The sequence below is a fragment of the Coenobita brevimanus genome, chromosome 11 (assembly GCF_032717465.1).
Source record: "Coenobita brevimanus isolate Jiangsu-jjx chromosome 11, ASM3271746v2, whole genome shotgun sequence".
Lineage (NCBI taxonomy): Eukaryota > Metazoa > Arthropoda > Malacostraca > Decapoda > Coenobitidae > Coenobita > Coenobita brevimanus.
The window spans coordinates 11,771,161-11,843,249 of record NC_136964.1 but is presented as its reverse complement, the minus strand read 5'-3'; the positions used below and the strand labels follow the sequence as shown (position 1 = coordinate 11,843,249).

The window sequence follows — 72,089 nt, the reverse complement described above, 5'->3', positions numbered from 1 at the left end:
TCCTGCGTTCCTCCATCCCCTGTTCATTTTCCCTCCTTCTTTCTCATCCCTTTCTTCTTCCCTCTATCTCTCCTTGATCCTTCCATCCCCCCTTCCACCTGGAGAGAGAGAGAGAGAGAGAGAGAGGATGGGTGATGCAGTATAGCCTCAAGGTATAGAGTTGGTCGCAGTGTAATTGTTCTTGGCCCTGCCCCAACCACCACTACTACCACAACTACTGCTATAACAACTACTGCTATAACTATCATACCTACAACTACTGCTACTACCACTGCTGCTGCTATTACAAGTACTGTTCCTACCATATTATTATTATTATTATTATTATTATTATTATTATTATGTGGTGATAGTAGTAGTGGGACTCTAGTTTTAGTCATGCTTGTAGTAGTAGTAGTAGTAGTAGTTTTGGTAGTAGTAATAAGAGTAAATGATGATGATGATGATGATGATAATGATGATGATTTTTAGCAGCAAATTGTGGTAGTTAAGATAGTATTGGTAGAAGGCAGTGGTAGTGAGTGATGATGGACTGGTTGTGGTAATGGTGGTAGTTGTGGTAGACCAGGAAGGAGGGTAGAAAGCTATTGGTAGGAAATCTGAGTAGGTGGTGGTTGTGGTGGTTCGTGGAGAGGCCTATTGTGGTAGTGGTGGTAGTTGTGGTGGTGGTGGTGGTAGCTGTAGGGGTGGTAATGTTCTTGCTGGTGGTGATTTTAGTGATGGTGGTTGTGGTGGTAGGTACTGATTCTGGTAGTTGTGGTAGGAATGGTGGTTATTGATGGTGGTAGTTGTGGTTAATGGTGGTTATTGATGGTGGTAGTTGTGGTTAATGGTGGTTATTGATGGTGGTAGTTGTGGTTAATGGTGGTTATTGATGGTGGTAGTTGTGGTAGGAATGGTGGTTATTGATGGTGGTAGTTGTGGTAGGTGGATTGTTTTTGTGGTGGGTGGTGAAGCCTGGAGGAAAATGATTGCGGTGAGAGAGAGAGAGAGAGAGAGAGAGAGAGAGAGAGAGAGAAGGGAGGGTATATATGGCGGGAGGGAGGGAGAAAAGGTTGAGGAGAGAAGGAAGGGAGAGAGACGGGGAGAGGAAAGGAGAGAAATTTAAGAAGGTAGAGAAGGAGAGAGAAGTGGACTTGGAGGGAAGGAGGAAAGGGAGGAGAGATTGAGAGAGAGGAAAGAGCAGAGGAAGGGAGAGAAAAAAGGGAGGTGCAGGAGGGAGAAGGAGAGAGGGAGGGAGAGAGGCGTGATAATATGTGAGTAAAAAACGAATAATTGGAGAGAGAGAGAGAGAGAGAGAGAGAGAGAGAGAGAGAGAGAGACTGGGGGAAGGAAACAAATGAAGGTCGTGGGAGAGAAGAGATGGAGAGGGATGGAAGGAAGAAATGAAGGAAGGAGGGAGGAAGGAAAGAAAGAGTGAGAGAGGGAAAGTAAGGAGAGAGAGAGAGAGAGAGAGATGAAGGGTATTTATGGTTGTGGGAGCCGGAGGGAAGGAAAAAGGGAAGGTCGAGAGAGAGAGAGAGAGAGAGAGAGAGAGAAGGTCATGGGAAAGACAGCCGGATGTAAATGGATGGAAATGGTTGAGTTTTAGGCAAAATATGAAAAAAGAAAATGAATAATGTGTTAGGAAGGAGAGGGAGACCGAGAAACAGGTGGAGAGAGAGAGAGAGAGAGAGAGAGTTATAGAGTAGGTGAGTAAAGTACCACAAACATCTTCCACCACCACCACCACCACCACAAACATCTCCCTCCACCACCATCACAAACATCTTCCACCACCACCACCACCACAAACATCTTCCACCACCACCACCACCATCACAAACACTTCCTCCACCAGCACCACAAACAACTCCTCCCTCCACCACAAACATTTCCTTCCACCACAAACACTTCCTCCCTCCACCACAAACACTTCCTCCCTCCACCACAAACACTTCCTACCTCCACCACAAACACTTCCTCCCTCCACCACAAACATCATCTCCACTTTCCACCACTTCTTCCACCTTCACGAAGATTACTGTGGAATGCCAAGGGAAACCTCTTGAAATGTGTTGCTTCTTTCTTGCTATTTTTCTCTCCTCCCTCCCTCCCTACCTACCCACCCTCCCACCCTCCTTCCTACCTACCTACCTACCTCCTTCCTTCCTTCTTGCATACCTACTTACATGCCTTCCTTCCTCCTTTCCTACCTACCTTCCTTCCAATCAACCTACCTACCATACTGCTCACTTAACCAGTCTTCCTTCTTTCCAACCTACCTGCCTACCAACCCACCCACCTTCCTTCCTTCCACCCTCCCTCCCTCCCATGCTTCCCTGCTTCCCTCCATTCCACCTTTTCTTCCACATTCACGGTCATCGCTGTGGAATGCCAAGGGAACCACCTCAAACATACATATATATATTTTCTTCTTTTCGACTTTCTGTTTAGGTCGTCGTGTTTCTCCTTTCCTTTCGCACCTTTTTCTATGCCAAGGTAACAACAGTCCTTCCCTCTTGCATATCTACCAACCTACTTGTCTACTTACCTCCCTACTTACCTACCCACCTACCCAATTTCCTGCCTACCCATCTAATCATCCACCTACTTACCCACCTTCCTACTTATCTACCTACCAACCCTTCCTTCTGCCTACCTACCTAAATACCTTCTAACGTGCATAACCATCGCTTTACCTATCTACCTACTTGCCTTCCCACCTACTTACCCACCCACATACCAACCTATCCACCTACCTACCTATCTATCTACCTGTCTCCTTCCATGTGTCCCCCGCTGGTGTGTGTGTGTGTGTGTGTGTGTGTGTGTGTGTGTGTGTGTGTGTGTGTGTGTGTGTGTGACCTGCTTGTGTATTTACATAGTCACAGGTATCCTTCTACCTTTCACTTTTTCATTTACTTCCTGCATTCCTTCCTCCGGTCCTTCCTTCCTTTCTGTCGTACTGTAGTCAGCCTGTTTCCTGATGTCCAGCAGTAGAGTGTCCAGGCATCTGTAAATGAACGAATCATTTTATTTTTAAATTCGTTTTGCACATAGGCCTTTGTTTTTTTTCTTTCCTGCGTTATAAAAATCTATGCTCAACAGATGGTGTGATTGTGGAAGGGTGCAGCAAGGGAGAGAAGGCTAGGGAAAGGGTAGGGGCGAGATGGGAAAGGGTAGGGACGAGATGGGAAAGGGTAGGGACGAGATGGGAAAGGGTAGGGACGAGATGGGAAAGGGTAGGGACGAGATGGGAAAGGTAGGGAAGAGATGGTAAAGGGTAGGGAGGGGAAGAGGGGTATGTGGAAGAGTACTTATGGGAGTAGGAAGAAGAGGAAGGAATGAAGGAAATACGAAGCGGGGATAGGAAGGAAAGGGGAGAGGAGAAGAAATGGAATAGGAAGGGAAGAAGGTATGTGACGTGATAGAGGTAAGTGAGGGAAGAGAAGGAGTGGAAGGAGGTAGAGAGGGGAGAGGAGAGAATGGAAAGAAGAGGAAGGAACAGAAGGAAATATGAGATGGGGAAGGGAAAGGGGAGCGAAGAAGAAATGGAGGGAACTGGAAGATGGGAGAGAAGGTAGGTGAAGTGGAAGAGGTAAGGGAGGGAGGAGAAGTGAAAGGAAGAAGTAGGGAAGAGAGAGAAGTGGAGGAGAGAGAGCAGTAGGGTCCACACCAGCTCAAGGTCAAGGGAAACTTATAAAGAGTATATATTTAGTGCTTCCAGGTTGCTTGGTCACCAGGGAAGTGGCCATGATGACACAGAGAGAGAGACCCGTACCCTTCAGACTCGGGATAACTCTTGCCCCAGCTAATGGCAGGCGATTAATTAATTTATCTGTTATTATTATTATTATTATTTTTTTAGCTGAGGGTGAGTCCTGTGAGCATGAATATCAATTGAAGCATCTGATTTTTTTTTTTTCTCGAAAGAGCGAGAACATTTCCGGCAATTCTTTCTGGGGTGCGGTAAGGAGTGGAGGACATTTCTTCAGTTTTCTTCTTTTAATTATTAGCCTCTTCCTCCTCCTCCTCCTCCTCCTCCTCGTTTTTTTCTTCCTACCCTCTCCAGTTTTTCCATATTCCTTCCACCTCTCCCTCTGTCTGTCCTTCCCTCCTCCACTCCCCCTTCCTCTGTCACTCTGTCTCACCCTGTCTCTCCCTCTACCCCCGTCCTGTCTCACCCTTCCTTCATCTTCCATCAGTGGCGGCGGCTGGATTGGCATATTCTTCCCTTAGACTGTGGTGGGCGCTGGCAAGGGCGTGGAGGCTGGGATATCCGTCCTTGTAACGGTCGTGTAACCGCCCTAACCTACCACACACACACACACACACACACACACACACACACACACACACACACACACACACACACACACACACACACACACACACACACACACACACACACACACACACACACACACACACACACACACACACACACACACACAACTTCTGATCTTGTTTCTACCGACAGTGTACGCACTTGATTAGATAGGAACAAAATGGTTTAATTAGATTGTATATAATTATATATAATTAGGGAGGTCATTTTCGGCTTGTGTTTTCTCTGTTGCCCATCGTTGCCGTGTGTGTGTGTGTGTGTGTGTGTGTGTGTGTGTGTGTGTGTGTGTGTGTGTGTGTGTGTGTGTGTGTGTGTGTGTCTGTGTGTGTGACTGTGTGTGTGGACTGCAAATAGGTCATGTGTGCCTGTATATGGCTTTTGTGTGTGTCTGTGTCTGTGTGTGTGTGTAGTGAGGTCAGCAGGTGTGGTATGTGGGGTCCGTTGAGGGTGGGTCTGCTCACAGGACAAGAAGCCTGTTCACAAGACGCACATAGCATCTTAATGCCGTACACGTCATACTTATCAGCCAAGTTCTGTGCGTTGGGGGTCGGAATGATGATGATGATGATGGACAGTAGTAGTAGTAGTAGTGGCAGTAGTAGTAATAGTAGTAGTATGGAGCACTTGAGTTATCCTTCCTTCCTATATTCTCTTGTTCTTTTGTTTACGTGACTTAAATGGACTTAATCCACTGGCGTAAAGATATTTTCTGGGCCTGTCTTCAAGGTTAGGATTGTTTTAAATGTTTGCTCTTGGTCAGTGTTGAGTTTGTGGCTTTCGTGAGGTGTGTGTGTGTGTGTGTGTGTGTGTGTGTGTGTGTGTGTGTGTGTGTGTGTGTGTGTGAGAGAGAGAGAGAGAGAGAGGGGGGGAGGGGGCACAGATTGGCACAGTCATGGAGAAGGATGGTGATGATGGTGATAAGGAGGAGGAGGAGGAAAGGAATATGATATGGAAATGTGTGTGTGTGTGTGTGTGTGTGTGTGTGTGTGTGTGTGTGTGTGTGTGTGGTGAGGGAGGTGTGTGTTCATTGGTGTTCAGCATCATCACCTAATCACGCACCGCCACCCCAGTCCCCCGGTGTAGTGTTAGCACAGTAAACATCATCACCACACTCTGTGAAGGTGAAGGTTGTAACTGCACTCCACATCACCATTACACCACACAACACCTCACCACACCACATCTCAACACACCACATCACATCACACCACACTACACCACATCACACCACACCATACCTCACCACACCACACCACACCACATCACACCACACCACACCATACCTCATCTCACCACACCACACTACACTACACCTCACACCACACCACACCACACCACATACCACACCAGAGAGAGAGAGAGAGAGAGTACCGGGAATGCTATTGTATATGCGTATTATTTAACCCTAATACAGTGTACTATTTAAGGGTTGTGTTGGGAGGGGAAAGTTGGGTATTGTATGGTAATGAGAGAGAGAGAGAGAGAGAGAGAGAGAGAGAGGGTGGAAATTACAGGTAAGTGGTTGTTCAGAGCAGGTAGAAATAAATTGATTGTGTGTGTGTGTGTGTGTGTGTGTGTGTGTGTGTGTGTGTGTGTGTGTTTTGGGTGGAGCCTTGAACGGGTCATGAAGTACCATTCCACACACACACACACACACACACACACACACACACACACACACACACACACACACACGTGGGATGGACAAAAGTGAGAGAGAGAGAGAGAGAATGTGAGGCAGCTTTAAGTGTCAGTCACCGCCAGGAGCCGTGGCCGAAGCCTACTCCTCTTCCTTACCTGTAATTCCTTTTAGTCATTTGTATTGTTTATCTTCTGTCTGTTCCTCTTCCTTCCTCCTCTTTTCTTCCTCCCTTCCTCCTTCCTCTGTTTTTCTCTCCCTCCCTTTTTTTTTTCTTCTTCCCTCCTTCCTTCCTTCCTTCCTTCTTTCCATCCATCCATCCTTCCTTCCTTCCATCCTTCCTTCCTTCCTTCCATCCTTCCTCGTATTTCTTGGTCTCTCTCACACACACACACACACACACACACACACACACACACACACACACACACACACATCCTTGACCCAGTGTGTATGTATGAATTTAGCACCAACATGAAAAATAAACACCCACACTTTATTGTTTGTTTGTTTGTTTGTTTGCTTTCCTCTTTCATCATCATCATCATCACCACCACCACCATCATCATCATCATCATCATCATCATCATCATCACTCGGTTATATATTATTAGTTATGCTATTATTGACATTAGTATTATTATTATTACACGGTACACCTACTACTACTACTACTACTACTACTACTATTATTATTATTATTATTATTATTATTATTATTATTATTATTATTTTTACTCGTAGTGCCATCCTAATTTTCTCTTTGAGTTATTATTATCGCCATTGTTATTGCTGTAGCTATAATTACCTCCATTGTTACTCCGGAATTAAGCTACCGGAACTACTGGAAAAGGAAGGTGAGAGAGGAGGGTAGGGGGAGGGTAGATTGGAGGAGGGGGAGGTAGATGGGGGGGTAGAAGAGGGAAAGGGTGAGGGGGAGGCTAGGAAAGGAAGAGGGGAGGAGGTATGGCGATGGGAGAGGAGGGGGTGTAGGGAGGGGAGTAGACGAAAGGGGGAAGGACAGTGTGTAAGGGAGGTAAAAGGGAGGGGGAGGGGAGAGAGGAAGGGATGGACAGGGGGAGAAAGGAGAGGGAGGGAGGGATGGGGGTATTGTAGTGTGAGGGAGAAGTACAGGATATATATGAGTACAAAGGATGCAGAACAGGAACACATCTGTTAGTCCTTGAGAGAGAGAGAGAGAGAGAGAGAGAGAGAGAGAGAGAGAGAGAGAGGACAGTGAAGGTAAGAGTATGATAATCTTACTATAGGATGACTCATCAGAATATAATTGCTGTCTCACGCCTTTATACAAACAAATTAATCCAGGATGTGTGTGTGTATGAGAGAGAGAGAGAGAGAGAGAGAGAGAGAGAGAGAGAATGGTTTATAAGTAAAATATGACAGAGAAAGCACATAGATTAGTGTATAATGAAGGTGGAAGGAGAGCAGTATACCACGGTGCCCATACACGAGTATACTCAAGCATACGTGGGCTAGGCAGAGGGTTGGTGGTATAAGGCAGAGGTATATAGCACAGGGTAAGGAGTAAGGTATAAGGCCGGTGAGGAGAGTTACATAGAGGGGTACGTCGAAAGGCCCACTGATTTCCTTATACTGCTTTGGTGATAGGGTTGGGTATGAGGCAGAGGGGTATGTCACAGGCTCAGGGGTAAGGTATAAGGTAGGGAAGGAGGGCTAGGTAGAGGGTTGGTGGTATAGTGGATGGTAAGGGCGGCGCCAGGGAGTCGGGTGGACCGGTTGAGTGTTGCCGTCTTGGGGGGTGACTATAGACAGGGACTTTACCCTTGTGCTTTCCTGAACACTGTATGCTTATGGCCCTACCTGGGATGTGGGTGTGGGTGTAGTGGGTGTGGGCGGGAGGAAGAGTTGGGAAAGTTGATATGGACTAAGGGTGTGGGTGTGACTATAGAGAGGGACTTTGCCTTTATGCCTTCATGAACAGTTCGGCCCTGCCTGGGATGTGGGTGTACAGTAGGTGTGGGTGTGGGTGTGGGTGGGATAGAACTACAGATGTGGGTGAGAATGCGGGCGTGTGTATGGGTATGGGTGTGGGCGGGTGGAAGGGGTTGAGAGGGTAGATGTGGGTGGGCTAGAGCTAGAGATGTGAGTGAGGGTGTGAGTGTGGGTGTGGGAGGGAGGAAGGGTTGAGAGAGATGACTATGGACTACAGATGTGGGTGTGACTATAGAGAGGCAGGTGTGTGGATGTAAGTGTGGGTGTAGGTGTGGATTAAGATGTGGATGTGGGTATATAGAGAAGGGCTATCCATGAGTCTCGCTTCCTCTCTGCTAGGATCCATCCCTACCTCAGATGACATTGTGGATGGTATGAGAGAATTTAGTGCTTTATTACCAGAGGATAGCATTGTGTGTGTGTGTGTGTGTGTGTGTGTGTGTGTGTGTGTGTGTGTGTGTGTGTGTGTGTGTGTGTGTGGAGGGGGTAGGAGGGGGTAAGGGGTAAGAGATTAGATGTGGATGAGGTAGCACTTATAAATAGTTGTGGGTGTGGGTGGGGTAGGACTGTAAATGTGGGTGTGGGTGTTTATGAAGGCAAAAGGTTTATATGCGTAGGCGGGGGTGTGGGCGGGGAGGACTCAGGGATGAGGCGTGGGTGTGGGTTGAAGGTCTGAGAGAGAGAAAGAGAGAGAATGATGGTACTATAACCAAGACTAATTTTTTCTCTGTGATGGTGGTGGTAGTTGTGGTAGTGCTGGTGGTAGTATTGGTATGGTAGTGGTGGTAGGGCTTCTGACCAACCAACCATGACCAATACCTACCACGGTCAAGGCCATTGCTACCTGCCTTCCCTGCCTCTCCCTGCCTCACCCCCACTTCATACTCTTTATTCCTGCCTCTCCCTCATCATCCCTCCCCTTCCTTACTCTGTCTCACCCTGCCTCATCTTACCCCTCCCTTCTCACCCTCTCTCACTCCCTGTCCTACCCAATGCACCCTTCACCCTTATTCAGTATTCACTTCCGTCCCTTACCTTTTGCCTGCCCCATCCTAATTTACCAACTTTCATCCCCCTCACCCTGCCTGGCCTTTACATCCCTGGCTCACCCTTCACCTTCACTCACCATTCACCCTATCTCACCCTTGCCTCACCCCACCGCACTTACACCTCCCCTCCTCACACTACCTCACCCCTTCCTTACCCTCCACATTCACGGTTCACCCTACCTCACCCTCACCTCCTTCCCTCACCCTATCTTACTCCTCATATTCCTCCCCTCCTCACACCACCTCACCTTTGCACCCCACTTACACCTCACGTCTTTTCCTTCACAAATATCACCCTGTCTCACTCCTCACCCTTCCTCAAACTTGCTTACTACTATTCATCACCCTCCCTCATCACTCACATCCTTTCCTCACCCTTCCTCACCCCGCCTGATTCATACATTTCTCCCCCTTAGCACATATCTCCTTTCCTCACCCTGCTTCACCTTTCTCTCATTCACCCTTGCCTCACCAAACCTCACCCTCTGTTTTTCACCCTTTCCTGACCCTCTGTTATTCACCCTTTCCCTACTCTTCCTCACTAGTCATCACGCTACTTCATCACGCTTCCTTTCCTCACCCTACCTCACCTCCCTTTTCACCTTGAGGCATATCTGACCACACCTCACACCAGCATCCTTCCCTGACACACACACACACACACACACACACACACACACACACACACACACACACACACACACACACTACCATAACATCCATACGATTATAATTAACCGTAGGGACATCTATTGAAGGCATTACATGTACTCTCAACCCTCCACTGAAAAACCTCCCCTCAGAGCTATCTATCTATCTGCCTATCTACCTGTCTATCTATCTACAGCCAGGAAGAGAGGAGGGCAGACACAGAAAAAGAGTGGTAAAGGCTAAGGAAGAAGTAGGCAGCACAACATCAAGTGAGTGGATGGTGGGAGAAATTGGAACAGAGGAGGGTAGACAGAGAATGATAAAGGTGAAGGGAATCCAGAAAGCATATAATAAAATCGAATATTGGGTACTCGGGCTGAAGTGGCTAAAACAGAGATGAAAAGTCCAGTGGAGGAAGTATATGGAGGAGAGGAGGGAAGGAGGGAGGGAGGGAGGAAGGAAGGAGTGAGGGGATAGGAGTGGAGGGAAGGAAGAGAAGGACGGGGGTAGGGGAAGGAAGAGGGAGGAAGTAGGGAAGTAGGGAGGGGTAAGGGAAGAAGAGGGAGGGGGAGGAGGAGAGGTGACCAAAGGAAATACCAACCCCCCCCTTCTCTCTCTCTCTCTCTCATTACCGTCATTCTGAGAGAGAGAGAGAGAGAGAGAAAGAGAGAGAGAGAGAGAGAGGGTCGTTAAGAAGAGAAAGCGAGGGAGGCAGAAAGAGAATTTGGAACTAGGAAAGATACTTGCTGGAAATTCTAGATCTGTTTCTGTTACCTCACCCAGAAGATTGAAGTTATATGGATGAGAATGGTGAGTTGGATGGGCATTGAGAGACTGACTAGGAGTGTTTGAGGGAGGTGGAGGGGGGTAGGGGAAGGGGGAGTCGGGGGGAGCAAATGTGAGGTTGAGGGATGGGGTGAAGTTATGTGAATGAGGGTGCTGTGTGTTGGAGGAAGGACAGGGTGATATGGAGATGATTTATTTGTGGTCACCCCCACCGAGATGAAGGCGTCTGGATAGATAGATAGATAGACAGGGAAATAGATGGATGGTTGGAGGGATAGATAGATAGATAGATGGAGAAATAGATAATTACATGGAAATCGGAGTTGTGTGGGAGACGAGAGGAGACATTTCCGGTCTAAAAGATGTTGCCAGACAGAGAGTTTGTATTTTAACTCCAAACTTAGCATTGTCGTGTTTAATGCTCGTATTTTCGTCGGGTAAGAAGGCAGGAAAGCTGGTCTGTTCATGTATGGTTAATTCCTGGATTTTTCTTGGAGGGAACATATTGCGAGCATCTGGCCTTTGGTTCCTTCTTCCTTGCACACACACACACAAAAAAAAAATCAGATCTAAGATGATGATAGGAGGAGCGTTGTGCCAAATGGAAAGTTTGTGTTTACTGAATATTTGTCCAGATCTGAATAGTGGTTGTATGAGTTCCCTTTGTATGCAAGGAAGAAGGAACCAAAGGCCACGAGCAGGCAAGATTGCTCCCCCCAAGATAGAATATGAACGAAATAACTGAGCCAAATTTAAGATCCGTTCATTTCGAGATGCCTGGACACACGTCATAGTAAAGACTGGAAATCATAGGCACTCGATTGGTTTATAGGTAGACGCCTTGGTAATTATAATAGTAATAATGATAATAATAATAATAATAGTAGTAGTAGTAGTAGTAGTAATAATAATAATAATAAAAGTAATAGTAATAATAATAATAATAATAATAATAATAGTAATAACACTCGCAGAAGGAGGAGTCAAACAGATCATCTCCATGTCACCCTGTCGTCCACGATTAGGCTGCCCTCTCTCCCTCATATATATTTCTCTGCCCCAGCCTTCCATCTCATTCTCGGCCTTCCCCTCCACCTCACTCACACTGGTAGTCAGTCTCTCATTCCATCTTCACATAACCAAACCTTCTGATGTTTTGTAGAGCATCCACATCAACCCCACAACACTCCTCTTCCTCATTAAATCTCTCTCTCCATATGATTGTAAATGGAAATGTATATATATTTTTTCGGATGGATGGTTGGTGGAAGAAAGGATGGGCAGACAGGCAGATAGATAGGTAAATAGACAGGTAGATAGACATTTTCATTCCAATTAATGAGAAAAAGTTAGTCAGTGGCAGAAGTGAGTGATATGACGAGAAATGAAAGAGTACAAGCCAAACAGAGAGAGAGCGGTCCCTTTCTCCTCTTGTTCGCCATTATGATGCTCGGGGAGGCTCGCTGGCTAGCTGGGTAGGTCTCTCTCTCTCTCTCTCTCTCTCTCTCCGGATCACTGTGAAAGGGCAGTATAAGATCTATGTAAATATTCTGTAAGTCACTCATACTAACAATACTTTTATTTTTTCAGACCCTTAATGGACACTACTTCTAGCGATCTCAGGCCAAGGTAGGATTATTATTATTATTATTATTATTATTATTATTATTGTATTGTAGTTATTATTACTGCTGGTATTTTTGAACCACTTATATTTGCACTAAGACTAATCTTTCTGAAGGACTTAGATACAGCCGTCTGATATTTGAATTTCCTGTTATGTAGAGGTTGTTGTCGTAGTTGTGGTAATTGTGGTTGTTGGTTCTTATCCCCGGTGTTCTGGGCCAGCATACCCATCGACCACATGCAAGCAGCTACTTCTTTAGGTCCGTTCTACAGATACAGAACATTTCCTTGAACCAAACGGATATTTGATTTCAATGGTTTTCAGGTTAGTGTTGAAGGACTACTGCTACCTCTCTCTCTCTCTCTCTTGGAGGTAGCAAATATAAACCAATAAGTCATCATAGTGAAGAGGTAAAGAGGGATTAGGCTTGCGTGTGTGTGTGTGTGTGTGTGTGTGTGTGTGTGTGTGTGTGTGTGTGTGTGTATGCTCGTGTACGTATGTGTAAACGCGTTCGAACACACACTTTCTCCTTATCCCTACCTCCACCCTTCCACCTCCTCCCTTTTTCTCTCCCTCCATCTTCTCCTTTCTTCCCTCTTCCACCTTTTCCTTCCATCCCTCCCTCTCCCTCCACTCCATCACCTTTTCCTCCAACCCTTCCTTTCCCCCCCTTATCCCTTCCATCCCCGTTCTCTCTTCCTTCTTCCCTTCACCATATCCCTCCTCTCCCTTCCTTCCCTACCCTCATCCTCTCCCTCCATCCCTCTGTCTCCTCCCCTCTTGTACCTTCTTACCTCTCTCTCTCTCTCTCTCTTCCTCCATCCCAATCCGACTAACGATGGCGAAGTTTGGGTTAGAGAGGAGATTGGGATGAAGTGGGCGGGACTTGAGCATGAGAGAGAGAGAGAGAGAGAGAGAGAGAGAGAGAGAGAGAGAGGCAGACAGACAGAAATGAACAAGAAGAGAGTGGAGAGTAAAGGAGAAAGCAAAGGAAAGGAATGAGAGAGAGATGTTTAACTTGATTTTTTCCTTCTGTGCAATTTATATCCCGTAGCACAATACATTTAAACATCTCTACATCGTTCCCATTGCACTTCTTCGTGATTAGCACCATAGTCAGGGCAAATGAAAGTTAGCAGAGTATAGTTTTGTTATTGTAACGTCTTTCTTATTTACCTATCGCCTTCTTCCTATCCTCCTCTTCCTCCTCCTCTTCCTCCTCCTTCTCCTCCTCCTCCTCCACTCTTAACAAAAACCCAAACGTTAAAATGCCTCATAAATTGATAAATAATTTGAACGCAAAGCTGTAACGAAATCACCTCCAAAATGCTGTGCTAGTCACGAAGAAGTGCCATGAAAACGCATTAAAGTAGTATTGTCATTCTGCCATTGAGCTGCGTGAAATAAGCTGCAATAGGACGAAAATCTGGGCCAAGTTAAGGTGGAAAGAGTACAGGTATAGCTAGAATAGGGTACTAGTCACGAAGAAGTGCTATGAAAGGATGTAGAGATGTAGTATTATCATTGCCACAGGGCTGTAACACGATGCTAGTCATGAAGAAGTGCTGCGGGAAAGCTAGTGACCCATATCGTCTAATTCTCCCCTTGAACTACGTGAAGTAAGCTGCAAAAGGACGAAGATAGGGATAACAGCACTAGAATATCGTACTAGTCACGAAGAAGTGCTGTGGAAAGGATGTAGAGGCGTAGTATTATCTTTGCTACAACTAGATAACCGTCCTAGTAACGAAGAAGTGCAGTGGAATCTATAAGACCAAGTAAAAGTGAACAGACTATCTTATTACTCTTCTGTGCTCTCTCTCTCTCTCTCTCTCTCTCTCTCTCTCTCTCTCTCTCCGCGGCGTTGACCTGTAAAACCTGTTCATGTGTGTGTGTGTGTGTGTGTGTGTGTGTGTGTGTGTGTGAGTGAGTTTGTTCGTTTATTTGTTTTTGCGTTTAACATGAGAGAGAGAGAGAGAGAGAGAGAGAGAGAGAGAGAGGGGAAGACAAAATGATATGTACAGGAAGAGAATGGAGAAAGTAAAAGAAAGGAATGAGAGAGAGAGACAGAAATGAACAAGAAGAGATTGGAGAGTAAAGGAGAAAGCAAAGAAAGGGAATATGTGTGTGTGTGAGAGAGAGAGAGAGAGAGAGAGTTCAGGTGGAGTGTAACCAGTGGAATAAGTCGTGATTCTTTTTACCACGCCCTATTCTTTGCAAGGTTAGGTGGGGTGAAGTGTCGTGTGAGAGAGAGAGGGAGGGGAGGGAGGTAGAGAAAAACAAAGGAAGTAGAGGGAGGGAGTTGGAGAGAGAGTGGAAGGAGGGAGGCATGTAAAGAGAGAGAAAGGGGGTGGTAGAGAAAAACAGGAAGTAGAGGGAGGGAAGTGGAGAGAGAGTGGAAGGAGGGAGGCATGTAAAGAGAGAGAGAGAGAGAGAGAGAGAGAGAGAGAGAGAGCAATCGAAAGCTCTCTATAACACTTTCCTTTGGCCACGTGGCTGCCCCGGATTTTCTCCTCTGATGGTATTCCCCGCAGTTGGGAAATAGGAAATAACCTTTTGTATACCAGGTAATAATGAGTCTCCTTGGTTACTAGTCGGAATTCTCGGCAATTCTCACATCATATACTAAGTTGTTGTTGCTTTTGAATTTCATTCAGGATTGAGTCTCCTTGGTTACTAGTCAGAATTCTCTGCCATTCTCTCATATACTAAGTCGTGGTTGCCTGGTCTTTGATATAGGAATGAGTCTCCTTGGTAACTAGTCTTAGCTATGAGGTAGAATGAGTCTTACTGTACACCCTTTACCTTAGCCTGGCCCAGATTTTCGTTAATTTGTAGCTTAGGAAGAAGACAGCACTACGTCCCTACATCCTTTCCATAACACTTCTTCGTGACCAGCATCATAATCTAGTGATAATCTCATGCTACTTTTCAGCACTGGAGAGAGAGAGAGAGAGAGAGAGAGAGAGAGAGTAAAAGTAATATATTCAAAAGTTTCAGCCATTCTCACAACTCATATGCAAAGTCATGTTAGGATGGAATTTGCTGTAGGAATGAGTGTCCTTGGTGTCTGTCCAGCACGTATATATATTGTGTGGTTGTATAGTAGCTGCTTTGTTACTAGTCATATTTGCCCTCCATGCAGCCTGCCTCGACTACCTGTGCTTGTGAGGGTATAGATGGGCATGGTTGGATTTGGGAGGGTGTGGGTGGATTTGAGAGGGTGTGAGTGGGTATGAATGGGTGTAGATGGGTGTGAGAGGGTGTGGGTGGATGTGAATGGGTGTGGGTAGCTGTGAGTTCATTTTGGAGGGCAAAGAAGTATGTGGTAGGGTAAGGGTGGGTGTGGATGGGTCTGAGTGGGTGTGGGAGGGAACGGGGGTTGAGGAAGAGTATAGGTGTATAGTTGGACAGACAGAAAATTAAAGAAATGCTCTTGTCACGCATTATGGGCCTGTCACACGTACTGCACATGACAAACGCCACGACTGGCCACGATCTTGTATTCGTAGCGCCCTATTGGTAAAACGTTGTGATGTTCATGATGAGTTGTAGCGCATTCTTGAGTTGTAGTGGCTTGTCATGAGCCTGGCTGGAAGTTTTGGACATGTGCAATTTTTCACCACAACAAAAAATCCTCGTAGTGCCCTAGTGGGCCGTCGTAGCTTGTCTGTAGCTCCCTATTGCCTCCTATGAAAAAAATAGTAGAGGTTCGTGGCGCCCTAGTCGCCTGTCGTGAGGTTTGTAGGGCTCCATGACCGCCACAAGGGTGCTATGACTGGCAGTAAGGACCTACCGGTACGACCTCGCAACGGTATTGCCAAGAATATGCCAATAACGAGCTACAATCTCCACGAACGAATCAATAAGGCGCAATGAGAGAGCATCGACAACACTACTTGGATGCTACGTTCGTCACGAAGGCGACACATCATCTTACTAGGGAGCTACGCTCCGCCCACGATAGCGCTTATAAGCCGGGGGTGAGCACTGCAGCAACAATAGGCCCCTTTGTGTGGTGTCTAAAATATGGTCCATCGCTGTGGTGTCCTCCTGGCACATACACTGACCTCGGAATGACGGGATAGATGCGGCATCCCAATATATATATGCCACTGGCATACTTCGTGGTACCTGCGTGGCGCATATTTGGCCATTAGTAGAGCGTCGTAGGCCTTCATGGCATATGCATGGTACTGTATTGGTATTCTTGATCGCGGTTTTGCACTCATCGTGATTGTTTGTGATGCTGTTGTAGCGCCCAAGGAGCGCTTCGTACCTTATGCGTAGCAATTACTAGCACTGTAGTGAGGGCCCAAAAATTGTGACAAAAATCGTGGTGAAAGCCACGATTTTCAGTTCGTGACCAGTCGTGGCATTTGTTGTGTAGGTGTGACGGGGCCCTTAGGGAAGTTTGGGGAGATGTCAATGAGTTTAGGGAATGATCTGAAATTTGCATGACTATTACTGACACAAAAGGCTTTGTAGCACTTCTTCCCAAGCGACTGATTATGTACAATTGATCTCTGCATTCGTTTGTATCTTGTTCATAGTGATTTAATAGAGACATAGCTAAATTAGTGACATACAGGAGGACATTGAGATGCCTTTGGTATCAGTGGCGTAGTCAGCTATTCATAAATAGGGAGGGGGAAGGGGAAGGGGAAGGGCCATTTGTAGGATAAATTTTGATTAGTAACCAAGGAGATTCATTCCTACCTGATAGCTTAAAGGTCATCAAATTTCCCATCACCATGACAGTATTTTGGTAGTGAGTTGGCCAGCTCTGTCAGATAAAAATCCAGCATTTATATTCAGTAAAGAATTGTGTCTAAGTGAAGGGATGAATCAGGTAATGACAGGTATCTGCTTGTTAATTCTGCTCCAGGCCGCTCCTCTCTGTCTCAGTCACTTCCTGCCTCATGGTTCCTGCCCCCTGTGTCTCCCTCTATTCCTCCTGCCCTGTGTTCCTCCTTCCCTGTGTTCCTCCTACTCTGTGTTCCTCCTACTCTGTGTTCCTCCTACTCTGTGTTCCTCCCAGTCTGTGTTCCTCGTACCCTGTGTTCTGTTCTCTCTCTGCAAACAATTTTATTCAGTAAGAAATTCATGTAGGAAATATGGCAAATTTGATACAAAATAGTTGCAACAGTAGTCTGTCAGTTTTCATCTGACAGAACTGAGCCACTCCTGTGACTAAATAGGAAGTTATGGTTGCATGAAATTTGATGAGGCTTAGTAATGGCACAGGTGTGAGTCTCCTTGGTTACTAGTCAAGTCAACCCTTCAGTCTGACTACACCTGATGGTCAGCTGAGCTGAAATGGTGAGTGATTTTTGTCAAATTAAAACAAACTGACTGCCCTGTAACACATGTAATTATACTACCTTCATACAGTACATGAAGCACTGTGGCAGTGTCTATAGGTCTGTGTCGTTCCATTTCAGATGACAATGACAGGTGAGGAACCTGAGCAGGAGCGGCACCAGACTGTTGCCGTGGCAACCATGGCAGCGACATTGGCAGCGGCGGCGGTTGTCACCGGCAGAGATGCCGACACTGACACCGAGACACTGGTGGCGGAAATGGACAGGCTGGATGACGATGAGCAGATGACACAACCTCAGCCTCAGGCGACACAAGAACGTACCCAGTCAGCGTATCAGCAGAGTCAGCGCGTGTTGGTGGATCAGCTCACATACTCCAAGATGGCTCATTTATTGGCTGTCTATCAGAATAAGGTAAAGGCATTACCTTTAAACCCAAAGTTAAATCATTATGATATACTGTACACACTCTGGCCTGGGTTTTTCCATTTCCTTTAACCCCTGTTTATGATATTTCTTCTGTCCTTCCCCTCAACACTGTCTGGGTCTGGGATATCTTCTGGTCACCAAAGTTGCTTTTTATTGTTGTCAAAGGCTGGAAGTTAATACAGTACTGTACAATTTGTCGCCACAGCAAGCTGATGAAAACTACAGAGGTGTTTTTTGTGTTTATTTGCAGATGAAACAAAATTGTGTTTCATTTTGTTTTTATTTTTTTACAGTTCCTCTTCTGTTATGAAAACAAAACAAAGTAAAGTTGAGCAAAAATTTCTTTCCTGCTGTGTAAGTTAACATGGTAATCAAATTTTTCTCTTTAAAGTTTTGTTTTATTTTCCATTGAATTAAATCTGCATGCATTCATCCTTATGTGGGGAAAAGAGATTTGGATGATCTAAACTGTCTCCTTTATTATTGCAGGTTCAAGAGAGCAGCAGAGTGATATCAAAACTGAAGAGACAGAAGGACTCCCAACTCCAGGCAGTAATCAGCCAACTACTGCTGTTGGAAGCACAGTTACGGAGAGAACAGAAGGGCATCGTGGGCCAGCTAGCTCAGCGGGATCATGTCATAGCAGCGCAGAGGCAAGAGATCGACCGTTTGCGCCGGGACAACCGTCGGCTGATCAACAAGCTTAAGAAATTCAGTGAGATGTGTTTTGAGGCAGGGGACGTGGAGAATCGAGAACCCAGACTCAAGATCAGCCGGGTCGAGTCCACGGAAGAAGGAGTTGAAAAAATGTGCAGTCAGTCCCCCCCAGGTTCAAAGAATTCACAGTCCACACGGAAATCAGCATCTAGAGTCATCCGTGTGGGTACCAGCGTCTCGGAACTGATCAACTGCAGTGGTGACGCAAATTTCGTGAAGCCGCAACAGACACATTTCCACACCAGCCAAAGCACCGGCAGCCTACCTCCCCCGGGATCTGTCAACCCTAATGTTGCATACATCCGTGCAACAACAGATCGTGTCCTGCACAAGCCCCCCATCGCTGAGAAGCCACGGGTTGCCAACCGGATGGGCAGAGGTCAGCAGCTGAGTCAGAAAGGTCAGCAGTTGATTCGCACCTACGGTGGGAAACAGTGCTCGATAGTCTCAACCATCAGCAGGCTTTTAGAAGAAGAATCTGATGCCACAACAACTGGGGGTTCAGGAAGCAGCGAACCCTCATCCCCTGAAGCAACACTAAAGCCGGCTACGCCACGTGTCATCCGGCTAGCGCGGCAATTTGAGGAAGGATTCAGCTCACAGAACCTGGCAAACCACAACAGCCAGACGTCAAGTGATTCGTGCTCGGACTCGACAAGGCACGATGACAACTCCACCAAATCTTACATTATGGATGAATATGAGGTGAGACAGAGATAAACAGGCAGCCGTCTGTGTATGTAGGGTCATATTACAGACAACTCAGCTTAATGTAATCTGTAAAAGTTCATTGTAAAAATAATTTCTTGTTTCTCTGTAGCCAGAATTCTTGGGGCTTGAATGAAGAGTGAATAAGTGTGTGGTCCATTTCATCGGGCATTTTGATTAATTCTTCCATTATCACCCCCCCCCCTCCTTCCTTGCTTCCTGGAACTTACCTCTCCCCACCTCTACCACATTTGGGTGGGAAAAAGAGCTTGGATGATGATTATGTTTCTCTGGATTTGTTTGTTTCCCTGACTGCCTTTATCCAGGAATATCCTAGTTTATGTATTCCAGGTTTAAACATACAAGAGCAGGAGGTATGTTGATGTATATCTAGGTGTACTGTATTAGCATCATGTTTTGTGGGTTCTGCTTTTTGTGTAATTTTATATAAAATCAGTATAACATAAGGTGTTAACAAAGCTAGCACATACTTAACTAGGATATTGTCCTGTACTGTAATTGTGTCAAATTAATATGGCATAGATTTCCTTACTCCTTTAGTTTATTTCACATAGCTTAGTGGCAGAATAAGACAGTGCTGTGATTATATCTTTTTTCCATAGCACTTCTATGTGACTAGCATTATATTCTAGTGTAACTGTGTTGTAACAGCTCAGCTTTTCAAGGTATAGTGACAGCAGATTTTGATCAAGGTAGAATAGAAAAAGTTGGTATTGTTGTTGGGTTATGCATTGTGTCACTGAGGCAGAACACCCGCGGAGCGGGGGAAACTGATTGCCCACACCGGATCACCAGTGAGGAGATCAGCACCCTGACTGCTGCACTTCTGGTGAGTGAGGTGTCCTGTGACAGCAGCAGTGCCAGGACACCACATTCCACCCAGATGGGATAGTTGGGACTGTTTTGGTTCCCAGGAGATCCCCTGGGAGTTGGTGCCACCATAAAGAGGTATCCCGTTGACTCCAGAAGGAAGAGTAGAGTCAGACACAGGAGTCCATTTGTCTCCCATGCCTCTCACTCATCTTTAGGTCCATAAATGCTTAAATGTGTCGTTGTGGGCCGAGGTGCAAATTCTTATTCATCTGTGGGTGATAATATGCACCAATAGTCAATTGCAGTGCATCTCACTTATGCATCTGTGGCTCCAGCGATGAGAGAGGCAGGAGAAACAGACTTTTGTATTTGACTGTACAGGCAGAGAAACAGCTATCCTACCAGCTCCATCTGAAGAAAGTTTACAGCTGGCAAAATGCAGTGAAAACCCTGCCTTTATTAGGGCAAGTTTCAGATGGTTTGATTTTTTCACTATGTATTTATCAGACTTTGGGAAGATATGTGGGGTGGGAGAGAGACATAGGGTAGAGCTTGAATTCTTTGTTTTCTCAAATGTTTCTGGCTACCAGGAACCCATCTTAAGAGAGTCTGTGTTCTCTGTAGCCCAAAGCATTAGAGAAAATAGAGAATTCAAGCTCTAACCTGTGTCTCGCTCCCACTCAGCATTCCCACTTGTCATAATGGACCATCTACACTTGGGAAAATATTTGTGTCTCTGTCTGTACATTTAATTTTCATCCCCAGGTAACGAGTGGGTACAACAGTGATGCCATCAGTGACCACGAGTATGAGAATGTGCAGGTTGTGACTCAGGGAGGCTATGGTGGCTCACCCAAATACCGACACAGCAGTGGCAAGGATGATGACGAGGAGGAGGATAATTATGTCATACTCAGAGCCGTCAAGGAAACATCTGATTGTAATAACTGGGTGGGTATTGTATGGATTGTTTGGTTTAGCTGTACATCCATTGAGAATACTTCTATGAGTCAATATTTAGATCATCAGAATTCATGTATACATTTTGTCTGGCTTCAATGTGTCTCCCATCCTTAACTGTTCTCGATTACAACACTTGAAGGCTCCTGAAGGATGAAAGTGGGATTGCCAGTTACTATAACTTCTTAAATTTGCTACCACATTATGAACTTTCAAAGATATGAAGAAGAGAGTGGAACAGTACATTGAAGAAAGAATGGGACGAAGAAGTGGAGTGTATGAGAGAATGAGGAAGGTGTGTGAGTTTGAGAAACTTTAAGTGCAGCCTTTTTAAGAGTAATCATCATAAAATGCTGTATACAGTCCTGTACATCCAGTATTACTGTATTTTATCTCCCCCTACAAAGCCTTTTTTAACTCAGATAGCAGTACTGTTTGGTGGAGCTCTTTTGATACATATTACCACTGTGCTGGAACAACTTATAAAGCATAAGGTTACAATATTTGGCTTTGGGTTCTACTGAATTTTGACTGACAGTAAGCAAGTTTGATCATTGCCTTGTTTCGTGGCCTCAGGTGGATATCCCAGATGACCAGCACATCTACTCCAATGTTGAGTTCTCGTCTGGTTTGCTGGTTAAGGAGATGGAGGAGGAAGAGGAGGGGGAGAAGGAGATGGAGAGGGAAGAGAAGAAGGAGGAGGAAAAGGAGTACCCGGACTCTGACAAAAGCCACAGTAGTTGCCGGTCCTCTCCAAACACCAGTGCAGAGGGAAAGCTTCTGGAAACCAACCTGGATTCACCGAACACCAGTGGTTCTGAGAATGACTTGGTGAGTAGTGGAAGGAACATGATGGGGTAGAGTAGAGTCCTTACTTAACCCATGGATTGCCATGATCAGCCTTGGTTCTTGGTTGACAGTACACGTTGCTCCTTGTGTGCATGTGTGTAATTCCAGTTTTGTGATGTCTCTCTTATCTAATGTTGAATTTTACTCAGTCTGCAGCAAGCATACCATCTCTATTAAATTTGTATCCCATGTAGTGTATGTGTGAATATAATAAAATAAACAGTTCTGGTGTCTAGTTATCTCAGTCTTCACCTTAACCCTTTGTTGTCATGTATGTGGTTCTGTGGAAATTAAATGTCAGGATGATGATGATGATGATGATGATGATATATATTTATTTTGTCTCATTCCACAGCTGTCTGAGAGTATGCGAGCAGTCATGAATGTACCTCGGTCTCGCCACAACATCAACCTCATCATGGAATCCGATGGTGACCACATGACACAGAATTTTGAGGAGTTTACTCTGGACTCCCTCGAACTGGAGGAGGAGGAGCGGGAGGGAGAGGGGGACGTGGAGAGAGGTAGAGGAAAGGAGAATCTGCCCTTGTCTGAGCAAAGGAGGTGTGGAGATGGAGCGGAGACTAAGGTGAGAGAGAGTGGAGGGAGGGAGAGTGTTAACAGACTAATCAAGCCCCCAAAACCCATCCATCTTCTAGCCATTATAGTTATTATAGGCAAGATTAGATTAAGTTAGGTTATTTTAGGTTGAGTTTAGTTACATAATTATGCTAAGTTAAATTAGGTCATGTTACTTGTGATGAAATGACAAGGAATGAATTGACTTAGGAGCCAAATTGACCTGAAAAGAGGAGTGAGAGGAGAGAGAGATATATATTTTGTATATAATAGTAAACTGAGTGGAAACAATCAGTATGATGAAAATAATAATGATGGTGGAGTTAGTGACAGTGGTAGTGATAATGATGATGATGATGGTATACTAATGTTGGTGATGATAGTGGTAGTGATGATGATGATGATGATGCACCAATCCTAATCTCTCTTACAGCTGGACAATAAACACAGTGAAAACAGTCAATATGAAGTTACTGCAAACACGGGCACATCCACACCGTCGGCCAATGGACAGTATGAGAAATTTTTAGAGGCCACAGGGTTAAGTCAGAAGTCCATCCTCACCCCCACACGCATGTTCTCAAACCATCGGTAAGGCTGAGTTTTTGTTGCTGTTGTTGTTGTCCAGGGTTTGTCTTTATTTGAACGTGGTGGACTATAGGCTGTTGGTCACAGACTTGAGTGGCATTGGAAATAACGTAATACTTCTTCACTTTTGTGTGTGTGTTTGTGTAAATGGAGGACACCTGCAGCCTGGTGCATTGATTTTCTGTCTATCTATCTATCTATCTATAGCCAGATGCCATAATCCCATAAGGGGTGGCCATTTGACTTTTGAATTAGTTGTTCTGTGGAGAGGGGCATTAACCCTCTGCCAACTCACTTGTTTATTACTAGTGTATACTGTATTTCATTTGTTTTTCCCTCCTCTGTTCATCTGGGGGGGAGGAGGAGAAGTAGTATGTTTTTGTATCTTATACATGGAAACTACTGTATATCAATATTAAAAGGATATAAATATTTACATGAGCAGGTTAATGTATAATATGCCATGGGATTTCACAGCACCTCTGCCTCAGCAATAATCGTAAAATAATTTGTTGTACTGTATATCCTAAAAAATTAAAGGTAATGCATGAATGGGCTAAAATGAGACTTAGGAATTTTTAGTTAGTGTAGCTTATTGTATATTATTTTTACACAGACACTATTTTTATTTGAATGACTACGTGAATCGCCGGTACATTGTTTATTGATAATTAACCAAGTGGACGTGTTAGTCTCCTCAGTGTGATGGGAGTGTGCACATACAACACTTCTAAATACATGTAAGGTAGAGTCAAAGGCTTTTTATCTCATCAGCTGCTCCCTTCTCACTGAATGTAGTTTTTTTATTATTAGTGTCTTCAGTGAATACAGTATATAACTTACTTTCTCTTTACAGGTATTTTTTTTTTATACTACTCTAGACTCTGCTTTGTTATTATTATCATTATTATTATTGTCCTGCCAGTATTTCTACCAAGTAAAAGTAGGCACATAACACCTGTCTTTCCATAAAGTACATTTATCCTTTTTCTGCTCTGCTCTGGAAGTCTTTCTCAATTTGTAACCACCTCTCATCTGTGAAGTTTCTTGAGTAGGACATGTGTTGCAGGTTTTAAGTCTGTAGTCCTTTCTGTGTGAACTGAAAAAATATTTATGTTTTTGTGACAGGTCTCTTGGAGTCTTGTGATGTGTGTAAGCCTTTAGTCCTTTTTCTGTGAACTGAAAAAAAATATATCTATATATAAACATATTTATGCGACAGGTCTGTGGTGAAGCCTCGTGATGTGAAGCACCGCAACAAGCTTCGTGCGGCATTCACCACATTGTCCACACTGGAGGAGAGTCCCGGTGCTGGGGGCTGCCGCTACTGGACCGAACCCTACGTCTGACACCACAGCACAATAGTCACACTTAACAGTCAGTTGTCTGGCAGTCAGATGCTGTGACAGTCAGATATCTGACACCATTACACTACAGTCAGTCCTCACTTAACCCATTCACACCGATGATGTATTATTTGTTTTATTCTTGCATACTCCTTATGGTTTGATTCAGACCCTGATAATGAAGGGGTCATTGAGGGCTGTATGTAACCCTCCAGTTCGGAAGTCTCCTGAACTGAGTAAAAGCATCTTTTGGTATCAAGAATAAAATGAAAATTATATCATCAGGTTGAAGGCTATTAAGTAACCTAATATGGAACCAGCCTAGATTTTTAGCTCTTACCAGACCACACGGATATCTCTGAGATACAGATTAAATGATCCATTGGGTTAAACACATTTTTTTAATGACTTCATTGGATAGTCGGATGAGATATGGTGTTCATACTCTCCCTTTCATCATATGTCTTTGTTCATCACTGTAATGGAGAGTTAACCTAATCCAGTTCCTTCTATACAGAGTGTTAGAAAAGTCTATGTGCAGTAGAAGTGATATGTGTGTGCGCACAAGCATATGCAAGCATGCATATAAATGTGTCTGCCTCATTGCATGCGTGAATGAGGGAGAGAACATATTCAGTTGCATTATGGCTTTACAAACGCTCTGTATGCATAAAGTTACAATGCATTTGTCTAAGATAATAGTGGATATTCTCAGATGTGACAATTTTGAATATTTCCATGATTTAAAATATGCATTCCATTTGGGTAACATTAAGTATTATTGGATGTGGAGTAATATAATTATTAAAACAGATAATGCATTCTGTGCTGGGTGTTCCTTGAGATTTTTAGAAAGAAATTTCAGGTGGTTATTGTAGGGCTAATTTTGAGTTAAAAAATATTTAGAAACTTATTACAGTTACTGATGACCTTATGGGCAAAGATGATCACCATAAGGGCGTCAGTAATTGTATATCTGAGAAGGTTAAGAGTCAGGCTCATGTTAATATCTTTTAAAACTCAAAATTAGTGACGATCGCTTCCAGAATTATTCCAGAGTCTCGTGGTACACCCTATACTGTATACAGGAAGTGTAGTCAGAGAGTTTAATCCCTCTATATTAGTTCTTGCTTCCTGTGTGTCCTCATTTGCAGATAATTTAGTACAGTAGTGATGATTGTAAGTGTCATAATTTATAACACATATCATAATTACTAGTTGGGCAAGACCTTGGTGGTGTAGTGGTTAGGGCAGCCCAATCGGAGGGATGGCTGTGGGTAAGCTAGAGCCCCGCCAGGTGGCTGGAGGAGTTCCAGTAACGTAATGCCACCAAGGGAAGTGGCCTGGTCATCTAACCTTATGCATACTGGTCATCTACCCTTATGCATACTGGTCATCTAACCTTATGCATACTGGTCATCTACCCTTATGCATACTGGTCATCTACCCTTATGCATACTGGTCATCTACCCTTATGCATACTGGTCATCTAACCTTATGCATACTGGTAATGTAACCTTATGCATACTGGTCATCTACCCTTATGCATACTGGTCATCTACCCTTATGCATACTCGAGCCATTACATCCTAAACTGGATGAAATGAGGTCGGGGATTACCATTTATTCCCCTGTTACCCCCTTTGAGGTGTAGGGTCCTGAGGTTGGGATAAAATAGTTCAGTAGATGACCAGCGTATTCCCTTCTATCTGTCTATCCACCTATCTGTCTATATCGATCTATCTATACCCAGATGTCTTAATCCTGTCAGGGGTGGCCACCAACAAATTGCCTCCATGTTGCCTTATCCACTGCCATTTTGCTGCCCACCCCTCAACTTATACTCACCTCTCTCATATACCTCTCTACGCCATCCCTCTGTGTCATTCCCTTGATGGCATTGTGTTACTGGCACTCCTCCAGTCACCTTATAGGGATTGGACCCACGCATGGCCATCACTCCCACTGGGTCACCCTAACCACCATACCAATTAGGTTACTCTTTTAATGAACTAGAGATAGTATACAGTAGTAGTAAGTCTTTATTTTCCTGCTTAGCTTAATTCACTTTTACATTTTAAGAAGGTTTTGTTGCCAAAGATGAGCTGGAATAGGATGATCATATTCCTGACTGATTTGATTAACACTCCAGTCCCATCCTTCCTCTCAACTCTTCCATCATAAACCTAGCCCCCCCCAGGCCTCACATTCAAGGACACGCTACACATTGATGTCTAAAAGTCTTGCATCACTACTGTACTGATATATCTTTGCTGAGGAGGAGTCACAAGTAGGCAGTTTTTACTTTATATGCAACACAGAATTATATGATTTTTAAATTTGGTTCCAGATTTTTAGGTGTAGTGGTTAGGATGCCCCAGATGGAGTTAGTACATCTTGAAGGAAGTAGTACATCTTGAAGGAAGTAGTACATCTTGAAGGAGGTAGCACATCTTGAAGGAGGTAGTGTAGGATTTGTGATACCATTATATGTTCAGAATTGTAACTGTGCATCTGGTTGTACTAGTGGCTTTGAAAAATGTGTAGTGTCTTTTTATGAGTGATTTATTTTTCACATTACACCTCAGTATACATGTTATTGATGGAGCTGTATTGATATTAAAGTGATATGAATGTCTAAGCATAATAATTTGATGATGATGGTGATAATGATTGATGGTGATGATATCCTTTGAAGAGGTGTTTTTTATCACGGTGTTTTGAATGTTTCATACTGACAAGTGGATTTATATTGGGTGGTTAGAGAGACCTGTGAGAGAAGCCCCTATTAGTGAATCAGAGCATTCCCTAAAGAGAGTCAGTTATCATTCCCAGAAGAGAGTCAAAGATCATTCCCTAAAGAGAGCCAGAGAGTCAAAGATCATTCCCTAAAGAGAGTTAGAGAGCATCAAAGACCATTCCCTAAAAAGAGTTAAAGAGGATCAAAGATCATTAAGAGAGTCAAAGAGCATTTCCTAAACACAAAGATCATTCCCTAAAGTCAAAGATCATTCCTTAATGAGAGACCATTCCCTAAAGACATCAGAGAATGAACCCCAAGTCTCCTGTGTTGTTCAGATCACCCAGTATAATCCTTATCAGACAGAGAGCATAGTATTACGCTATTGTTTAATCCCCCTTTTATACATTTCACATTACAGGTGTACATCTTGTCAGCCTTTTAATCTGTAAGTAGGTTGCCATTATGTCAGAGAATTGAATTTTGGTCAGGCTAGAGTGGCATGGAGTTGACAAATACTGTATTGATAATTGAATTGTGCTTTTAGTCAAGGAAGAGTGATAGGTAGTGCATTGAAATTTATCAGCTGTTCCTACTTCTTTTTATCTTTTTAAAAGTTACCACCTCACCCCATCCTTAAGTGGGAAAAGAGGTCTGGATGGTGATGATAAAAGTTTGTGTACTGGCAGATTAGCCCAGCCCCAAGCCCATACACTCCAGACAGAGCAATAAGGGATTGGATGAATGGATGGATGGATAGAATGACAAAATATGTCTACATAGTGTTTGGTTGAAGTGAGATATTTTGATGGGTCAGCGTTTCTTGCCAATGGTGTGTGAGAGAATATCTTTCTCGTTATCAGAGAAGAATATCCACAGTTATTATCATGTTTTTTTGCCTCTTTTTCATTCCAGATTGTTGATTTCTTTTGAATCTACTTCTACTGCTACATCACCTGCTCTAGGGAGAGGGAGGGGGAGGGGGGAGACAGAGGATGAGATGGAGGGATGGGATGGACAGGTATTTGATTAGGAGTAATGTGAGTTGGAGAGAGGGAAGCCTGATGACAAGACAGGGTGACATGGAGGTGATTCATTTGTGGCCATCACTTCCAGGATTAAGGCATCTGACTATGGATAGGTAGGTAGGTAGATAGATAGATAGATAGATAACATTTGTTTTAGTTGGTCTGTGGGAGATTATCTTCCACATTTTTTGAGAAAAATACCTACACTGATTATGATATTACTGTGATTGTCTTTCCTTCCAAATTATTGATTTCATCAGAAATTAGTTCTTCCATTTCATCAAATACATTTTTAATGCAGTTTTGGAAACACACTGCTTACATCTGTTTGTTTTCTCCCCATCAGGTCTGTAATTTAGTAAACTGCCACCCAATTCACAGACAATTATCTCTTCTTCTTTTCTTAATGATTTCTTTGGGATGCCATGCACAGTGGCACCAATATAACCAGCCAGCTCCACTGCCAGGTTATACAAACATCTCTTAGCCCTCTCCTTGTCCCTTGAGAAGGTGATGGGCTGCAGGAGAAGGGCAGCTTCAGTCAGCAGTCCACCAGGCTCGTGTTCATATGAGCCTGGGGCCACAACAACATCATGCAGCTTGTCATAGGGAAGTGACTGCTCTTTTTGCTTTACCTATATGGACTTAGTAGCATTTCTCATGACACTTACACTAATGGAGCAGGAATGAATTGACGATAGCTGGACAACCTAAACTTCTGTTACATACTCAGGTGCCACGTACATACACATACCACAATCACTTCATTTAAACACGTATAATAGCACATGCAATACTGATATTACTATGTCCTTCTTCCTCCTCCCAGTCTAATTCTGGAAGTTATTTGTGGAATGTTGGGCTGGTAATGATGAGAAAATGTCTTTGTAGTGTATGTTCAAACTAAGAACATATCACTAGCACAGACTATGTTCACTACACATATACTCTATTTGTACATCCTCGGAGATATACAGTACACTCTACACACGTACATGCACCATATAGCCTACTGGTGCAATCTTGGAATACAATTTTTATTACACTATATACACATACATTCATATGTATAGCCTACAGGTACATCTGGGAACACAGTTGTCCACCCATGTAACAATTCTACTTGCATGTCTCAGTACTACAGCAGAAACAGTCCTTCAACTTAACCTCAAATGAATAAATTAATAAAATCTCAGGGAGTTTCCAGCTAAAGTGGTCAGTTTCCTGCAGTTCAGTGGGTTCACATTGAGATGAGCCTGGCATTGAAAGAATAGTAAGACCAGCATTTCATTCAGTTGTTCTCACACATTTGTTCCATATTTTCAGACTTTTGCCTTCGTACCACTAGAAATATATGTAGTTTAATAGTGTAGGTTAGCGGTGTGTCTAGGTAGTGCAGTATGGTTGAAATTTATGAAACAATACCTAGTTCTGTACTGAGACTTTCTTTAGGTGTCAGTGAGGTTGCTTGTGACAGGAAGTTTTGGTTTTGGATAGTTGAGTGATTTCGATTTTCACTGAATATGATTAATACTGAATAAACTTAGTCCTCTTTCCATTTGATAGATATGATTTTGAAAGTTATTCTATCTATATGTCTGTCTATTTATAACTCTTTATTTATAGCCTATCTGTTTACAGTATATATCTTTATCAATAGCTTATCTATATATATATTTATTTATAGCAAATGCCTTAATACCAGAGGGGGTGGCTATGAACAGATCTCCCTCTCATTGCCTTGTCCCCCACCACTAGGCTATCCTCCCTCCATATCGTGCCATCTTCATATATACCTCTCCAACCCTTCCCTTCCCCCACATCCTCAGCCTCTCCCTCCTCCACTCTCCCACCAACTCATCCTTCGTCTTCCTTATTCCATTTCCCCCTCCTCCCCTCATTCTCAGCCTCTCTCTGCACTGCTCTCCCTCCAACTCATCCTTGGCCTTCCTCTTTCCATTTTCCTCCCCCCCTCCCCTCTCATCCTCAACTTCTCTCTCCCCCTCTCTTCCTCCAACTCATCCTTGGTCCTCATCTTCCCATTTCCCCTCCACCTTATTCACACACATCAATAAAGCCTCTTTGTGGGAAATGGCTTGAGAAGAAAGTAGTGAATTATGTAAAACTGTATTATAATTGTGGATATATATTTTAATTACTAAGAGATAGGGTAGCTTTGGGAAATACCACAGATATGATTTAAGTGTTTCATCTTCATCATCATTATATCATCATTATCATTATTGTCATCACCTTCATGATTATCCTTGCCTGCACCACCGCCAGTATTATCATTCATTTATCATCATCACCATAATTATCCTTGCCTTCACCACCACCAGTATCATCATCATCATCATCATCATCATCATGATTATCCTTGCCTGCACCGCCACCAGTATTATCATTCATTTATCATCATCACCATAATTATCCTTGCCTTCGCCTCCACCAGTATCATCATCATCATCATCATCATCATCAATCATCATCATCATCATCATTGTATTCCAGCTGCCCACTTTTTCCAGATGGCAGGTAGACTCCAGAAACAAGAAAAGGAGAATACAAAATAACCATATTCATAGTCTGTGGCCAAATTTTAGCTGAAGTGAACCGGTTTGAATTATTAGTCATGTTTTAATTAAGTGCTCATGCTTTTTTTTTTTTTTTTACCCCAGTATAATACATATAATTATTTTTTCCTTCCCAAATATGAGTATTCCCTCACTTCTCTAACATCAGGTAAGGGTAGAATTCATGGATGATTGTGTGTTGATAGATTGGGAAATTAGTAACCATATCAGTCCTATAGTTTCCTTGTATGAAAAATATTACAGCAGGTTGATTTTAAGGTTGCATTATTAGGTTGATTTGACTAAGATATTAGGTGCCTGGTGGTCTAGTGGTACAAGTGCACATGTTGTGGTGATGGCCTTGGGTAGGTTTGAGTCCGGATTTGAGTGGATTGCTCCTTTAATGCCATCAGGGGAAGTAGTCAGTCATCTACCCCTAAATGTACTGGACTGTAGTAGTGTACCTTTGGCCCTGACATCTCAAGGGGGGTAATTTTTCCCATAAGGAATAACTAAAAAGAATCATACAGCACTGACACACAGAGAGCAAGTGTACGCGTACCATGAACTGCATAGAAGATTAATGGAGTGGTAAATAAGGTAAGGTAGCCCAGGTCCTGTACATCTGATGAGGGATAATAGAGAAGTACAATATATGGACTGAATGGAAGAGTAGTGAGTGAAAATGTACTTTGATTTTATGGATAATTAGAAAGATATTACACACACACACACACACACACACACACACACACATGCATATATACACACAGACTTGTTTGCATTCCTTTTTCCTATCTAATTTTATCCCTGCTCATCTTTGGTTCTATACCTCTTATATTTATAATAATAAATATTTATTTTTAAAGTTATTATTGGCAGACATTGGTAAACACAAATCCAATCCTATAGCTTATTACTTTATTTTATTCTTGCTGTTCCCAAATGATTTATTTTTTTGTGTTTTTTTTTTTCAATTTAGGGACCCCGTCTTAGTTTGAAGGGTTTTATGAAGTCTATATCGTGCTTCCCCAGTGGTGGTGTGAGTTCATCGAGGCCCTATGCATCCCCGAGGGTGCCACAGGAAATGATTGATTGATTGAATACAACTGAATTTGAAATCTCATTTAAGCTGAATAAGTTGTGATTATAAGTCTCAGAGCCGATGAAAATCATAACTTGAGGTCGCTAAGCTGTAGTAACTTCATAATGTGAGGTATCAAGCTGAATAAACTCACAATCAAGTCTTTCTAAATTGTAGATAAACATGGTAAACATATTCTTTTGAGCTGAAGATAATCATAATTTGAAAAAAAAAATGAGCTGTGTAAAATTGTACTTTAGTCTCTTTTGAGCTGAATAAAATAATAATTCAGCCTCTGAGCTAAGAAAATCATAATTCAGAAATTCTTTTAGCTGAATAAAAATGAATTTGAAAAGAGTCTTGTAAACAGAAGGCAAACAAAACAAGATCATTTAGAGACAACAGGAATAAAATACATAATAATTAGATAGGATGGATTAACATATTCTAATCCAGTGTTTTGCCTGTAACATATTTCCTATTTCCCCCCTAACAAAGTGTATAGTATATGATTTATGACTAATTATATGATGTATATATAGATTTATTAGCTAGATATTTGTATAAGTGAGTTTGCATAGTGTGGAGTATTGTACTTAATTATTGTATGTGTATTATTAATAAATCTGTATTGAATTTTTGTCTATGTGATATGTTTACCTCACCCCATGCACAGGTGGGAGAAAAGGTCAGGATGACGATGATCGTATCACTTATCGTATTGTATCATTTATAAAGGCTCCAACGTACTTGCATACATCAGCCTTGGTCAACTAATGGCAGCTCTCCACGCTGCTCAATCTCTGGCAGCCTCCCTATTCCTTCCCTTATCCCTGAGGTCACACTCTATGACCTCATCCCGGGTCTTTTTCAGTCAGCCTCTCGCAACTCGGTCTCCGATGTTCACACTTCTCATTGATGATGATGATGATCTATGAATGGCGCAGGTAGACAGAGGCCATAAGGGTTTGCCTTGGAGGGGTGGTTGGGCATTATTGCTGATGTGTTGTTATTCAGAATACAACTTCAGTGATGCTCTAGTGACTTTGTAGAATGAAATTGTCTGGCATCAGGTGAAGAAAATACCTTTACCAGAGTTGTCCCATCCATGAGAAAGTTAATAGTGACAGTTTTAACACCAGCTCGTATGACTCAGCTTAGTAAAATTCAAATATTAACTGGAATAGAACACGATTTGTCCCATTCAGATGAGTTAATGGTGCAATGATGTAGTTTTTTTTTTTTTTTTACCCTCGACAGCCCATCTTTTCATCCCTTAATAGCTCCGTTCCATATAGGTCATTGGAGGAAAAGACATACTGTGCCTCTACTGTACATGCTTAACATGGCACTTCTTTGTGACTGCCATCATATTCTAGTGTTAATCATTTGCTATAACTCAGCATTAAAGATGGAGAGATGACAATTTTAGTCCAAGTTAGAGTAAAAATAACATAACACTCAGATTCTTAAGCTTATTTTTAATTGAATAAAATCATGTAGCATTAGTGGAAATAAAAAACAGAGTTATTGACCATGAGAAGGTTCCTGTGTGGTAGGTGGGGGCACTCACCATCCACTCACTTGATGTAGTGCTGCTTTAGGTGTCTGCCCTTTCCTCTCTTCCATCATTCCTCTTCTATCATTCTTTCCTTCACTCTTTTGTCTTTCTTCTGCCTATGGGTGGCTTTACACTCCCTCTTCTGTCTTTCTTTCCTTCATTCTTTCCCTTCCTCCTGCCTATGGGTAACTCTACACTGAGTGACAAGCCAAATGGTTTCCTGTACAACAGGAAACCATTTACTACGCTGGGTGGTAACCATATAACCGGATTATGGCGCCCGGTGGTTTAGTCGGTAATTAAAGTGCTCCAATCAGATTGAGCCTGTGTAGGCTTATATCCAAGGGATGGTTGGGGTTTATTGCTCACATAATGCCGCTGAGAGATGAGTGAAGCTGGCCACTCTCATCTTAAATGTCAGGACCAACTTGCCTATCCCCGATTCCCTACGCTTTTCATGGGGCGACATAGGATTGGATGATGGATGGATGGAGAAGGTTCCTATGTTATTTTCAGCTAAATTAAGTTGTATGAAGTTAGATAAAATACAATCCCAGACTTATCCCAATCATTAGAGGGTTAATTCAAAAATTAGTCATTGTTTAGGTAAGCTGTGTAAGTTTTTCAAGCTGACTCCCATCTCCCTCTCCCTGACAGTGGCAATTAGCCAAGTGAAAATTGTAGTAATAGTAGCAGTAGTAGTAGCAGCAGTACTAATGGTAGTGTTTGTAATAGTAGTAGTAATAGCAGTAATAGTGGTAGTACTGAATAGTAGTGGCAGGAGTTGTAAGTAGCAATAGTAGTAATGGTAGTAGTAGTAGCTGTAGTAATACTGAATAGTAGTAAGTAGTAGTAGTAACAGTAGTAGTAGTTACGGCCCCAGGTTCATCAAGATGTAAACCTGATGGACTGCAGGCTGAAGTTGTCTGTTTACTGCAGTCCACCATCTTTTTTGTTGTGGGAGGGGGGGAGAGACAGGGAGGTGAGGGATATTTGTACTTAGTGGATTAAAGTTTTGCAAATCTTCAAGGGAAATTTGTGTTTTGGTAGCTGAGATATGTTTGATTGTGAAGAGAATGGAGAATGAGAGACTGGCTAGGAAAGTATGTGAATAAGGTGAAGGGGGAGGGAAAGACTGAGGATGAGACAGAGGGAGAGACAAGATGAGGGGGAGGGAGAAAGAAATGAGATGGAGGGAGGAGTTATGTGTGTTTGTGACCTGGAGAAGAGGCAGGCTGATGGCAGAAGGCTGGGTGACATGAAAGCGGTTCTCTTGTGGCCACCTCTGTGCCCTGAGGGAATATGGAGGGGTAGGATAAGAACGGAAAGGAGAAAGATAGGACAAAAAAAGAAATAAGAGCGAGAATCAGAAGGGAAAAAGATCAGATGAGATAGACAGAGGAAACAAGAAAATAAAAGACAGAAGGATAAAAAAGGGAAAATAAGAGCGCGAGAATAAGAAAGGAAAGAAAGAGAGAGTAAGATAAGATAGATCATGGTACAGTATATGACAGCGAGAGATATTCAAATTTAGCGCCATGTCTCTGATTGGTGGTCGGTGCCTGGGAAAAGTTGTTTTGATGTACAATGGCGGACGTGGGTCGCTTGTGGCATCGATCCTCTGCTTGAAAACCTGATTTATTTCACCCTTCCCTTCATTTAGGTGAGTTTTCAGTGCACAAGCCTTGCATTTCATTTATTTGGGAATATTTTGGTGTGCATAGGAGGGTATTTGAGGGGATATTAGTAGAGATATGAGGGAAAATTAGAGGGGAACTTGGAGCTCGGGACTGGGGAGATGTTTGGGGAGCTGCTCGGTGCTTACAGGAGGCGACTGGATTTTCATTAATTTAGATCTGTCCTGCGTCCATATATACTAATTCCGATAGCTTGTACAACAGGATAGTTGTATAATAGTTGTACCTATTAGCTGGGGGGGTGACAGATCCATGGTAAAGCATTTAATTAAGTAAAATTAAAGAGATGTAGTATGGCAGCTTCTCCGCTTTCCCATTGCAGTGACTGGGGGACTTTTGTGCAATAACCCCTGCAGTTGTGCTTGCAACCACCAGGCCATTTTATTACTGGAGTGAGACGTGGATTTCCCCTGTAATACCTTGACATTTTATTATATTATACTGTTTCTACCACTAATTTTATTGGAAAAAATCAGGGAGAAGTCTTACAGTTATAATAGTGTCATATTTTTTTTCCTTTGTAAATTATGCTTGCCACCACCAGGCTGGAGTAGGGCTTTTATGTATTTACCTCTGTAATACCGTGGCATATTAGTATGGTTGGCAGTTTTAGGGTGAAGATTAAGGATTAGGGTGAATGTGTAGAATTGCTGCTCTGAATATAATTACTACTTTTTTCCTGTATATACTATAGCTGCATTAACAAAGTTGTTCATTAAAAAATTTACATGAATTTATAATTTTAAAGGTATTACTTATAGAACCTCACTAGTTTTACAAGCAAACCAAGCCCAGCAGGACCTAAGCTAACTGATGCAGTTTTTGTGATAGTGTAGTGTCTGCCTTTCCAGTTTTCACCAGTGGTATGGACATATTTGGCCTCAGGTGTTAGTGCATTTGGACTTAGGGAATTGTTACGAACCAACTCTCGGACCCATTAATAGTAGTTTGGGTAGTAACTTTAATCAATGGAGGAGAGATTTTACATACCAATATGGATTTAGTATGCAGGTGGATTTTCCCCTAAATGTTTTGGAGAAGCCACAGCTGTGGTTTGTGTTTTTGGTTTACTGTATGTCTCTTCACTTAACAGTTTTTTTTTAACACTTCTCTTGCAAATTATTAGCAGTTTTTATTGTAGTTTTTTGCTATTCAGTGCTCAGTAATTGAGAAAAATATTCCACTAAAGTTTCAGTTCTGCCAGTAAACTTGTTTGGACAGTTTCTTCCAAAATTAGAATAGCAGTTGCATCTAAAGAGTTGGTAATTTAAAGTTAATTCCTTATAACAAGTAGAGCTTATTCCTTTCCCCCTTGAGGGCGTTTGCAGTGGAAGCTTTATAGAATTTCAGTGTTAGCAAAAGGTCAGGTAAATTGTAAATAGGAAGTACTGTACAGTATCTCATAATGCATGAAGTACAGTTGTGACATTAGCTAAATGTTAAATGATTTTCCACTCCAGGGTATTAGACCGCCCTGCCTTGCATAGTCTCAGGTAACCCTTCGACAAGGTGAGGTGCCTGTCAGTCCCCCATGCCAGGATAGCGGTGAGGCCGTTGGCCACCAGTGTTGCTGGGTTAAGACTGCTGACAGATGTTCTCCCACAGCGGCAATAACATTTGTTCCTAGGTTATTATCACCTTGGCCATGACCTCGTTAGCTGGCCCTGTAGTGTAGAAAGCAGAGAATGACCTTTCAGTAACAAGTTCATTGTGTTTACATTTCAGTTGATGATAGTTCTTATCCTTTTCTCTCACACATATGTGAGATATGTAGCAGAATCACTTGTTTCCCCAAGATAACATTATTATGGGCCAGTTTGCTTACTGTTATCTGTAGCTGCTTCTTATGTACTATGCAGAGTGAAATGGTGGTTAACAGATTCATTTCAAATAGTTTTCCAGTACACATGAAAGGCTTGATTTGAGGACAGAAGGTGTATATTTATCAATAGCCACTTGTCTCATTTTTGCAGTGGCTTCTTGTGAACAGATTTCCGCCATTTCACCGCGTCCTCCCTCCTCGTTTTTATGTAATAATCCCCCCCCCCCCAACCACCACAGGCCTTCAGGATGCCTCGGTTAGGTCTGAGTTTCGACATAGACCAATTCCTGGACCACTGTCGGATGACCAAGCCTCCATACGAGTGTCCCCATGCCTCGTGTGGCAAGGTGTACCGCAGTTTGGGGGGCATCCAGCATCATATGACTTCCTATGACCATGAGAATCCCCCACCTTCAGTTGTTACTCCAAAGTCAGGTTAGTTAATGATTTACAGGACTTCCATGTATTAATACCAATGCCAAAGGTATACCAGTACCATAGCTATTGTGGTTAAGTAAATTTCTGCATATGCCTGTATCATTTTGTGTGTATGTTACCAAAGTGTCCCTATGGTGCTTGATCAAATTAAATAAAAACTGATGCATCCATTGTGTGTGGATCATGGCAGGAATACTTTTAGCTTAATGCAGATCAGTTTGAGATGATCACAGGTTAAGGGCTGAGTTTGCATCCCCCAGACACTTACCCCCGCTGCCCTTTCTTCTTCCTTTATGTCTCAGCTCGCAAAAAGAACCTGAAGCGTCCTCCATCCCCACTGGCAACACAGGAGCCAGAGCCGCCCTCGGTGCCCTACTCCCATGACATGAAGACCGTCGAGTTTGAGGTGGACGGCAAACTGACGCGGCTGTCTGTTTATGACCCCATAGAGATACTGTCCAAGGTAATAATATGTTTAAGAGAGAGAGAGAGAGAGGGAGGGAGGGATATAGAGACTGATTTTGAGATTAATATTAAGCCTGAGTGTAAGTTATAATGAGTCTTCTTTTCTCAAATATGTACTAACTAATCCCACACTTCCATGAGCTGCCTAGCATGGGCCAGCAGGGTTACTGCAGTTAGCCCCTTTTCTTATGTTATTTTGAAATGTAGCTTAAATATTTGCAGGAAGACTACCAGGCCTCACTTTCGCTATTGGTATAGGAACTGCCCCCTCAGGAACAGACTCACACTTCCGCCTCCGATGGGCTACTTTTCGAAAATTCATATCCTCTTATTCTCATCTGTAGACTTTCATACCCAGCATCTTCTGTTTCCTTGGCAAAACTACATTTATCTGTTTATTTATTTACAGTTTATTATTTATCATTATTATTATTATTATTATTATTATTTTTTGTCTGGTGATGTTTTCCGTATCACTGAGATCAGTACCTTTAGTGATGATGGTGATGGTGATGATAGCAGTGACAGTGATTGATGATTATTACTGATGATGATGATGATAACCAGCATGTCTCATAAAACTTACAGGAGGATTATGAGGCATCGGTTCCCCCCCTTGTGGAGGAGCCGCCCCCTCAGGAACAGGCTCGTACTCCCTCCATCAAACCTCTTCCAAAGACCCCGGCCACCAAGACCCCCGTGTCCAAAACCCCGGCAACCAAAACACCGCCTGTTACCACCACAACCTCAACTACCACTACTACCACCACCACACCAGCCTCCACACCACCAACCACACCGCTGCCCAAAACATCTGCCCAGAAACCACCGAAGGTAAGGAGGAATTTGGAAGGGAGGGGGAAGGGGGAGGGAGGGATGGGGGAAGGGAAAGGGTAGAGGGATGAACAGATCAGAAAGATGTGAGAAGAGGGAAAGATGGAGGAGGAGGGAGAGTTTAGGAGGAACAGGCAACCAAAGCTTCCCCATTTACCATTATCAGCACAGCTACAACCACATCAGCATCCACTCCACCAACCACACCACATCCTTCCCCGAAAAATATGCACAATAATCACTGGAGGTAAGAGGTAGTTTGGGAGGGAGAGAGAAAATTGATCTTACTTTCCATAGGTTCGTTGTACAGAAAATTTAGCTTTATTTGATCTCGGACTTATATTTCTCTAGTTTTTATTTTCATTTTTATGTTAGGGCTGTTTTTTTTAAGTGTCATTTTAGTCTAAGCTTAGGAGGGGAAGAGGGATGCTGGTGTATCTTTAGTGTATTAGTGTCATCGCATTATTATTATTATTATTATTATTATTATTATTATTTCACTCATCTTAAATGTCAGGACCAACTTGCCTAGCCCCGGGCTCCTACGCTTCTCATGGGGCAACGTAGGATTGGATGATGGATGGATGGCTGGATTATTATTATTATTCTTGTTGATACAGTATAATTATTAGTTTTTAAAATAAGTTTACAGATAATATAGCTTTTTACTGTAGATTTTTTTTTACCCCAGTTTTTTTTTGGCGCCTGTATATTAAGATTAAGCTTGGAAGGGGGAGAGGGATGGTGATGTCTCTTAACAATATTTGTATAATTTTTTAAAAGGTGTTTTGCTCATTTCCATTATGCAATATGTAGATTATTATAGTTTTACACAGTTTCTTGACAAAATTTAGGCTGTGTGTAAGTAGGAGACTGAGTGAGAAATATTGGTAAGCAGGAGACTGAGTGAGAAATATTGGTAAGTAGGAGACTGAGTGAGAAATATTGGTAAGCAGGAGACTGAGTGAGAAATATTGGTAAGCAGGAGACTGAGTGAGAAATATTGGTAAGCAGGAGACTGAGTGAGAAATATTGGTAAGTAGGAGACTGAGTGAGAAATATTGGTAAGTAGGAGACTGAGTGAGAAATATTGGTAAGCAGGAGACTGAGTGAGAAATATTGGTAAGTAGGAGACTGAGTGAGAAATATTGGTAAGCAGGAGACTGAGTGAGAAATATTGGTAAGTAGGAGACTGAGTGAGAAATATTGGTAAGTAGGAGACTGAGTGAGAAATATTGGTACATACCCTCATGTGTGCAGAAGTCTACCTGGTCCACAGTTTACAACATCAGTCACATTCTTAGGGCCGAACTAACGACAAGGACCGAGGAATTGATGTTCAGCGGTATACCATAGAGGAGAGGAGAACCAACAAGCTACCAGAGGCGTCATTTAGGATAATTGAAGACTACTACAAGAACCTGCCTGATGCCCCACCACAGCCATCAAACTATTACAGGTGTGTAGGATGGAGAGTGAGAGACCAACTAGGAGAGTATGTGAGTGAGGTGGCATTGGGGAGAGGGAGACAGGATGAGATGGAGGGGTGGAGTAGAGAGGTATGTGAGAGAGGGGAGTGTAAGCTGGGGAGAGGTCAGTGAAATGGCAGGGGACAGGACAACATTGAGGTGATTGTTTGTGGCCACCCCTTATGGGATTAAGGCTTCTTGCTATAGATAGATAGGTAGGTGTTTACAGTGATTGTAAATGATATGGTGCTGGACACAGATGCCTTCAGGTAGTGGCACTGATATGACTGGGTGGATCTGACATCTGGTTATACACACCTCCCTCCCTGTACTATAGAGAGATGATGGTCAACTGCTGAGAGGGGTAAATTCAGCCAGCAGCCAGCTAGGTTCACATTCAGACAAACCCGGGGTTATCGCTCACATTACTGCCTCTGGTGATCGTCAGACCCCTCCAGTGCTATACTTTTTTGATAAACTGTATATGGTTTAGTGGATTAGAATTTATGAACACCACTTTGTCTTATACAGTTTTAGTCAGATGTCTGCAGACAGAGGAATGGATATTTACATTTTCCCAAATGTTTTCAGATTTTTGACTTACTCTTTAATATAACTTTGATGGGGTTGATGGTTTTTAAAGTGACCAAATTCTGTTGCCAGGTTTATAGAGAAGAGTTTAGAAGAGCTAGATGAAGAGGTGGAATATGACATGGACGAGGAGGACCGAGCGTGGCTACAGTTGATGAATGAGAAGCGCATCATTGATGGACTCCAGCCGGTGGAGATGGAGAGTTTTGAACTGCTGATGGACAGACTGGAGAAGGAATCATTCTTCCAGGTACACCATTATTATTAGTGCATCCCGCCCGTGACCTTCAGTCTGTCAAACAGTGTGTCCTTGGATCTCAAAATGAATGGATCTTGAATTTTGCTTTATTTTGTCGTGTTTTTATTTCTGTGGACTTTGGGCATTTGGTTCCATTTTCATATTACAAAAAAAAAAAAATAATAATAATAATAATCCTGCAGTAATGTCCATCTTCTTCTACCCACAGGCACAGTGTTCGGGGCGAGACTCTGGTGTGCCGATTGACGAAGATGCCGTGTGTTGCATCTGTATGGATGGGGAGTGTCAGAATAGCAATGTTATCCTTTTCTGTGATATGTGCAACTTGGCTGTGCATCAGGTGAGTGGAGAGGGAGAATAGCGATGTTATCCTTTTCTGGGATACGTTTGTGTGGTGACATCCCAGCCAGAGTTTTTTTCCCATCAAATTTGTCCTTCCTAGAGACACACAAGCACATCCAGGGGTGTATTGTTGGTTGCATAAGTTCATAGTACTGTCCTTATTTAGTTTACATACCAGTATAACATGTAAATATTCTACTGTGTGTGATTTAGTTTGATGTCTACATGGTTTGCATAAATAAACTGATATCCTGACAAAAATTAAACCCTTAGGGTCATTTAGGTGTCTTTATTTTCTTTTTCTTTTTTCTTCTTCTTTTCTTCTTTTATGAGCAGTATAAAAGACTGATTTAGATATGTAAGGATGTTTATTAATGTATGGCAAGTGTTTGCATGGGAATTGTAATCACTTGACAGGAGTGCTATGGTGTTCCTTACATTCCGGAGGGTCAGTGGTTGTGTCGTCGGTGTCTGCAGTCACCATCGCGTGCTGTTGACTGTGCATTGTGTCCCAACAAAGGCGGGGCATTCAAGCAGACAGATGACAGCCGCTGGGCCCATGTTGTGTGTGCTATGTGGATACCTGAAGTCTGCTTTGCAAATACTGTGAGCTATACTGCCAATACACACATTACGTACAGATCCTACAGTCCATCCTAGGTGAATTAGTGATAGAGATTACCAAGTTTGTTTTGCCAGCACTGGTAGTTGTAGAGTGAACAGATACATGGACCATTTTCTCCGTTCTTGGTGGTTTAGTTATGATACTGCTGGAGAAAAGAGTGATTGAGTGAATGAGTCTGCCATGCGGCCATCACAAGTAGGGTTTGGATGATATCAGGAAAAGGAGAAGGTCATGTGGTTCATGTGGTTCATAACAGGTGTAAATTGTACCTCCTATGAGGGTTGCAGCTTGACCTGTGCGGACCTTCATTGCTTCTTATATGAGGCAGCAGTGTGGCAAGGGTTAATAAAGCAGGAAGTTTGCTGACCAATTCGTTGGATTAGAAGGCTCGGTAACAGTTGCCTGTTATCACATTATTTTGTTTTTAGTCATCTGTCACAGTGATATTGACTTTAATTAGATTGCAAAGTGTGTAGTACCAGTGTGAATGAAGGAGTAGTAGTTGTAGATCCATTGAACTCAGTGGACTGCAGGCTGAAGTTGCCCTCCTCTTACAGTTCACCATCCTTCTTTTGGGGAATAAGGATGGAACCAAGGAACATTTGTAAATCCTGGCATTGGAGCCACCTGGTTATAATGGTGCCACTACATGAAGGGGTCCCTCTCCAGCAGGAGTATGGGTGAAAATAAACATATATACAAGCAATTTTATACACAACTGAAGCTTAATAAAATTCATTAGTACATCTCGTTGATTCTTCTTTTGGTAGGTCTTCCTGGAACCAATTGATAGCATTGGAAACATTCCGCCAGCACGATGGAAATTGACCTGCTATATCTGCAAGCAGCGAGGGGTGGGGGCCTGCATCCAGTGCAATAAGGTCAACTGTTATACTGGTAAGTTTGTACATCAATTATTGTTTATTGTAATATGTACAGCAAAGGATAATAGTGTCCTTCACCTCTGCTGCCATTATACCTAAGCTTTGGTATGTTCTCTACCTATGGTACATTATGTCAGAAAGGTAAGTGACAGACATGCCCAAGTGTGAAGTAGGCACAGTAGAATAGTAGATGAGCTTTTGAAACAGACATAGCCATGGAATGGTCTTTGATATATAGGAAACATCATACATTGTTGTAGCAGAGGTATGGTTTGGCTGACACTGGCCACTCCTGAAATATACCTGGCCACCTTAAATCTCTTGGGGAATACCTCTGGACTCCCACTAAAGAATTCTTGGACCACCTCATAATTAGGCATGGCCACTCCATTTTAAAGTTCTATAAAATGTAGATAGATAGATAGAAAAAATGTTAATTCTAATTTTGCCACATTATGAAGCATTTTCGGTTACAGGAGCCCGAATCTTTCATTCAACATCTTCCTTATCATCATCATCATCATCATCCTTAAAAAGGGTACTCCTTTCCACAGCCTTCCATGTAACCTGTGCACAACAAGCAGGGCTACACATGAAGATTGATGCTGTTAGGGAGACCAGTGTTAGTGGCACATCAGTGACGGTGCGGAAGGCTGCGTACTGTGACATGCACACACCGGCTGATTCTGATGCGGTATGTGTACAGTTGCTGTTGCACACCATTGGCAACACAATGGTTTATTTATTATTGTTTTTGGGGGCAAGAAAGGATTGGATATTAGTACTGCTTGGAACCCCAGGCTCAGCGGGACTTAACCTAGTGGATTGCACTTACCCTCTTCCTGCAGTCCAGCATCCTCCTTCAGGGGATAGGGAAGGAACTGAGGGACATCAGTGTAACTGGGCAGCAAAGCTTCCTAGTTATATCAGTATTGGGTGATAGATGAATACAGATTGATATGATGGACCACTCATCTTACAGTGGTGTATGACTTGCAACTTCCAGATGTTATATTCAGCTCAGAAACAGCTGTCCCAACTCCATCATTACTGTGGTGATTATTCTAATCTGCTGCTGCCAGGCTGTTATAGTCAGCTTGGACTGAAAGGGTTAATTAGTGGATTCTTGGTGCAACTAATGGAACCATTAAAGTGACTATGTGCATGCAGTATGATGGTGCCATTGTAGTTTTTCCCATGATGTCTGCAGATTGTGATAAAGGTAGAGAAGCTTTCCACTTGTGAGATCTGTCAGCTGAATAAAATAATCTGGGAGTAGCAAGACTTAACTGAAACAAGCCATAACCATACTAAAGGGATTAACTGCACCATACTAATTAGCTGAGTTTTGCTTTGCCATTGACACTTTCCTTTACATGCACCTCACACTCCCCTCACCAGCTTCCCCAGGCAATGCTGCAAGAATTACCACCGGTGCTAGACTGAATATGTTAGTTAAGGTAGTGCAGAATACATGATTGGTACCTAATTTGAACAAGGAAGAGATTGGTAGTTTTGAAATGTGTTGACTGTGCCAGTAATTTATAGTGGCAGAGTACATTATTGGAATTGGAAAAGGGCTTTGAAGAGATTGGTATATACATGATTGGAACTTGATTTTGGGCTTTGAAGAGATTGGTATAAACATGATTGGAACTTGAACTTGGGCTTTGAAGAGATTAGTATATACATGATTGGAACTTGCTTTTGGGCTTTGAAGAGATTGGAATATACTTTTAGAGTATGTCGGTGTCATTGCCTTATTTTAATTCCGGAAAATACAGTACATTACTTGAACCTGAAATTGGATATTAGGGTAGTTTTTAGAACATATTGGCTGTAGTAATTTTAGTGTTTAAGACACTGAGTCCGGGACATGTATTTTATTTTATCCTTGCTGTCCTTTCTGCTAAGATGACACATTGCATTTGAAGGATGGGGGTCATAGACAGAGGGAAGTACAAACGGAGGATGACATTTCAAGAGTAGACCTGTCTGATACACGAATGATGAGAGTATCGTATTGGTTCAGTTGAATTAGGGAACATGTGTGCTGCGAGATGGTTGTTGTGCCCGCCATAATGGAGGAGGAATACAAGCAGACATTTCAGAAGAGCAGTGATAATTGATGTAGTGATGATAAAGAGAGGAAGGGTGCAAGTATAAGAGATAAGGATGACCAGTAGACTTGTTGAACCAGGAGGGCCCGATACAAGTGTAGTAAACCCCCTGAATGCAAATGGCCTATCTTAAGTTAAAAAAAAACAAAAAATGAAGCAGCAAGAATAAAGTAAATAAAGGATGTAGCCTGGATTCAAGGTTTTAGTTTTAAGACATTTATGCATAATTGGTTATGGTGATACAGTATTTAAATTGTCGTGTGTACCAGTTCTTGTGATGTTCATTGTTTAGCTTATTATATGCATCAAATTTAAAGCACCAGTTAATAAATTGTTACATGACAGTGATATAAAAGTCATGATGTACTGTTATAAAAGTCATGATGTACTGTTACAAAGGAATTTCTGCCCATGTTTAAAATTAATTTGGTGTATGTGTAAGAGCAAAGTTCATTTATGCATCAAAAATACAAATACAGTACAAGCATTTATCAAAAACAGAATCTTGGCAGACCAAAAAATAATACAGTAATAATAAAACTAGATTCTCTTGTACGTCAGAGAAACGTGAAAGAATGTTGTATTAATTTTGGTATGAGTCCGTAATCAAAATTCTATCTTGAGTCAAAATTAATAAGTCTGGCATTCAAGAACATAAATACATCCAAAATTTTAAATTTTATAAGTTGTCATTTGTAAAAAAAATGATAATAGTAATTAAACAGTAGAAATTCAAGCCATATAATTTTGCAATACTTCAAAAATATATAAGTTAACGTATTATGAGTCTTGATCAGCATATAGTACTGTTTAAGGCTAGCATGTACAGTCAAGCACGTTCCTCCGGTCTCTGACATGGGGAGGGTTGCCACGTGTTGTCAGTCCTCACTTAAAGCCTTGGGTTTTGGCAGGTTAAGTGGTTTGGTAGCCCAGAAACAGTGGGAAATTCTCTCTCTCTCTCTTCCATTAAATTGATATCTTTCAGTAATGGGGTACTATAGTTGCGGCACACGACCCTGAGGTCGTTATCATACCCTGGCAACCTACTTTCAAAAGTGCGTCTGATTTCGTATCATATCGTACATGAAGCATATTATTATGCAAGATTATATTATACACGAATATATTATTCACGAATCACTTGCGCCTCATATTATATGCGAAATGGGATGCACTTCTGAATGGTTGGTTGCCAGAGTACGATAATGACAACCTCAGAGTTGTGCACTGCGACTATAGATACTACATATAAAAGAAAAGTAAGAATATAAATAAGTATGACAGAAATTGCCAAAAGTCTGGAATCCTATGAGAAACTGATAAAAATATCATGCCTTCCAGAATGAATCACTTTATCCACCTTGTCTCCCTTTCCATCCATCCTGTTCCATTCACCTCCGCCTTCCTCCCCTCTACTTCTCCTGCTGTTCACTTACTCTCGTCAGCCTTTTTCTCTCTCTGATTCCAAACTTATGAGACCCCCTTGTATATTGTTTTGCCTGCAGGTAAACACCAAGCACACTAGCTTTTGTCATCTTTCTGTGGTAACAAATGTAAGTATAGTATTTCAGTCATTTTACAACAAAAAATAGATTTTTTTTGATGACCACAGTTTTACTATGACCTAACAGAGGCTGAGCAGGCCAACTGTACTGTTCACTAGCCCAAAGGACAGACTGAAATGACCAGTGAGCCCCTTATGAAAAAGGTAATATAAGGAAGGTAATAAGAAAATGGAAAAAATACAGGAAAATGTCTATACCTTATGACACCCCACTGTTTATGGGTTAAAAACACACACAAAAAACGTTTCTGATGTAAAAATAACAAAGCAGTGAGTCACCAGCAAATTTAATTGAAGAGAAGTGTTAAACTCCACAGCAACAAAATTACAAAGCATCTTAACAAACGGCTTTAAGTGAGGACTAACTGGAGCCAAGTGCTTGCCTCCGCTTTTGCTGTATATGGAGTTGTGGTGTTGAAGGGCCAGTGTGTGGTCACCTTGCAGCGTCCTCAGTTGGATGAGATCATGGACTCGGCAAAGAAGGCAGCGGCAAAGGCGGCGTCACGACAGAAGATGAAGAAGGCGAGGAAGATATTGGCTGAGAAGCGGTCCGCGGCGCCTATCGTCTCCGTCCCTACTATACCAGCTGACCGGTGAGTGGTTATAATGTTTTCACCTGAGGGAACTGGACCACTCCCTAAGGCTAAAGGCTAAGTTGTTGTTGCTTGTAGTTTGAATATCCTTACTGATGAGGTGGGAATAAGTTTGCCATTGTTTAATAAGGTAGGGCAGATCAGGGTAAGTAAAGGTTGGTAAAGAGGTAATATATGCAGTAATAAGTTTTGTGTAGCATTATTTTGTAAATTAGGGTTGATTAGGTTGAATAAAGGTTGATTAAGAGATACTAGATGTAGGTAAGAAGGCAGCGAGAAAGGCAGCATCATGATTGAAGAGTCCAGGAAGGTACTGGGTGGGACGTGAAGTGTGACTTCTATAGTACTGTATCCATACTGTACCTGCTAACTGGTGAGTGTGTCGGTGTAGTTCATGTTAGTTTTGTGGTTAGAATGCCCCCATCAGCGTGACAGCCTTGTATAGGTTTAATCCAGCTGACTCATAAGTTGTTGTTGGTTTAGTTTACGTTAGTTTAAGTTGACATATTAGATTACTCAAGATAAGTTAGGTTAAGAGGCTTTTATGATGGTTTAGTGGTTAGAAAGTCCCTCTCAGAGTGACAGCCTTGCATAGCTTCAGTCCAGCTGACTTGTTGTTTTAGGTTAAGTTAATTTAGATGGGAGGGCAATGAAATGGCAGGGGACAGGGTGACATGGAGGCAGTTTGTTTGTAGCCACCCCTTGTGGGATTAAGGCTTCTGGCTGTAGATAGATAGATGAATAAGAGACATGGACCCAGCAAAGAGTGTGTTGAACGGGATAGATAGATAGATTGGCATAGATAAGTTAGGTTAAGAGACAAGGACCCAGTAAAGAAAGTGTTGAAGATACTGCTGATTGGTGAGATGGTTTTAAAGTTTATGGTGGTGTAGGGGTTAGAATGCCCCACATGGAGTGATAGCCTTGCATAGGATTGATACAGTAGATGAGTGAGTTTTTGTTTTTGTAGTGAAGGTTAAATCAGGTTAGTGTTGTTGTTGTTGTTGTTAGAACCCCCGAGGCAGCGTGACAGCCGTGGATAGTGTGTGTGTGTGTGTGTGTGTGTGTGTGTGTGTGTGTGTGTGTTCAAGAGGTGAGTGGATGTTTTTGTCAGTCATGTGCTGCCATCAGGGTAAGTAGGCTGGTCATCTACCTTTAAATCTGAACACAAGCCCACCCTGCTGTTGGAGTACTGAAGGACTGGATGATATATAGCTTGATAAAAATAGGTAGATAGATAGATAAATAAATAGATAGGCATAGATTTTTTTCAAATGTTTTAGTAGGTATTAATATTTATTTAGTTATGCTTAGTTATATTAAGCTGTTATTAGTTATGGTCAGTATGAATACTATATGCAGTATATAGCTATTATTATTATTATTATTGTTAATTTTATGAATTATGTCTCATGGCAAGGGTTACACTCCATTTTTGGCATAATGGACCAATTGACTAACTGGTAAGTAATGTGAAAGACATTATTTAAAAAAAAAAATAAATAGGTAGCATAATAAACTGTATGCAGTGTTTGGCCTGTGAGGTGGAGCCAGGATTCAGTGGGCTAGAATGGTGAGCAAATGAATATGTGGCCCATATAACAGGGCATACTGTTGTAAATTCTCCATCTTATGTTCTTTTTGATGCTTCCTGGACCCTACCTCACTCTAGCCTTGGTTGGGGAAAAGAGGTGATATGACAATGACATGCAATATAATTTCCTTACACTTTTAACCTTGATTTTCCTGAACCTTGGAAGTGTCATATTCATCCTTCTTTTATTAAACCTTCAGTGGAAAGATTTTTGTGGGCTTTCAACAGACTGACCTGGTCCATGGCTTGTTCAGTCTCTGCTGGACTCTTGGCAGGGATCTCCTTATCGTGCATAGTAGTGCATCTGTCACCTTCATTATGGTGTGTCCTGTGATAAATAAAATGGTGGGGTGTAAGGTATGCATTTGTAAACACTGAAGATTTTTTAATGTCCCCTCCATGGTCATTTATTTTACATGTTATGCCTTTTTATCCTCTTGTATTTTACTGATGCAAATTATGTTGACTCTGGAAAAATATATATATGCAGTATAATAGAGATAATTAAGGTGTAATACGCATAGTGCATTGCTATGAAAAATGTGTTATGAAATCTGCTGTGCCACCCACTGTAATGTACAAGAATAACAGAAAAAAGAAAGCTTCATCCTACTGAAGGTGATACATGGACAGTCCATTTGATAAACTAGCTACCATGCTTGCACAGCCTGTCCACAAAGCATGTATGTGTGTTAACCCCATCACATGCATGAGGTACAGCTCTGCTACACGCTACATGGATGCAGTGTTCCACCACATGGACAATTTGCATTTGAGTTCAGTGTCAAGCATAGAACTGATGATTATGGAAAACATGGGTAGTAGAAATCCTATGTGTTTGTTATGAAATTATGGGACATCAAAGATGGCAGGGGTCTTATGTCTTCCTTGTCACTTATTTTATCCATTTGTAGCCAAGAAGTAGTTGCTGGAGAGGAATGTCTTCACTTGGTGGCATCAACATAACTTTGAAGTAGAGCTGCATTGCAACAAAGTGTCACTCATTTCTCTCGCTATCCTCTGAAAGTGGAATGGTAGATGAGCAGCAGCTTCAGCCCTCAGTCTATTGGGTTCATGTTCAGATAAGTCAGGGGTCACAGCAGCAGCAACAAGCCATATGAGTGGGATGTAGTAATTTTCTTGTTTGGCATTTAAACAGAACTGGTTTTCGTGTCTATTTGTTTATTTACATGACACTTGTAAAATGTGGTCCTGCCCGCAGATACAGGGCTCATGTTTGGCGAGCCACAGCTCGCAAATGCGAGAATATTTTCCTTTCGGCAAACAAATTTTTCATGCAAGTCGCCGTTTGGCGAGGAGAAAATACATCCACTTCAAAACCCAATAAACAACAAAATTAGTAAATCTCATAGCATGTTGTGATCGATTATTCTTTCCTTGTTGCCATTGTGAATGTTTAAAACCTCATTATATGATTCTAATAATCACAATGTGTAAATAAATAAATATCTTTATTGCTTGTAAAATATTTCAGCTCGTAGTCAGTTTGGCTACTAAAAAGTTTATTTGGCTCATAAATCTGAAACCTTAGGAGCCAAATACAGTAGTTCGCAACCATAGGCAGTTAGCAAGAGCCCTGAGATATCTTGGCCACAAATATACAGCACAGTAAATCCTCGGTATAATGAACTAATTGGGGGGAGGGGTGGGTCGCTGTATCTGAAAGTTCTCAGTACGAAGGGTCGGTACAGTAAGTCCTCAATATAACGGATTTCAGTAGACCGGAATTCGCTTTTATCGGAAAAAGTCTGATAAAGCCAGAAGTAGCCTGGACTACCTGACCACTTCAGCTGTGTTCACCACAATAAGGTAAATAAAAGACATGTCTCTCAGTGTACGGTACAGTATTATTATATATATTATACCATTTGACTGTTGTAGTGAAGGTATAGTCCAGTACAGTATTGCAGTGGTAGTGAATACGTTTAAAAACCTTTGGTGCAATCTGGACTAATGTCTGATATACAGTGTTGGAAAAAGTTTGGGTTAGCAGAGGGAAGTCCGGATGTCACTTTTATCGGAATTTCACATTTTTCGGAATAGTTTGGGCCCAAATTAGTCCGTTATAGTGAGGTCTTACCATATTTCCTAGGAATTGCCAAACTCAGTTCGCTATATAAGGGGAGTCGTTGAGTCATGTGTGCTCAAACACAACCTAAACTAACTCTATGAAGTTTTACATCAAGAATTCAATGGTTTTTGATGTTGTACATGTAAATACAATACTATATGAAGTTGTACATGTAAATACAATACCTTTAATAAGAGTACAGTATAAGGTAGTACTGTTACAGTACACTTACTGTGCCAGAAAGGGATGCTGTTGAAGTACACTTACTGTGCCAGGAAGGGATGCTGTTGTCACCAGGGGTTGATTCCCAAACTTCCCCCTCATTTAGCAACCTTTGTTCTCAAAATCCGTGGGAAGTTCGGTTGTGGTTTGGCCGTTTGTTATATCCAAAATTCGCAATACCGGGGTTGGTTATATCAAGGATTTACTGTAGTTTGTGTGTGTGGAACACTGTACTGCCATCCTTAGCATGGCCACCTTTAGAGTTAGTTCTCTAAATGCCTTTGATGTTTTTGTGCCCTGCTGACCCATTGTAAATACTTGGCTATTTATTTTGTGCCTTAGTGTTTAATTTTGCCTTTTTTTATTTTTATTTCTTAAACAACATTCCCCTGTCATTGGTGTATGTTGGAGGCAGTATGGTAAAGTGAGATGGGACAACTTGTGGTTACCATATAATCAGTGGAATCCTGGTGGTCTAGTGGGTTAAGGTGCACCAACAGGATGTGGCCCATAAGGGTTTACATCCAAAGAGTGGTTAGGGTTCATTGCTAACATAATGCCACTAAGGGATAAGTGATTGGGACCTCACTTCAAATGTTTGGACCAAGTAACCTGACCCTGCACCCCTATGCTGCTGCTGGAAAAAAAAGATTGGATAACAGAATGGGTGGTATGCTACTGAGCCATTGTAAATACTGAAGCTCTCATGTTTCTATGGCTGGTTGGAAACACTTGTATGTTAGGTACTGGTATTTACTAACAGTATGTAAAATTTTATTCTTGAATGAGTGGTTAAATCTTGCATAGTACCATGGAGTACTGGTACTCTTCTTAATGGTTCCATACTTTTAGGCATGACACTAGTGGACTGCAGACTGAAATTGCCCTTCTGCTGCAGTCCACCATCCACCACTAGACAGCAGAGGTTATAATTGGTTAAACTAGCCATACAAACCTTAAGCATTGGGCTTGCTGAGTTATATAATGTATGTAGCAGAATGCTATAAGTTGTCCTGTTGTTTCATACCATAGTGCCTCTAGTGTATGTATATGTGATGGTGGACTGTTGGCCTTTAGCCTTATGTTATTTATAACCTTGTGTTTTTCTCCTGCTGGGCCTCAAATTTCACCCACCCACCCACCATCCTTGTGCCTTGCTCCTGTGTGTTACGTGTCATAGTCCCATCCCTCCATGCTATTCCGGTGTTGTCAACTCTGTGCCGGTCATACCCTGTGAAAAGTAAGTCCTTGTGGTAAGCTTTGTCAGTCTGCAGCAAGTGGGACGTTGTTTGGTTCTGCGGGGTATGTAGTAATGTTATCGGGATGTGTACAGTAGAGATGTAGTGTTGTGTTGTGTTGTGTTGCCTTGTGTAATGTAGTGTTGTGTTGTGTAGTAGTAATGTTGTGTTTGGTAAGCTTTGTGTCTCATCCATCTTGTTGCCCTCCCTCCATCTTACACCAGTTTCACATACTTCTGCACCCCATCCCTCTGCTTCTTCCACAGTATCCTCTACCCCATCCCATCTCTCCAACTCATACCCCTCTCACCCATATATATAAATTTTATAGCACATCCCTGTTGTGTAAGGACTTCTTTATGTCCATACTTACTTCCCCGCCCCATATCACCGCCCTACGTATGCCAGCAGCCTTCCTTTCCTGTTGTACTCTTGCATTTCATCCTCTCACCTTCCATCCTTGCCCATCACACTATCTAGGTATTTGAAGGCACTTACATATTTTGTATTAATATTACTAATATCTTCTGTTGAACAGCATGTGGTGAATAATGATGCTGAGTTCCTTGGTAATGCCCCTGTGTGCAATGGGTGGTATTCTTGTGTGGTTAGGAAGCTTGCTAACACCTTTTCCTTACCTATTTATTTCTCAGTGCGCTCCATTACTATATTTGTGTGTATTATTCATGCAATCTATGTTGATGTTGAATGACATGAGAAGCAAACCAGCGGATATTAATGAGTAATTTGAAATATAAATGATTAAGGAAGAGGTGTTAGGGAACCACCTTTTGTGATGAGAATACTGACATATGTCTAATACTTTCTGACTTATATTACTGTAGTGATTTAATTGACACTGCGGTGAGGTGTTTCCTGGAAAGCTCTCAGTCACAAGATGCCTCGGCTGTAGTCATGGCACCCAACTACAGCATTGTGACAAACAGGGGAGCAGTATATTTGACAGAGAGAGAGAAGGAAGAAGAGTCTTTGAGAGTGAGAGAGGTGTGTGAGAATGCAGTAGCCATGAGGAAGGTTTGTCATGGCCATCCTCTATCTGTCAGTGGTGATGGTGATGATGAAAGAGGCTTCTATTATTATTATTATTATTATTTTTATTATTTATATTATTATTATTATTATTACTATTACTTTTTAGTACAAATATCTAGTGACAGAACTTTCTAGATAACATCCCATTTTTAAGCTTCTCTTTCAGTTATAAGTAAGAAGCTTTGAATAGTAATTGGTGTGTGAAGTTGTTCTTATTATGCACTGTTGTTTAAAATTGCTTTGTATGGACCATTTAAATAAGACAGCTGAGTAAGTGAATGAGGTTACTGCTTCATGTTTTTCAGCACCACCCCAATGAAGAGGATAAGAGTGAGCATGTACAGAGATTAAGTACAGCACAGGCAAATTCCGTTATAGGAGTGGGATATGTTAATGGAGGACTTTTCAGACAACGGAAACTTGTTTAATGGGTTGGGGGGGGAAAAAAAGGGATTTGGAAACTTGTCTAACAGAGCACAGTACATAACTTGTGGGAAAATATGGTTAGGTTAACTGACCTTGCTCACATAACTTAATTTGGGTCTCAATTGCTTATTCTTGTATCATTGGCTTTTTGTATAGCAAATGCTCCTGTAATAGGACCCTCCTGTACTGGGATATAATAATATTAATAGTGTTGGAACTTCCATCAGTGGCCTTACAGTCTCCAAATCCAAGCCTGTACTTTCAACAGTTTAGGGGGTTGACAAGCACCTCTTCCTGACAGTTTATTCCAGCATACAGTGCTTACATAGGGCTCTGTAATATTCTCTTTTATGATAATAAAACAATGTAAGTCAGTATAAAAAGCTAGAATTAGCCTACTAAACAATAGTTAGGTGTAGTATGGAAAATATACTGGTAAGGGAGAAGTGTTAGACTGAGAGCTTACAGCAGTGATTCCCCAAAACTTGAATCCGTTGTGGTACTGAATTGAGAGTGTTTCTAATTAGTTTGCATTGTTATGTGTGCTGGAGTAGTGTTCTGTGTGAAACTTTTTGTACAGTCAGCCCTCCTCATTGACTGTCCATCTGTCAATAACCAGACGCCTTCAGTCCTGTAAGAGGTGGCCACAAACAAGATTGCCTCCGTGTTGCCCCATCCCCTGCCTCACTGTTGCCTTACCCCCAGCTTACACCCTTCTCTTTATTCCTTAACTTTCACAGATATGGAGGACTGACTTGTGTATTGTGTAGTTTATGAATCTTGATGTACTGTAGTTTGTTGTAGTTTGATGCAGTATCCCTGTTGTAGTAGATTAATGTAGTTTTTGATGTGGAATGCAGCCTGCCACACATGTCATACTTGTGCCTCTCTTTCTGTTACTGGATAAAATTATTAATTTTATTTGTGTTTATTTTTGTATTTTGGTCAACCTTAGCATAAGGATTTTTTAGGATGGTGATGACAGCAAGACAAAACTGTATTAATATGCTAATTATGAAGAAAAAAAATGCTTTATTATAGTACAGAACAGAATTAGGCTATGTAGGACAGAATTATTATTATTATTATTTAAGACAAGTTGCAAATTATGATGATGATAACATATGCAGACAATAATCCAGACCTTATAATCCCTCCCCCTTATCTTTTTGTACCTATAGTGTGAGATGCCAGTTATGAGTGTTGTGTGTGTACTCTGTTTTTGTTGTTATCCTTGCTCTTGTCCATGTGTTGCGTGGAGAAACAGCCAGACAGTCCGTCCTTGGAGAAAACTGTACCTTCATCCTTCAGTGCATTTCATTAACACCCTCATCCTTCCGTGCATTTCAATAACACCCTCACCCTTCCGTGCATTTCATTAACACCCTCATCCTTCCGTGCATTTCATTAACACCCTCGCCCTTCAGTGCATTTCAATAACACCCTCGCCCTTCAGTGCATTTCAGTAACTTGATGTCTTCCCTGTAGCATTGCAAAGTTGGCCTCGCTGGTTATGATGCAGAAGCGATCGCAGTTCATGCACCGCCTCCTGGCCTACTGGACCCTGAAGAGGCAGTCCAGGAATGGGGTGCCTCTCCTGCGCCGGCTGACGTCTTCACACTCACGCCGCAACAACAACAACAATAATAATAATAACAATAACAATGTTCGATCACCGGAGGACAAAGGGAACAGTGTGAAGGATAAGGAGCGCATATTGACGGTGAGTGATGCTGCCTTTATCACATCGTATTGCATCATTTATAAAGACGCCAACATTTTGCATCTGTCGGCTTTCATCACCTAATGGCAGCTCACCACGCTGCCCTTGTGTATTAAATTATTCGCTATGACAGCTGGTGGTTTAGTGGGTTAAGGCACTCTAACCAGCTGTGAGAAGGGCAATTGGAGTTAATTAAGGAGTATTTTATAATTAATAAAGCTTTTTCATTTACTGAAATGATGAGTGATGATGATTTGTGATGACCAGGAGGCCGAAAGTCTACGCGAGGAGATCAAATACTGGCAACGATTACGTCAGGACCTGGAGCGAGCGAGACTCTTGTGTGAACTGATTCGCAAGAGAGAGAAGACCAAGAGAGAGCTGGTCAAGGCGTAAGTGGATTTGTTTTGCATGGTATTTGTGCGTACGTTGGTTTATGTGATGGAGTGGAGAGGTTGGTGGGGGGGGGTGTAAGTTGGGGGGAAGGCAATGAAATGGCAGGGGATGGGGCGACGTGGAAGTGATTTGTTTGTGACCACTCCTTATGGGATTGAGGCATCTGGCTGTAGATAAATACCAGTAGATAAATAGATACTAGACAGGGTCATACATAGCTAGATAGATAGGATTCGTGCATAAGTTGGTTTATCCTGTGTAATATTTTGTGCAGAAGTTGGTTTATTTTACCTCTTTTTAGTACATAAGTTGGTTTATTTTACTTATTATCAGTACACAAGTTAATTTCTGTAATATTAATAGGTTTATTTTGTGTAGCTTAATGTCCAAGTTGATTTTTCTATCTATCTATCTATTGCCAGACGCCTCAATCCCGTTTGGGGTGGCCACAAACAAATCGCCTCCAAGTCGCCCTGTCCCCCGCCATTTCACTGTAGTTTTATAAAGTATTAGTCCAGAAATTGTTTTAACATTATGTGTAAGGTGTTTGATGTAATATTATGATTCCTTTATTGAAATAGTGTGTAAGTTTCTGTAGGGGTAAATAGCCTACTACCTCACCTCATCCTTGGGTGGGAAAGAGATCAGGATGATGATGATGGTGTGGAAGAGGAGGAAGACGATGATGATGATGATTAGGGAGACAATAATGATGATTCTGTGCACAGGAAAGCCGAGGAAAAGAACGTACAATTGGCCCCATTTGTCCACCTGTTGCTACAAACCATTGACCTCATCCAAGAGAAGGACCAACAGATGATTTTTGCTGAGCCTGTGGATCTGGTGGAGGTGAGTTGATTTGGTTGTGGTTAATGTGCATTATGTTTTGTGCTGTGTTGTGGAATAGGGCAGTAGTGGGCTTAGGTTGAGAGAGGGAGAGGAGAGGAGAGGAAGGGAGGAGGGAGAAATACACTTGTCTAAAGATACCTTACTTCAATAATATTTACATTTTAATCAATACACCACCTAATGATGATATTCCAATAATGAAAGTTGAATAAAATTATGTAATAGTTAGAAGTGTGGTCTTACTGGAGGACTTATTTATGTAGTAACCAAGGAGACTCATGCCTGCCTCATAACTAAGGCACTGAATTTCATGCAATGCATCTCAGTATTTGAGTTTTAGGAGCAGCCTAGTTCCATCAGATGAAAATGAACTATAACAATCCGCTTGCGTCCCTCAGGTCCATGATTACCTGGACGTGGTAAAACACCCCATGGACCTGTCCACAATGCGTCAGAAGGCCCAGGCCCACCAGTACCGTGATGTGGACCAGTTTGCTAGTGATTTTGAACTCATGATTGAAAACTGCCTTACTTATAATGCCAAGGAGACCATATTCTATCGCACGGCTGTCAAACTTCGTGATCAGGTGAGGTAAAAGGTAATGATGGATGCCATTAGGCTTATTGACATGGTACTCATCTTCATAATGTAGGCCTTTAAGCCTGTGGCAAGTTATTCACTTAACTGTTTATGGATTCAAAACCACTGCATCTTCCATGTTAGCACAGTTGTCTTCTCTAGTTATTAGCCAAGGTATTTATTTTACGTATCTCAGAGTGGATGTACACCTGAGGCGTGTCGCCAGCTGTCTTCACCAGGATTCTGACCCTGGAGTTATCAGGCTGGCAGCTTCATAGCTACCAGTGCTAGCCACTTAGTTACCATGGCAGTCAGGTAGTGAGGGAAATATGTTTACTGTATCAGTTACCCCATTGTGGGTGGGGATGTCGTTTTCATTTTATTCAGTCAAACTCCTGATGATTTTTAACATATGAAAGACTTTATAAACAGGTGTTTAGATATATCTTTAATAAAGTCCTTCAGTATGAGAGGCCTGTCCCAACTCAAATAGAATTGTATGATAGCAGCAAGAGTAAACTCAGATGCATGTGAAGTCAAGGTCAAGATGAATTTATCATTTAAATTGTTGCAAAAAGAGGGGGGGAGGGGGTTAAGAACTTGTACAGTATGCTTTGTTTCATAGTGCATAACATCTGCTAACCATCCACCTACCCAGTGTAGTGCTACATTGGATGGCAGCAACGAGTGGCAAGCCAAATGGTTTCATGTCACTCAGTATCATACAACCAGCAAATAGGTGCTTAGTGGTCTAATAGGCTAAAGAACTCAGCCAGGTGTGGTCCATAAGTTTTAACTGCAAGGGATGGTTTGGATTTTTTTGCTGCCACTCATGGATGAAAAGTTAACTATTTTTGCCTTAAATTTTTGGACTGACTAATCTAGCCTCCATATTCCTGATGCTGCAGGAAAGATATGGGTGATAACATGTAACATCCACCATTCCAGGGTGGTGCAATTATTCGTCAGCTGAGGAGAAACGTTGAAAACATTGGCTTTGACATGGAGACAGGTCTGCTCTTACCACATAGACCGAAACCCCTACCGGAGTTCTCAGACAACAAGATTATTAAAGAAGGTGAGGTGGTGCTACATTCCTCCATGTGTGTTTTTTGATGACTTGCCAATAAATTCTGTTAAATCTTATCAGAATTAACCTTAAACCTTGTTTGGTGGTTACTCATCCGCAGTGGTGGTTGGTGTTGGCAACCATGATCCTCTCACTTGATGTAGTACAGCATACTTCTTCCTTCACCTTTATCATTCTTCTTTTATGTCTGTCCTCCTCTCTTCCTGTTTCACTCATCCTTCCTGTCACTTTTTACTCTTCTTACCACTTCAGGTGGCTGTACACTGAGTGATAAACCTAATGGTTTTCTGTAACCCAGGAAACTGTTTACAGTATTGGGTGGTAACCATATAACCAAATAACAATGTGATGTGGAGCCTACTATGGTGCCCCGTGTAAGCTGGGTGCAAAGACGCAAATGTGGCGTCAAGCTGGGAACCAAACCTTTATGCTCTTTTCTGTGTCTCACTGACGTGAGGCACTGACTGCTGCAAAGGAACATTGGTTCCCTGTATGAGACACCTGTGCAAAGGTGGTTGCTTGCTTGCAGTTGATGGGTCAGCTCAGCCATACAGACTAGGGTTACTCAACAGTAACATCAATCATCCATGAATATCCAAGACTAGCAAAGTCAAAACCATAAAAAGTAAGGCATGTTGCAGTACATACATATATACATACATAAATTTGATAGGAACAGCAATAATAATGGTAATGCCAACTTGTTTGTTGCAGTGGATGAGGCCTTGTGTGATGAGGGTGAAGGCTGGGTGAGTCTGGAGGAACGAGAGAGACAGCTATTGGAACTGTTGGATAAGGCCAATCTACTACGACACCATGTGGCACGCATCAAGAGGGTTAAGCTTATCAGGTAGGGTTTTCAGTTATGCTATCAAAAGTCAATTGTCATCTATTCTTAAATATCCAGTCAGTAAAGTCCACCAGTACTCTACGGCTGTGACAATAAAGTTTCACATGAACTGTTTTTATGTGATAGCGATGTGAAGCACATGACAGAAGAACATTTTGAGAAGCATAGATACTCACATTTGTTTAGGGAGGAATGAGAATGTAGAAGTTAGGACTTCACGCTGGCGTGGGTTTGCCACCCATCACAACGAGGATGTTTTTAAGTATTGCTTGTGACTGTAGACTTGCTCCAAAACATATGGGTGTGCGCTTCTCATGGGACAGTCTGACACAAGTGATGGCTGTTGTACTGCAAAATACCTGATGATTTCACCCCACCTTGATAAATATTGTGATGGTGATCATGATAATTTATTTTTTATGATGATGATGATGATGACCAGAGTTAATTCACCTTAACTTGGCAGAGATTGTCACCGATGATAATGGTTTTTGATGATGATGGCAGCTAAAGTTTGCTTAGCTTGGTGGTGAGTGTCATCCATGTGCATCTTATTTCATATTCCTGGCGCAGAGTTAAACAATGCTGCAACCCAGCATTCTTTTCACAGCAGTTTTTCATCATTCTTTTCATAGCAGTTTTTCATGACTGGCACCATATTCTAGTGTTAAACTTTTGTTGTTTGCTCAGCATTCAAGATAGGGAGATGTCAGTTTTATCATCACTTGATATGAATGTGCATAGAAAAATGTCTATCTATCTATCTATCTATAGCCCGACGCCCTAATCCCGCAAAGGGTGGCCGCAGACAAAAAATGACAGTGGCCGCAGACAAAAAATGACAGTGTGGAATTTCTTTTACCTTGTTAATTGTTTGTGTTTCAGACGAGAGATTGGCATTGTGCGAAGGAAGTTGGCCTTGAATCAGTCTGGTGGTTTGAGTCACAAATCCAGCACTGCCTTCTATGACTCGGATGATGAATCGGATAAGGAAGATTCTGGTGAGTCACTGTGTTATTTTGTGGTAATTTTAGTGCGAGGAAAGCAAGTCCAAACTGAGACTCAAATGGTTAAAAATCTTATCACTCGTCATAGATATAATTTTCCCAACAGTTTCCTGGACTGTTGGGAAGTAGATGGTTTGGGCACTTGGTTGGTCTTGTCTGCTTTTATTTATTTTTTTTTTGTCTTTCGCCTTGATATCCAGCAGCACATTACCCTAGGAGTTGCCCCACCAGTTTTATTTATTTTGTTTAATCATCCAGTCAGTTGGCACTTGGTTTAGCGCTGACTTCACAGGAAACATCAGCTGTACCATGGCCATCGTCAGTGAGGGGATTCCTTCAGAGAGTACCACGGCACCGTTTTCATCACATGATCTGATTTGAAAGCATGGTGTGGAAGTTAAGGCTTGGGAACTAACAGAGAATTAAGTTGGTTGTAGTGGTAGGTGGGGGCGCTCACCATCCACTCACTTGATGTAATGCTGCTCTCGGGTGTCTGCCCTTTCCTCTCCATCCTTCCTTCCTTCCATTCTCTTCTGTCTTTCTCTCCTTCATTCTTTCCATGTCCTTCTGCCTACGGGTGACTTTACACTCCCTCATCTGTCTTTCTTTCCTTCATTCTTTCCATTTCCTTCAGCCTGTGGGTGACTCTACACTGAGTGACAAGCCAAATGGTTTCCTGTGCACCAGGAAACCATTTACTACGCTGGGTGGTAACCATATAACCAAATTTTGGCGCCTGGTGGTTTAGTGGGTAATTATTGCGCTCCAATTGGATTGAACCGGTGAAGGTTTATATCCAAGGAATGGTTGGGGTTGATTGCTCATGTAATGCCACTCAGGGATGAGTGAGGCTGGTCACTCTCATCTTAAATGTCGGGACCAACTGCCTAGCCCCGGGCTCCTACGCTCCTCATGGGGCAGTGTAGGATTGGATGATGGATGGATGGATGGAATAAATTTTGTGCATAGGAGTATAGTATATGATAGGTTTGGCACTGGTATTTTAAAACTTGATAATTAACAGATTTCACTAAGTACAACTGCATGTAGGGTGAATTTATATGCCTGTGAGGGGAAGCAAGGATTCTGGGGGCCTGAGTGGTAAATGAGTGAGTGTGTGGCCCAGACTTTTGCTACTTCATCTTTCTGGTAATGTCTCGCTCTCTGAACCTTACCTGATCCCATCCATAGGCGGGAAAAGTTTCGGTGTTGATGATGATGTGGTTGATTATCTGGTATGTGATATGAAGTGCATAAAAACATAGCAGTTGTTAGCTCTGTAAAGTAGGACGAGGTTTCTAGGGTTAGTGAATTAAAGTTCTCCGTTTTCTTTTGAGTAATTTTCATAAGGAAGAGTAGTTTTGAAAATAGATGAATGTGTACCCATTATGAAGTCCCTGTGAACCACATACAGACTGGGAGTGGCCACCATCCACTCGCTTGGTGTAGTCTCCACCAAAACTTGTGTATTAATGATATTTTTGTCTTCTTGGCAGATATTGATGACAGTTCAGTAATAGACGACGAGGCTGAGCCAGGAGTGCCCAGCCGACCCAGCACCCCCCCACTCCTACCTCCCTCAGCCACACAGCTGGGAGTGGGGTCCCACCTAGTCCATCCCTCCTCTGTCCTACCCCACACCCTTCCGCACAGCCATGCCCACACCCCATCTAGCAGGATACACCACCCCACACCCACCTCCCTGGCCTCCACCCCCACCACACCCTCTGCCACCATCACACCACGTGCACGGCAGAACAGGAAATCTGGGGTTCGACTCACTCCCAAGGTCAGTATCTGATTATTGGGATTGCATTTTATGATTTATAAAGGGTCGTGATTTAGAAGTAGGGTTACAGTGGCAGAAGTAATAGTGGTAGTGACAAATTTAATGTTAGTTATCTGTTATTTCCAGGATGACGTCAAGCAAAAACGTATAGACTCATTCTTCCCACGCACCCCCAAGGCCGCGCATAAACCACCACCACCAGCCTCTGAACTCCAGGACAGTCCCGTCGCACCCACACCCCCAACGCCAGCACCACCACCAGACCCCAAAGTGACCAAACTGGAGAAGGAAGGTGAGATATGCCTTGAATGTCCAGCGTGAGTAGCCTAGACCAAAGCCCATAGACTTCTGTTGTAAAAGAGATGATAGATACTGTAAGGTGCATAGTTTGGCCTTTGAGCTCTTTGTGGGTTGTGCAAGTGGTTAGGCGTGTTAGGTGAAGATGAAGGATTTTTTCTTGGTTCATGGGCTTGAATGAGTGTATATCCCATTTCACTGGTATTGCAGTTGATAATTCTCCCACATTTGTCTTTTGTTCATACTGTATTTGTACTTTGTTGCTGCATCCAACCTCACCCTGTAATTAGGAGGGAAACAAATGTCAGGCTGATGTTGACTTTGGTCCTGGGATACAATGCTGTGTCATCTAGGTTTCTATAGCTACCTCCCCTAGGTGTTATTCTAGGTACTTCTTTTACCAGTGCTAAATACCTGGCTACTATAGTGATGGGGCTTGTGATGGGTAGTAGTAGCAATGGTGGTAGTTGTAACCCCAGGTTCATGTGCATATGTGCACCCAGTGGACTGCTGACTGTAGTTGCCCTTCTGCAGTCCACCAGCCCCGCCCTGGGGGATAGGGAAGTAGTTGAGGGACGTACATATAACCAGGCAGCTCCACCACCCAGGTTTATTGGCTCCACCACTTGAAGGCCTCCCTCTCCAACACCACTTATAGTAGGAAAATAAAGGATTGGATAAGGGATACATAGATTAAACATACAGTATCATTTTGTAATATTGTATCCTATCGGTATTTTGTTTTTCAGAGTGTAGTGGTGAGACTCCAAAGAAGCGAGGTCCTGGCAGACCCCCTAAGAGACCCCGCACACTTTCTGGACCATCCACCAGTCCACCAGCCAAGAAGTGTAGGTGTATCTATCTAGTCTATGTATTTTAGTCCAAGAAGGTTCCTTGGAGGACTGAACTTTCTCCTTGGCAAGAGAGTGATAGCCAGAATTTACCCTTTCCCATGCTGGTGATGTGCGAATTACAAAGGGATGACTGTATTAAGAGTGATGCATGTGATAGTGGAAATGTTCTATGTTCTAAAGTGTTCTGAGAATCTGTATATGACAAATTGAGGGACTGCAGCCGGATGAGGCCCATAAGGGTGGTTAGAGTTCAGTGCTTACATTCCAACACTCAGGGCTAAGCAACTGGCCTGGGCTGAGTAGCTAGCCCTGGTCCCCAATATTCTGATGGATTAACAAAGAAAATGGTTGATGGATGAGTGAATGAATGTATGGATGCATGGCTGAATGAATGGATAAATGGATGATTGAATGGATAAATGAATCAATGTATGAATGAATGAATGGATGGATGGATGAATGGATTTTTTTTTTCTTTGCAGTGGAGGGTGATGGAGGTGATGGTGGTGTGCTAAGAAGAGAGGGCAGTGAGGAAGGGCCAGAGGAGGAGCAGCCATCAGTCCCAAGTTCACCATCAGGGGTAAATCGGCGAACTTCCGTACTCTTTACGAAGAAGGCTGGTGCTTTGTTTAAGGTATTGTGATTTGATTTAAAAGTACTGCAGAATTGGTATGTCTGTCTGTATACATCCATGTGTTGAATTTATCTGTATATTAGCCTATGATATATTACTACACACACACACACACACACACACACACACACACACACACACACTATATCTAACGACTCATTCTGCCATTGTCAGAAGCGCATCTCGCGCCAGCGTCGTGGGTCAGGCGGCACCAACAGCGAGGATGAGGTCAACACACATGACACAGCCAAGTCCCCACGCAGGAAGAAACCAAACCCTGAGGTGAGTATTTCTCCCTCATTTTGTTTAATTCGTTTTGTTTTGTTTCGTTTATAAAGGCTCCAACATCCTTGTTGTGTCGGCCTTGGTCATCTAATGGCGAGTCTCCATGCAGCTAAAGACACCACGTATCTGTTGAAACTTCAGAATATTGTATATGTTTAAAACTCAGTCATTACTATACTCTTCACTTTAACTAGGCATAAAATTACCATCTCTTCATCTTGATGAGCTGTAAGAAGGGTTTAATGTTAGAATGTGGCACCAGTCACAATGAAGTGCAGTGGAAGGGATTCAGAGACATTGTTATCATATTCTCTCATTGAACTACAAGAAATAAGCTTTAAGAGTATGAAAACATCCACCTAGTAGAAATACATAAAGTCAGTGATTTTGTTCAGCTTAGGAGCACTGTGGTAGTAAGGAGGAAATTGAAGACTGTATCAAATCCCTCCGTTCTAGAAGGTCTTAATGTAGTGGAAAATCGGTAGAGGATGGAGTGGAGATGTATATGAAAGGGGTGTGTAAGTTGGAGGGAAAGCAATGAAATGGCAGGGGACTGGGCAACATGGAGGTGATTTGTTTCTGGCCACCCTTTACGGGACTAGGGTATGTAGCTATGAGCAGATAGATAGATCCATAGAGTCTACCTTAATGGAATTCATTGACTGTAATTAATTCTGCTTTTATCTCTTATTTCATTGAACACTATTTATTTTTTGGTTTTATTTTTTGTCACAGTCACAGGCAAACGGCAAACCCAGCAGTGGTCTGGCCTTCACTGAGGGTATATCAATCCTTGACCTGTCAGACACTGGCACTCCACCCACCAAGGACTCATTCAAGACTTACCGCCAGGGTGGGGGTTAGTACAGTACTTATTTCAGTAATTAGCCATATCTGTTGTGAAAAATTGTCAGCTGATATGTATAGAGTGTTTATAATTAAGATATATATATAGATGTGTACATTCATCAGCCTCCATCCACCAAAGACTCATTTAAGACTTATTGCCAGGGTGGGGACATGTAATGCTTGCTTTAGCCTTAAACGCGAGTGATAATAATAATATGACGGTGGTAGTACAGTAATAGCATTAGTAACGGTAATATTTGGCTCATTAATAACTTATTCAAGCCAAGTGATATCCTGTTTTGTTTATTTTTGTTGCTGCCAGGTGATTTTATTCTGCTTTAAACAGACTTTTAGTAGTGAAGGTATCATTGAAGACTATTTAATTCATCCATCTCAAAACTCCCATAACTCACCTAAAATAAGTTGGGGGATGGATGCATCAGACATGGGCATATAATACTAATACATTTCCAAGCATATTATCACTCAAATTGTACCACATCTCTCCCCCTTCAGAGATTCCACCTGAGACGGACGAGGAAAGCCACTCCGAGTCTCACTCCAGTTTATCCGACACCGAGGACGAGACAGCCACCGAGAGCGACTCTGAGGGTGGTGGTAGTGGTAGTGACTGGAGTGGTGAGGGTGAGAGTGTGGGATCAGGCAATACTGGTGACCAGATACCCCTGGAACCGCTGGACCTGGTGTGGGCAAAGTGTAGGGGGTATCCGTGGTACCCTGCATTGGTGAGTTAAAAATATATAGCTAATAAAAACGATACCTGGTACATAAAATGGGTAAAAGAGTCCCTTAAAATATGTAGGTAAACTTTTAATCCGTTGTGTGTGTGTGTGTGTGTGTGTGTGTGTGTGTGTGTGTGTGTGTGTGTGTGTGTGTGTGTGTTTGTTCTTACCTAATTGTGTCTTTACAGGAATGAGTCAGGCTTTTACTATCCTGTGTATGAAACCATTTTTATCATACATGTCCTTAAATTTCTAAATAGTTTTGGCATACACTATTTCAGTTGGTAGTGCTCTATGTCTGTTTTACGTCAGTATTGTAGGGTATGTTCTTTAGCATATCAGTTGTGAAATTTGGTTCATATGTTTTTATTGAATATGTGATGGTCAGGCAAGATATATGATTAGCACAATAGCTGACACTATTTATTGCTCTAAACCTCCTTAATGTCAGTGCCTTATGTCTGTTTCACCTCTGTAGATTAAGATTTGTCTTTAGAGAGCATATCAGTAGGCAGGTTGGGTCTTTCATGGTTTTTGGTGGGTAAGTGACAGTTAGTGTAGATTTAGTTAATAGGCTTTATTACTTTGAGTTGCAAGGATCAGTTTAGTGGTTTCTGTGGACACATTCGTCACATAAGCTGAGGGTCTGCTGTATTCTTCTGTGGTAAAAAATTTGCCTTAATCATCATTGTTTTGTTGATGTTACAGATAATCAACCCTAAGATGCCCAAGACAGGTTACTTCCACAATGGTGTGCCCATCCCAGTGCCACCTGATGATGTGCTGGCGCTGGCTAACAACTACCCCACACCTATGTACCTTGTCCTATTCTTTGACAACAAACGCACTTGGTTAGTTATGGATCATGTCAGTTTTTTAACTTCTGGTGTGACACTTCGTACTGTTTATAAATACTCCAACGTGCTTGCATGTATCGGTCGTGGTTACTTAATGGCGGGTGTCCACGCTGCTCGATCTTGGGCAGCCTCCCTATTCAATCCCTTATTCCTGAGGACTACAATCATGCACTAAGTCCGTTTTTTATTCGTTTATTTATTTTTTTCCAACAGACGTGCATGGTAAGATGTGGCTGTGTATTTTTGGTGGGAGAGATACAGAGATTAGAACATGAATTCTTTATTTCTCCAGTGTTTCTGGCTACACAGAACCCATCTTCAGAGAGTTGTGTGTTCTTTGTAGCCTGTCAGAGAAAATAACGAATTCAAGCTCTAACCTGTGTCTCCCACCACACATTTCCACCTGTCACAGTGGATCATCTATATATGGCTGTTTGTATTCTGGTATATGTATTCATTCTCTTCAGCAATTAATGCACTTTGTTAGTGATGCCACACTCTTTTACTACAGTGATATGATGTCTTCAGTAGTTTATTTTAGTTGCCACCAAATCATCTTTAGAGCTAAGGAATTACCCTCACCCATGTACCTCATCTTGTTCTCTGACGCAAATACACTTGGTCAGTGTGTTTTTATTTATAATTTTATTTTTGTTTATAAAGGCTCCTAACGTGCTTGCATGTGTCAGCCTATGCCGTGAACTTTTTTTAATACTGTTATAACTATATGACATCTTGTATTTTGTATTTCCATGCACTAAACAGTTTTTAATTAGCCTAGAATCTGATACACTTGCACTTATTTGGTTTATCCATCCATCCATCCATCCATCATCCAATCCTACGTTGCCCCATGAGGAGTGTAGGAGCCCAGGGCTAGGCAGTTGGTCCTGACATTTAAGATGAGAGTGACCAGCCTCACTCATCCCTGAGTGGCATTACGCGAGCAATCATCCCCAACCATCCCTTGGATATAAACCTTCACCGGCTCAATCCGACTGGAGAGCAATAATTACCCACTAAACCACCAGGTGCCAAAATTTGGTTATACAGTTACCACCGAGGGTAGTACTGTAAATGGTTTCCTGGTGTACAGGAAACCATTTGGCTTGTCACTCAGTGTAGTCACCCACAGACAGAAGGAAGAGGAAAGAATGAAGGAAGAAAGACAGAAGAGGGTGTGTAAAGTCACCCATAGGCATAAGGATGAGGAAAGACTGAAGGAAAGAAAGCCAGGAGGGAAAGAAGGACGGAGGAGAGGAAAGGGCAGACACCCGAGAGCAGCACTACATCGAGTGAGTGGATGGTGAGCGCCCCCACCTACCACAAACTTGGTTTATTATTATTTAAAAAAAAAAGGGAGGTGGTAAGTATGTCTTGCAAGTTTTAGTTGCTCTCAGTATCAATGACTATATTGCATTTTATAATTATGTTTACTTTCTTTTTCGCCAATAGTTAGTATGGTAGTGATGATGATAATTATAATACTGATGTTAATAAGTCGTTTTTCTGGTCATTATTAGGATTATTATGATCATTAGATATTTAATGTGGTCATCCTTTGGTGTGCAGCTAGTGATAAGGATGGTGATGGGGCTAAAATAATGAATAGGTGTTTCAGTTTCCTAATGTTTTGGAGTGTGGCATTATTTAGACATTGCCAGACAGTTGAGGTTCCTGGTTATGTAGATGTTCATAATTTCCTTCACTATCCACTGAAGGGAGGATGGTGGATTGCAGAAAAAAGACAGTTCAGCCAACAGTCCACCCCAGGTTCACATCCAGGTGAGTCTGGGGCCACAACAACAGGTACATCACTTTCCCATTCTCTTGTTTACAGGCAGTGGCTTCCACGCTTCAAGCTGGAGCCCCTTGGAGTTGACTCAACCCTGGACAAGGCCAAACTGGTTGAGTCCAGGAAGCCGGCTGAGCGTAAGGCAGTGAAGAAAGCGTATGAGAAGGCCATCCTGCACAGATGTCGTGTCACTGGGGAAAATACTGGCCTTAGTGGGGAGTCAGATAATGATGAAGCAACCTGAGTCAGACATGTGTAGTATTGGCACATCTGTAGTCAAGTATCTCTCACTTCCCTCCCTAGTCCATTTAAGGGAGATGGTGGACTGCTGGAGAAAGACATGGTCAGCCTGCAGTCCACCAGGTTCACATTTAATACATGGGATTACAATTACTCTTACTATGTCTGTCAAATTTATGTTGCTGTCTGCACCCTATTGCACACCAGCCATGGATGAGAAATAGATGATGATGTATCTACTCCCTGATATTTTTTTTCTCTACCAGAAAATTTTATTTGCTTTAAGAAATGTCTGCTGTATGTAGGGGTTAATTAAGGCTATATCTAACCCTTCACTTTGAAAATTCCATCTCAAGGCAGGGAAGAAGGTGTACGAAAAGCAGTTCTGCACCAGTGTCGTGTAACCGGTGATGAGTCCAGTGAAAATGCTGTCTTTATTGATGAGTCTGGTGAAAATGCTGTCTTTATTGATGAGTCTGGTGAAAATGCTGTCTTTATTGATGAGTCTGGTGAAAATGCTGTCTTTATTGATGAGTCTGGTGAAAATGCTGTCTTTATTGATGAGTCTGGTGAAAATGCTGGCTTTATTGATGAGTCTGGTGAAAATGCTGGCTTTATTGATGAGTCTGTTTGGGTCACCTTGAGTCAGACGTGTAGTTACTATTTTCTGCCATGGAAGATGATGTGTATTTTATTCTTGCTACAATGAGGTGATTTTATTCAGCTTTGGAGAGGTTATTATTCCCTCTCTCCTTTGTTCCATCCTTTCCTCCTCATTCGTTCCTTCCTTCCTTGTCCCTTGCTTCCTTCCTTCTTTCCCACCATCTCTCTCCTTCCTTCCTTCCTTCCTTCCTTCCTTCCTTCCTTTCTTCCTTCCATGTAGAGCCAGCATTTGTTGTTACATATAATCAGTTTTCTTTCACTTTATATTCTCATCTCTACCCAAGGACAGTATACCATATGTACAGTGTTTATTTAAATACTCTTACATATAAGTATTTAGTCAGCGGAATTTTTTGTCGTAAATATATATGTACTGTATATCTTTTATTTATTTATTTTTTTATAGGACATAATAGGATTGGATGATGATTGCCTTTTTGATAGTGGATAGTTCTAAACCATTTCTTGTTTCTTAGTGTGTTATTTCTTTTTCAAATGCACACACACACACACACACACACACACACACACACACACACACACACACACACACACACACACACACACACACACATTTTAAATTTCAGGGGAGAGCTTGTGTAGTGAAAGGTAATTGGTGAATGTAACCCCTCCAGTTTGAAAAGTGTCTCCTGTGCAGAATAATTTACCGTGATAGTAGTAGTAGTAGTATGGTAGAAGCAGTAATAGTAGTAGCAGTACAGTAGTAGTAATTGCAACCCTAGACTCATCTCAAACATAAACTTAGTGGACTGTAGGCAGAAATTTTCTTTTTCTCTCGGTCCACCATCCCCCTTTTCAAGGATAGGAAGGGAGTTGAGGGACATTTGTATAACCAGGCAGTGTCACAGCCGAGTTAAATCAGTGCCACCACATGAAGGCACCCCCCTGTGGCACCTGATGGTAGAATAACAGAAAAAGGACAGACTGAGATATAAGGAGTTACATTTTGTTATTTCATCATTAAGAACACCTACAATCCAATAACCAATGTTCTGTATTATTATTGTTATTATTATTTTTATTATTATTATTATTATTGTTTTCCTGAAGACAATTTTCTTCAGTTTGGAAGAGTTTTGGAACATGAGAGTTTAGATATACAGTACTGTAGTCTTTATTTACTCCTTTACTTCATTGTCTTCCCAAAGCTGAATAAAGTTGTTTAGAGATAGCAAATATGTATTGATCTATCTAGCATTGTAGTGAAGGAGTTAGGTAATACATTTGCTTCTCATTTTTTATTGACTATGGCTGCCATCATGTGGTGGCGCTGATATGTGTAGGTGGATCTACTGCCTGGTTATACAAATGCCTCTCACCTCTTCCATATCCTCCAAAAGGATGGTGGTAGACAGCAGGAGAAGGACAAGAAGCCTGCAGTCTACTGGGTTCCCATTCAAAAGAGCCTCATACAGCAGCAATAGTATTTATGGTAATTTCTAGGTGAGTTTCAATCCACATGAATTATATTTTGAATCATTTTTTCATTACTGGGGATGTGCATGACTTAACATAAACACTGCCAATGTGGATGAGTCACAAGGTTTATATAAAAGCAGCAAGCCTGGTGGTCTAGTGGGTTAAGGCACTCCAACTGGGTGTGGCTCATAAGGGTTTAAGTTGGAGGGATGGTTGGGGTTCATTGCTCACAGAACAGTACTCAGGCTTGCATCTGGACCATTTTAACCCTTTATCAGTAGATACGTCGTGTGATACATTCCCCCTGCCCTTACAGTTATCCATTTATTCAGCTTCACTCTACATGGGCATAACTTTGGGATATACAAAGGGAATTCTCAGTTAAAAATGTTGTATCAGCGTAGGTATAAATCTCAGCCGTTAGGGCTTTATATGTAAAAATATTTTCCTTTATAATTCACTCCTAAGGTCATCAGTACTGTAGCTTTATAATGGTTAAGATTTGGACCCTTGGTGAGACTACATTGGTTAGCCAGAATTTCCTCATCTATGATTTCCTGTGGTTATACCCTTTCCTCCTAAGAATACTCGATAAACTTTATAATATCCGTACTGATTGAGTCAGAGCCTACACAAATAAGAGTTTACGAATAATGCAGTACTAACCCCCCGTACCCCCGATAAATGGCAGACTAGTCCACAAAATTATCCTTGTCTACAAAAGCACAGTAAACCAGCACAAGGTATGAATAGGTAATACTGTACTGTACAGTATTTTGACACACCACTGCTAGTCAGGCGTCGTATTTTTTTTTCTCGGTGCGTTGGTGGCAAAGAGAAGATTATTACATCTTGCTTGTATATAAATAAGGAAGTTACCTGTGTATGGTGCCCTCCTGTCATTCCAGTTAGTCTTAGCAGGGCCGGTATACAGTAAGGTTGGCCACATTCTCTTTTTTTTTTTTTTTTTTTTTTTCTTGAAATGATGGAAAGTTACTGTGCATTACTGAAATTTGTCACCAGAGCAAGATGACCAAAGCTGCTTGTGCTTGGAGTCAGTTTGTTTAGATGCAAGTACAGGCAGGTCCTGTTATATGAGCATCTGCTGTATGAAATGCCAGTGATACGAGAATAGGCAGTTTAAACCCAAACCTGGTGATGTGAGCAGGATCAGTAAACCTAACCATATTTTTCTCACAAGTTATGTACTTGGTGATCCTGTTTTTCAGTCCATTATACAGGTTTCCACCATCTGGGCAGTCCTCCATTAACGCATCCCACACGTATAACAGGAGCCGCGTGTATTTAGTTTTGATTGTTTTAACTTTGTCTATTTCTTGTCTCATTTATAAAGGCTCCAGTATGTTTTCATGCATTGCCCTTGATCACTTAATGGCGGCCTTCCACACACCTTGATCTCATGCAGCCTTTCTATTCACCC

General features: G+C 42.1%; 2 protein-coding genes across 2 annotated transcripts; both read left to right on the top strand.

The window, feature by feature from the left end:
- Positions 1–17,500: 17,500 nt before the first annotated feature.
- Positions 17,501–24,393, top strand: LOC145412161 (uncharacterized). Its single transcript, XM_080282098.1, has 7 exons — positions 17,501–17,794; positions 18,299–19,231; positions 20,834–21,019; positions 21,605–21,859; positions 22,233–22,466; positions 22,890–23,047; positions 24,267–24,393. Exons 1-7 carry the CDS (start codon positions 17,501–17,503, stop codon positions 24,391–24,393), a joined length of 2,187 nt encoding a protein of 728 aa, XP_080138224.1.
- A 10,586-nt stretch (positions 24,394–34,979) lies between these two features.
- On the top strand, positions 34,980–68,549 carry Br140 (bromodomain-containing protein 140). Its single transcript, XM_080281254.1, has 27 exons — positions 34,980–35,042; positions 37,138–37,333; positions 37,639–37,799; positions 38,390–38,635; positions 39,940–40,094; positions 40,768–40,945; positions 41,163–41,294; positions 41,714–41,902; positions 42,692–42,818; positions 43,360–43,499; positions 46,934–47,082; positions 55,196–55,430; positions 55,698–55,822; positions 56,555–56,675; positions 57,074–57,262; positions 58,204–58,333; positions 59,060–59,195; positions 60,081–60,196; positions 61,699–61,991; positions 62,118–62,283; positions 63,038–63,136; positions 63,625–63,776; positions 63,951–64,058; positions 64,797–64,920; positions 65,427–65,656; positions 66,362–66,504; positions 68,351–68,549. Exons 2-27 carry the CDS (start codon positions 37,147–37,149, stop codon positions 68,547–68,549), a joined length of 4,230 nt encoding a protein of 1,409 aa, XP_080137380.1. The 5' UTR covers positions 34,980–35,042; positions 37,138–37,146.
- Positions 68,550–72,089: the final 3,540 nt, after the last annotated feature.

What these genes read in the sequence shown, in the direction of transcription:
- LOC145412161 (XM_080282098.1), top strand. Translation starts at nt 17,501, where the DNA reads ATGACAATGACAGGTGAGGAACCTGAGCAGGAGCGGCACCAGACTGTT. An exon ending in TGGCTGTCTATCAGAATAAG is followed by an intron (nt 17,795 to 18,298) that starts GTAAAGGCATTA and finishes TTATTATTGCAG; the next exon opens with GTTCAAGAGAGCAGCAGAGT. An exon ending in CATCTGATTGTAATAACTGG is followed by an intron (nt 21,020 to 21,604) that starts GTGGGTATTGTA and finishes TCGTGGCCTCAG; the next exon opens with GTGGATATCCCAGATGACCA.
- Br140 (XM_080281254.1), top strand. Translation starts at nt 37,147, where the DNA reads ATGCCTCGGTTAGGTCTGAGTTTCGACATAGACCAATTCCTGGACCAC. An exon ending in AAGTCTGCTTTGCAAATACT is followed by an intron (nt 41,903 to 42,691) that starts GTGAGCTATACT and finishes TTCTTTTGGTAG; the next exon opens with GTCTTCCTGGAACCAATTGA. An exon ending in CTGTCAAACTTCGTGATCAG is followed by an intron (nt 57,263 to 58,203) that starts GTGAGGTAAAAG and finishes CCACCATTCCAG; the next exon opens with GGTGGTGCAATTATTCGTCA.